This window comes from Carassius carassius, chromosome 3, assembly GCF_963082965.1.
Source record: "Carassius carassius chromosome 3, fCarCar2.1, whole genome shotgun sequence".
Taxonomy (NCBI): domain Eukaryota; kingdom Metazoa; phylum Chordata; class Actinopteri; order Cypriniformes; family Cyprinidae; genus Carassius; species Carassius carassius.
The window spans coordinates 42,949,718-43,021,806 of NC_081757.1; the positions used below are offsets into that span (position 1 = coordinate 42,949,718).

The 72,089-nt window shown below is 37.1% G+C and overlaps 1 protein-coding gene and 1 pseudogene across 1 annotated transcript in view; one reads left to right on the forward strand and one right to left on the reverse strand.

The window, feature by feature from the left end:
- Window positions 1-8,203: 8,203 nt before the first annotated feature.
- LOC132113219 (multiple PDZ domain protein-like) lies at window positions 8,204-30,133 on the reverse strand (annotated as a pseudogene).
- Window positions 30,134-67,557: 37,424 nt separating this feature from the next.
- The window catches only part of LOC132127567 (adhesion G protein-coupled receptor L3-like), a 267,112-nt gene continuing 262,580 nt past the window's right edge, over window positions 67,558-72,089 (forward strand). Inside the window, exon 1 of the mRNA XM_059539490.1 lies at window positions 67,558-68,040. The gene's annotated coding sequence lies outside the window, so the exon portion shown is untranslated. The remainder of the gene's footprint in view (window positions 68,041-72,089) is intronic.

Sequence of the window (72,089 nt, forward strand, 5' to 3'; positions counted from 1 at the left end):
ATGCTTTTGTGCAATAATGTAAAGTGGTCCTGCGTACTGATGCTGTACAGATATAAATTTACTGTACAGCAGAATCTCATTTCATCATAACACCCAGCCCAAGATCACAATAAAAGACTGAATGTGATTTGATTTGGTTATAAATCACTGTTAGTAGTGCAAGGTTGGTTAGCGAGCTCAGTCGTTTGTTTGTTGATTTTGACATCATTAAAATAGATTATCATGTTGAAGATTTGACATCTAAAGGTAAATAGGAAGAAATGCTTTCTCCGTTTTTCTTTCTCCGCTTCTTGGAAGGGAGTCATTTGAACCATATTAAGAGGTGATGTTACCCCATCGCACTTGAGAGACCAGAACAAAAGCATTCGGCACGCTCAGGCAGTCTAAGTGCCTCTCGTGAGATTAAATCTTCAGAAAAAAGGCCTGATAAGATGACCTGCACAGCACTTGACAACCCACCACACACGCTCCAAACCTCAAGCCTCGGAGGAGAAAAAGAAGCAAAGATGCCAAAATGTGCACGCAATCCCAGAATAATGCAGTCGAGATAACAGCCTTGAAAAGTTGAAGATGTTAAGATAAACTACAGCCCCTGAGAGCTCTTCACAAAGATACAGACATGCTCCTCCAAAGATTTTATTTCCTGAGGCCTTAAAGGACTACAGACCCGCATCATGAAATATTCAAAGAACCTGTGAAAGGAATCCCGTTACTGCAGCCACGGGTTTCAATAACACAAAATCATCTAGAAAAACAAAACAAAAACTAGAGCCTAGTATTCCTTACGGGCAGGGGTTTGGCCACTCCGATGCGGACGGTGCCCATGTCCGCTCCCTTCAGAGCCTGCACTGCTTCCTCCAAACTGGCGCTTTCCAGGTTGATGTTGTTGACATACATGAGACGGTCTCCTGGCAACAAGCATCCGTCTTGCTCTGCCGTTGGGAACTAACGACCGAATCACTATTACTGTCTTGAGCGGGTCCATTGGGTCCTGTACACATTATGAACACATACACACATGCAAAAGTGAGTATAACATTAACATTATTGGTTTTACTTTATTTCAGTAGGCCTCTTTAGAAATTTTACTAACTATGAGTAACTTTTCAACATTATATCAACTAACTCCCTTTTATTTGCAACTAAGTCAGCTACATGTCAAATAACTACCATTATTTTGCAACTACATGTTAACTAATTCCCGTTTATTTACAACCTCAAGTTAACTAAGTTAACAAGTCCTGTGCATTTGCAAGTATGTCAACTAACTCTCATTAATTTGCAACTACATGTCAGTTAAATCCAATTCCTTTGCAACTACTTATCAACTAACTCATTAATTTGCAACTACATGTCGACTAACTCTCATTAATTTTCAGCTATATGTCAACTAACTCTCTTTAATTTGCAACTACATGGCGACTAACTCGCATTAACTTGCAAATACATGTCAACTAAATCCAATTAATTTGCAACTAATATGTCAACTAACTCACATTAAAGCTGCAGTCCGTAAGTTTTGCCTTTTTGTCATCATTTCTGTTTGAAACCTGCATTTGTAGTTATTTGTGGAATTATCTTCCTTGTGTGGGTTGTGCACCAGTTTGGCTCCAGCTTTCAGATGAATCTAATGTTTTGAGGAGTATGTATTGCTGTTAGTTCACGCAACAGTGTGAATACCGTACTTAGGAAACACAGATTCTAGCCTACGTTTAGGAATACATGACTCAAATAAGAATTTTCACTAAATATTGTCATCTGAACACTAAGTAACAAGCCTGCCACTTTTGTTCTGACCAAAAACATTCGGAAAAAAAACGTTACAATTAATTGTTCTACAATGGTGATTAAATCTAAAGAATGGCTAAGTAGCTCATATCACATCAAACCCCAAATTATTGTTACTGTTACTTCTGTTTTATACTTTTTCTCAAATTGTACATGTTAAAAACCTCAGCATTGCATGACTATGTGTATGTACTGTAGCTTTTCATGTAGATTTAAATTTCTTCAATTTATTATTCCAGCTGCTATGAGAAAAGGCTATAAATGGCACCTGCAGCATCCTCACACGCAATAGCCTACTAGCCAGGACTCAATCTTTATGTTTACAGATGCGACGTAATGACGTGGCAGCATGCTCGCCACAAATTCCTATCAGTACCACTCAAATTAGAAAATATTATTATAAGCTTACCATTGTGAGTCAGGCTAAAGTATGGCTACAGTTCTGAACACTGTATGTTATGTACTTGGTCAAAAAATTATTTCATACCGTTTTTAACCAAAAAAAGTTATGGACTGCAGCTTTAATTTTCAATTACATGTTGACTAACTCCCATTAATTTGCAACTACATGTCAACTAACGTCTCGGTTACATATGTAACCCTCGATCAGGAGAGAATGGGACGTTATGTCAGTGACTGACGAATCGGGGATCTCGCAAGAGAGCCCAATCACCTTCGAATGTTAACAAAACATGCCAATAAGTGTTGGCATGCAAGCTTTGCATTGCGCTCCCCGCCTCGCAGTGCGGGCCTGTAAGCAGAGCGCGTACAGTCCCACATTCAGTTTTTCGCTGAGGAGCTGAGATGGTGTGCCTCAGCGGTACAGCGGTGGTACAGCAACTGCGGCAATGGGACATAATGTCTCTGTTCCCTCCTTCAGGGAACGAGGGTTATATGCATAACTGATCAGTCAGTCACGTTCAACGTTACATCAGTGACTGACGAATTGGGGATCCCTATGAAAGCGCCACTATTGCTGACCCCCTCTAGTGCCCTGCAAAAGCTGACAAGTCCCCCCACGGCAGTTGGGACAAAAGACAGGACAGGGCTTAGGAAGAGGTGTCCACCACTGCTGTTCCATACAGTGAGATCTTGGATAACACTGGGAAAGCGTACCCGAGTAGGGGAACACTACGGAAGCCACATCCTGCGTATAGGAGGTATTAAGTGGAGATTACACATATGGACTGACCTTAGGGCATTACTACATATGGAAGTCCCTGCAGTAGACTCATTCAGCCTGGGGTGAGACCATTACCGAGCAGAGATGGCAGGGACGGCAGCTCTCGGCCAGGGAAAGACATGGGCTCAACATGATGAAAGCCTTTACCGTTGAAAAATACACATGTGGCATCACTCGAAGGAGTATCACTACACACAGGCACTTAGCCCAGCTCAGGGGCTGACCTTGGGCAAACACATTAGTTTTGGACCTGGCATCTGGTCTCAGCCATGCCTGAATGCCGAGGGTGTGGGAGGAACTTCAACAGGGTTCACCATGAGAGGAACCGAAATGAGAAGCACTTAAGCTGCAGCTCTGCAGATGTCTGCTATCCAGGTGCCACGCGCTAGAGCTCAAGAGGATGCCATGCCTCCAGTAGAGTGTGCTCTCGCTTCGAGATGGCAAGGTTGTCCAGCAGAACTGGACAAGTGAACCTCTTAACCCTCTGAAGTCGATTAACGCGGATACGCGTTTTGAGTCATTTTCTCCTGATAACCCCGAAAAGAACTTAAATTACACTTTCAGTTTTAATCATACAGATAAGAGCAATACATCAATCGAATCTGTAAAGGGTCTACTTTTTTTGGATACAGACATAACAACAACAAAACTTTGTGCACTTATAAAATAAAGATAACAAACAAGGTGTGCTGTCTGCAGCCTTTGTCTGCGCTGATCTTTATTTACAAACACGTCATTAAAATGAACTGTAACTCCGTGAATACTCAACGAAAATACATGAGAGAGATATCTATAGAAAGCTTGAGATGTCTACTTTTAAACTAAACAAGTGCCGCCGAAAAGATATTCTGTGATAAAGTAATCCATATGAAAACCACGCGATGTCTGTTTTTCATGTCTCCCTTCATTATATCTAATGTGACCACGCCCCCGCGCTGAAAGCGCTATTCAGATTCAAACTGAAGCGCGCGACTTGAATATGCCCATAACAGAAGAAAAAGCAGCCAGACTATTCTTCAAGTTTTTATTTTACTGTTTGCTTCGCGATGAGAGGAATATGACATAATTCACCCCAAAAAGATGTGATGTGGTTGAGGATTTGAGAAATGGATTTCCTCAGAAAAAAAAGAATGAAGCACTTTATTCAGCAGAGATCATAAACATGAGTAAGTCTCTTTTTATTTATTTATATACTTGTACTAGTTTTCACATAACGTGTAAACATTTTACTAGTTAGACTTTTTCCAAAGACTTTTTCCAAACTATAATTCCTGACTAAATGTATAATCAAGTGAAACATTATGAAGTTTCAATAACAATATACAATACTATACCATTCAAAAGCTTGATGTTAATAATATAAATGTAACAAATAAATAACTGTAGGCTAACAAATGTAAAAACAATGCTGTTCTTTCATTTTATTCCCCCTAAAAACCTAAAAAAAATTAGACACTCTTGCTCAGTGATCACTCAAGCAGAAAAGCTCGACTCCGAGGCAAAAAGCTGAGTTTGGGACTGCACATGCACTCCTTATATACCCGCACACCAGGGTGAGGTGCGCCACACAAAGTTAGCACGCCAACACTTATTGGCTTTTTTTTTTTTTTTGTTAACACTCAAAGGTGATTGGGCTCTCTGGCAAGATACCCGATACTTCAGTCACTGACTTAACGTCGATCATGTCTGACTGATAGGGAACTCTCATTAATTTGTATTAATGTATTAATTCATTTAAACTAACTCACATTCATTTTCAAACAAGTCAACTAACTTGCATCAATTTGAAACTACATGTTGACTAACTCACATTAATTTGCAACTACATTTCATCTAACTCCTTAGTTTGCAACTACATGTTGGCCAACTCAAGTTAATTTGCAACTACATGTCAACAAACTCACATTAATTTGCAACTACATGTCAAATTATAATAAACAGGGACATTTAAAGAGGGTCCTTGCACCACTGGTGCTCAGGCCCTAAAAACTCCCATTTAATATTTTTTTTATATTTGAAGAACACTCAAAACAATTAAGCACACTTCTTTTTCAGAAGAGAATGTCCGCCACAATATAATATACAGGAAATAAACAGATAACATGTTAATATTGCGTCATCCTCTATTTTTGCACACAACAGCAAACATACAGCACAACTAGTGTAGTCTGATACACAAACAGATGATTTTCATAAACCAGTTCTTTTAATCATAAAAAAGACTCATAATCCAATTTCAAACCCATGAGTTACGTCTTTGTATTTGATGTGTGAAAAATAAATAAATGAATAAATAAAGTGCTCCTCCCATTCTTATGTGATGGTCTAAATTTAAGAAAGCTCCTCCCACTCTCCCACCTGATAATCCAGAATGCTGAAGCCCAGTCCGCTCTCTCCTTTCTCTACTTCAATGTCCTGTATCTCCGTTTCCCACATCGCTAACGGCGTTCCGTTGGGCTCTTCAGTCACATGATCTTTCAGGCTGTCCTCTGATTCGCCAGAGACCAAGAAATCCTCAAACTCACCCGGCACCTACACAAGCGAGATGAACAAAACTTTTCATTCTAATAAAATCTCTAATAATGGTTTAGAAGCATAAGACATCACCTTCCTTTAGCATATGTAACAGGGTGGATGCCAAATATACAGCTTTTATTGATAACTAACCCATGTCATGCATTTGAGCATGAAGGTCTGTCCCCTGAGAGAGATTATAATGGTGCACTGTAAACATATATAATCCCAACAAAGAAAAGTCTATCAGAACCACTCATGGTTCATGGAAAACGAGAACTTTATCACTGCAATAAAATGATTATAAAATAGATTTAGTTTGACAGCGGGTCAATTTGGTTCACTACTAAGTGAGTGTTGATTCAATAAATTTGATCTGATTTGATTGACAACAATTCAAATAGTGATTTTATACTATTTACAGGAAAAACTACTTGTTAAGTCTGTAAAGACATTACTTAGATGAAGAATATGGGCTAAATTTGAGCATTTGGGGAAATTAAGTGTTCTTTCACCATTAATTATTTAAATTAATGTTTTTTTTATTATTTAATTTATAATTAATTAATTAAATAATGTGTTACATTTCTTATAATTTAATGAATAAAGTATTTCATTAAAAATGTTTACTATTTAATTCTTTAGTATTATTTAAAACTTAATATTATAGAGATTTCTATAGGATGTATTTCAACCATTGATTATTAAATGTCTATAAATACTCCAATTGTTCAATTGATAACTATATATAACAGTAATTAATATTATAAATACTCGTATTAAAGAACCTACACTTAGAGCAATTATACAAAATTCTTTATGTTTTATTCTGCTTTAATTTTACTGGTATGAATAAATTCAGATAAATAAGAGACTGACTTTACACTTTACAATTAACTTTACATATTTAATCTCACATATTAAATCTAAACATGATTTGATATTTAGTCAACAATTGAATGTACCTGAACTATGGAATCAATGGCCACATCCTCTGGCTGTGGTTGGTCAGTTTGGCTGTCAATCATTAGATGGGCGGGTCTACAGCAGACCATGGTCACAGAAACAGGAAGTTCTTTTAGAATGTCAACAACCTCTTTATGAGTCTCTCCTCTGAGGGGAATGCCATTCACCTGAGCAAACACACCCAAACTTATAAATATGAAACTGTTTTCCTTGATAATAATCAGAAATGTTTCTTGAGCAGCAAATCAGCATATTAGAATGATTTCTGAAGACCATGTGAGACTGAAGACTAATGATGCTGAAAATTCAGCTTTGATCACAGCAATCAATTACACTTTACAATATATTTACATAGAAAACAGATATTTTAAATGTATGATAATATTTAATGATAATAATGTTTCCACTTTATTTTTTTTGCTTTGCAGAAGAGACTTCTTATTGGACCAAATTTCAGTATTAATTAGATTTTTTTGATGCATGTTAGTGGTGGGCTGTTTCCGATGGATGTGTTTTACCTCTAGCAGTTCGTCTCCAATACAGATTTTTCCCGATCGCCCGACAGGTCCCTCAGGAAGCACTGAGCGGAGGATGTGACGACTGGCACACATGTCCAGACTGATCCCTAAACCGCTGTTCTCACTGAACTGAACTGAACAAGACAACATCATAAATCTGTCCAGATCCCAGTGCTAGCCAGTCTGAAGCAAGCCTTTGTTTCTCAGTTTATTAACTTTTTTGTTGAGAGTTTTGTGTTCTGAGTTAAGTTTTGCTTCAACGCTGTGTCTGTGTCCGCATCTTCAGCCAACAGACAACCATTGGCTTCCCAAGACATCACTTCAACGACTACTGAACTTCCAGACAATCAACAAACTTGAGAAACCCCTTTCTGCATTGAGGACAACAAGGGAACCCCTAAACAAGAAACATAAGTACCTCCAGATTCAGAGATTTTCTGAATTAAATTTCAAAAGGGCTGGCTGGTTAAGCACACACAATAAAAATCTCCATATAAAAATCAGTCACCTTTTTGATCTTTGAACTGCCATGGCAGAATTGTGACCCAGTCACTTCCCATTTACATAATAACAAAAGAATACTTAAGTTTTTGGTTTGCCAAGAATATTGGGGACCACAAACGAATGACAAATTATACACATAATTATGTTATTTAAAAATAGAGAAAAATCTGCATAGTGGACAAACCCAAAAACATTATTTATAAAAAGGTGATTACAGAGACGCAATTAGAAAGTATGAAGTCATTGTTTTTCTTTCTTTCAAATCATTAAAAAACCGTACACTGTAAAAATGATTTTACATTAAATTTTTAAGTAGAAATGTACTCCAATATTCTGTTTTACTTACAATTTGGAAAAATAATTTTAGTAGTAAAAGAAAGAAAGATTATTATTTCAGTAATTCTACAAAAATCATGTTTAATTAAATGTGTCAATGGCTCTTTCTTTAAGCAATTTCTAAGTTAAAACTGATTCTAAGCCTATGTTAGTTTATTTGTTTAAGGATTTACTGGGATATCGTGAAATTTATTTTCACTCAAGCTGCTAGCAAATTTCACAAATAATTACAAAGAAATGCCAAAGTACACATTGAATAATAATAAAAAAAAATTAAGGAATTTTAAGTATTTTTTTATTTTAATTTTTTTTTTTTATGTTTACAATATTTTTTACAGAGTACTTGGTGACTAAAAGTTCTTCTAATTAGAAGATGAAGCGTAAAGGGGTTACTCACAATGACTTGGCTGCAGATGCCGAGTTCATTCTTCCACTTCTGCATTAGCTGCTGTTCCTCCTCAGAGCTCAGCTTCACAGGACCTGAGAGAGACATGACAGCATCACCCGCCGCTCTCTGCGAGTCGATTCGCTTATATCAGTGGTGAAATGGCAAACGTCTCTGACTGTTAGGTCTTTCTGGAGCTCTGATGAGTGAAGCGGTGCAGCGTTTTCCTCTGGAGTGAGAAACACTGTCTCATCTAGACAGAAAAACACAGGGGCTTCAGGGATGTGCGAGTCTCTCTTTACATAATAACAGGCTTCATGGGACTGTGATGAAAGGATGAGTGAGATTTTGACTCTAAATATGGTGCGGCGGCTGACACATGCACACAAAGGATCTACTGAACTAAAGTTAGGTCTCAGCTCCGGCTTAACGTTTCTGTTGTAATATCTTTAAGTATTCTCTCTGTCTTCAGGATAAGATTTAAAAAAGACCCTTGGATTTTCTCAAACACGCAGAACACAAGACAGTAAGGAATTTCGATTTTTCAGATCTTTCTTTTGCATCATCGTGTGAACAGATTGCCAAAGTTATTATTGCACATAATCACACAAAAATAAATGCAAATTTGATGAATGCATTTCCAGGTTGATAAATTAACACCACTCATATGTGGAGAAATGTGACCAATTTTATTGTGGAATGATGCCTAATATTTCACGCAGTGTTATTATTAAAATATATTACAAATAATTTCTGTTAATTAAAATAAATTAAATAAACTATAAATGTTAAATGAAAAAGAAATGTTGCATTTGCAACTAATTGGAATAAATTCAATTCACTTAAAGCATTAAAAATAAAAAATAAAGCAAAATAGAAATAAAAAAACTCATTAAATTTTCAGACTGAGATTAAATGACGAATGAAAAGTGAATATATATTTATGTTAGGATCTTCACCAGGATCTTTTTATTTTATTGCATAAGTGTTCATAAATATAAACATCAGTATGAAGAGCAGTGAAGTTTTAGTTCTGAGAACAAACAATGTTTTAATAAATGTGTACAAAATATTAAGTCATTATAGTGTGGGTGAGGTTTTTGCATAACTTTATTAGCATTGAGCTCAGTAGTTGCACATTTTTGTCTCAGTTTCTTTACTTTCACATCAAATATCTCTGAGCTTTTGGTTTGGTAGAAAACTGAAGAAAGACTTTTAAGTTTCTGTGTGTAGTTGGCAACCATTTTCAACACACGTCTCACCTAAACTGTGCTGTAAACCTCACAACAATTCATCAAACAGGTTCACAGGTTCAAGGCTGCTCTGATTCACACTGAAGCTGCAGTCATTTCATTAAACTTTGCAGTTCAATAATCACACTAGGCCACACTGTGCAATATTCTAACAATGCTAATCATGTTAACAACATGCTAATCAGGGTTGCAACATGCTAATATCATAAATATGCTAGCAACCTTCTAGCAATATTCTATCATGTTAGAAACCATGCTAATATTATGTTAAAATGCTAACAACATGCTAATCATGCTATCAAGAAGCTAACAACATGTTAGAAACGTGTTAATCATGTTTAAATATGTAACATTTATTTACATTAACATTTATTCATTTAGCAGACGCTTTTATCCTAAGTGACTTACAAATGAGGACAGTGGAAGCAATCAAAAACAACAAAAAGAGCAATGATATATAAGTGCTATAACAAGTCTCAGTTAGCTTAACACAGTACATGTAGCAAGGGCTTTTAAATAATACAATAAATAAAAAAGAAAACAGATAGAATAAAAAAAAAGAATAGAGCAAGCTGTTAGAGGTCTTATATATATATATATATATATATATATATATATATATATATATATATATATATACAGTACAGACCAAAAGTTTGGACACACCTTCTCATTCAAAGAGTTTTCTTTATTTTCATGACTATGAAAATTGTAGAGTCACACTGAAGGCATCAAGGGCTATTTGAGCAAGAAGGAGAGTGATGGGGTGCTGCGCCAGATGACCTGGCCTCCACAGTCACCGGACCTGAACCCAATCGAGATGGTTTAGGGGTGAGCTGGACCGCAGACAGAAGGCAAAAGGGCCAACAAGTGCTAAGCATCTCTCGGGGAACTCCTTCAAGACTGTTGGAAGACCATTTCAGGTGACTACCTCTTGAAGCTCATCAAGAGAATGCCAAGAGTGTGCAAAGCAGTAATCATAGCAAAAGGTGGCTACTTTGAAGAACCTACAATATGACATATTTTCAGTTGTTTCACACTTTTTTGTTATGTATATAATTCCATATATAATTCTACATGTGTTAATTTATAGTTTTGATGCCTTCAGTATGAACCTACAATTTTCATAGTCATGAAAATAAAGAAAACTCTTTGAATGAGAAGGTGTCCAAACTTTTGGTCTGCACTGTGTATATATATATATATATATTAGGTGTGTAACGGTACTTGTATTCGTACCGGACCGTTTCGGTACAGGGCTTTCGGTACGGTGCACGTGTGTACCGAATGACGGAATGCAATATTTTGTTTGCAGAACATATACATTTTCGTGTTTCCAAACGAACATATTAAGTGGCGGAAGTCTCCGCCTTTAGCGCAAATCCCACCCTGCAGCTGATTCTAAGGCCGGTGACACACTGGCTGCGTGGCTTCTTTGCTGCGTGCCAGAAGCGTGGTGGCTGCTTTCCGTTTTCTGTGTCTTTACACACCAGAATCGTTCCTGACGCGGCGCTGGCGCGCTGCTGCTGCTGTAGGTGACATAGAGGGAGGCCGCCGAAAAACCAAGGTCTTGTCTTCATGACAACAATATAAACATTTTTTTACACACCTACTGATAAAGGACACCGTCAACAGTATTGGCGGCAAAAAAGACCATGTTTGACAGGTGCAATATTTGAAAATCTATAATAATTTATTTTATTTTTTAAATTCGCTTATATCTGAATTTATGCCAACCTATAGACTTTCAAATATCAAAATGTCATGAATTAATATGTATTTGTGTACAAAATGACATATAAACATATTTTCCTAGTATATTTTGCCTTGAAACTAGGGCTGTGAATCTTTGGCAAGGCAGCGATTCGATTCGATTACGATTCATAGGTTTTCGATTCGATTCAAGAACGATTTTTGCAAATTTAGAACGATTCAATTCGATTCGATTCACAATTAAATTCGATTCGATTCGATTATAACGATTCAATTCTGCATTCTTTAAGTGCTTTCACGAGATTATTTAAATGCTTCTACTAAATTCTTTAAATGCTTAGTCAGGGGGCAAATTACAGTAGCATTTATGGTTAGAGAACCATAGGTTAAAAAAAAAAAAAACTTTTGTCCATTGTTAAATGATAGTTTAATGATGCGACATGGCATACGTAAAAATGTATGTAAGCCAAGTTTTTAAAAAAGAGCTTAAAGAGTATTATGTATAAGCTAACATTTTGTCACACCAGGCGCGTAGCCATAATTTCAGAAGTGACAGAAATGTCAAATACAATCATTTTATGTATGTAGCCTATAATAATAATAATAATAATAATAATAATTATTATTATTATTATTTTATTTTTTTACAAGGAATTATCTTCTTTTTTAATTACTTTTAATTAGCTGTAATAAATCAAATACACTGCTGGACAATAATCAATCATTTGTAATCGATATTTTTTTCCTAATGGCAATTTTATGATTGTTTTATATACTAGGCTACATTTAAATAGCAATTATTTAAATGTTCTGCACAGAATAAGGTAGAAAATATACTTTATAGTTTCTGTACTGTAATAAATGTCAATTAGCACTGCATCATTCATAAATTGTTTGTGGGTTTCATCAGTTCATTCTGCTTTTATTCAGTGTAGCTGCAGATATAGCCTGGCACGTCTTTGAGAGCGAGATCGCTTCTCTTTCAGTGTGAAAACGTCTTCATCTCTATTTAACTTTTCCTCTCCATCAGCGAATGATTCTGAGAGAAAACGTGCCAGATGTCTGTTTGCTAATGAAACAAACGCTACTTTCATGCATATTATCAGATAAATCTTGCGCTCTTATTTCAAGGTCGTTGTTAATGCTGTGGTTAATTTTAAAAGTTTCCTTCGTATATTCGGTTCATCCGCATTGTTTAAACACATTTATAATTCAATGGAACTGTGCGTATGATTTAGACACTTACATTTCTGCTCCGTCCATGCAATAAAAACAGCTGTCGACGGCTCCGGTAACTCCGTCGGTAAGATGCAGAGAGCCATTGACAAACTACAGAAAAGTAAAACTACTTCACGTTAGCATTACTGGCCTCGAGTCCTATAGATCACACGTCAGCTGCGTCAGAGACGAACGGAGCACGAGCGCAATCCTGTGACAGTCTCAGTCGGTAAACAGTGGAGCGCGTGAAGGACAGATAAGAGGCACGATTCACGAACACTCTTCAAGGTCTCCATTAATTTGTGCATGTAGTAATTTAATGTGTATACATTTTGAAAGCATTGAATCGCTATAGAAATCGGGATTCATTCGATTCTGAGCATTTTGAATCGATTAATGTCCAAGATCGGCGATTCACGATTCAAAAATCATGTTTCCAGATCGATGCATATGAATCGACAGGGTTTGTAATCGATGCATCGAGAAAACGAGTGAATCGTTACACCCCTACTTGAAATGCGCATCTCACGCAGCCAGTCTGCATGCTCTAACCTGTTAACAGGTATGTTAACATATGTTTATATGTCATTTTGTACACAAATACATATTAATTCATGACACTTTGATGTTTGAATGTCTATAGGTTGACATAAATTCAGATATAAATGTAATTTGAAAAAAAAAAAAGAATAATTATCGATTTTCAAATATTGCACCTGTCAAACATAGTCTATTTTGCCGTCAATACTGTTGATGGTGTCCTTTATCAGTAGGCTTTATATTTATGCTCAACATGAAGTATAGATATTGTTGTCATGAAGACAAGAGCCTGATCTGTCGGTGGTCTCCCTGTCACCTACAGCAGGAGCAGCGCGCCAGCGCCGCGTCAGAGGGTCAGGCATGGTTCTGGTGAAGCAGGCCTACAAGCTGGGATTGGTAATGCTGCACTGTAATCATAGTTATTAATTTATATTTTTCATTATATTTTATTATATGATATTGGTTTGAGACTGAGAGTATTTTATTTAGTGGAGAACTTTGCAGCAGTATTTTATTTCTTATTCTTTTTTTATTTTATATATATTTTATTAAAAGGTATTTTTTTTTTAAAAGTGTATAGTAATAAACAACCTGCAGTTTAATGTTTGCTTTTCTTTCCCTTACTGTACCGAAAATTAACCGAACCGTGACTTTAAAACCGAGGTACGTACCGAACCGTGATTTTTGCGTACCGTTACAACCCTAATTATATATATATATACACACACACACATACACAATTGCATAATAAATGAAAAGAAAATAGAATACAAAAAGATTAAAAAAGAAGTTAGATTTTTTTAAGAATAGAATTGGAATAGTGAGTGCAGGGGTGAAAATCTCATCTAAATGTTGGGGGGGGGGGGAAAAACATAACATTTCTCACGAGCAAGTTTTGAAGGGGAAACAAATAAACAGGCAAAATTGTACTTAAGAATATGTGTACAGAGAGGAAAGCCTTACTATTGCATGGAGACCGTTCCATTATCCTTCTTCTCAAAGTTTCTTTCTGGTTCAATGAAAAATCTGACTAAATTGACGAAAACATTCTTCAAAACAATTTTTTTTTGCAATGTTTTTGAAGCTGTTTAAACAATCAAGCCACCAAAATACAATGGAATTTGAACTTAACTTCAACTTTTATTTATTTATATAGCACATTTAATAGCAATGTTGTTGCTTCACAGTTATAATTAAAACATGCATATATAAAAACATTTGCCATGCCTAGCAAAATGAAGGCATACACACTCACATAACTGTATAGTAGGATCGGTATAGACGTGAAAGACAGGGAAAAAAAAAAAAAAAAAAAAATTTTATCACGTCAATGACTGATTTGTTCAAAAAGTGGATTCATTCAGTTAGGAAACACCTCCTCATTGTGTTTCCCAAAGACGCAATTATTGCTGTTACTGCCGTAGTTTAGTTTTCAACTTTATTCGTTGGTGAAAGAGCTAAAACAGGCAATATGGTGCCTAAAATGCACTTAATATTAACTTTTTGTTTATTCAATTTTTATAAAAATCTAAATCACATGTGTTATGCTAATATCTGGAGAACAACTGCACTCTTAGTATGATGTTATATTAGATTAACTATATTAAATGAAATAAACCGACCAGTGGCGGCTCGTGGATTTTAATATAGAGGAGTTAAACTAATTGTATTGGTCTGGGGATCCCTGCCGATTGTTATTATTATTATTATTATTATTTATGAACCACTTTAAAATGGCTTGTTGGCAGCTTTTAGTCAGAAACCATAAAGAAAATATATTCAATATCGCTACTCATTATAAATACTTGGTAAATTATCAGCCCAGCCGCTCCGGGAGAAACCATATACTGTATAAAAACAGGTTCAAACTAGTAGCATCTAATTTATGTCTCTATGATGGTTGGTTGATATTCCAGAAGGGAGGCTAGCCTCCTCTATGATGTTACTTAACTCAGCACTCCTCAGCGCTGAAAGAGAACACACGATGCTGATTGGTTCCCCTGGCCTCCCCCTCCCCTTCTCTTTCACTTAGCGGTTGTAATAACATCAGCAGATTCGGCACACTTGCGATAGAAAAGCGGAGCTTTCATGTAATGGTATTACAACTGTGAAATTACAAACAAAAATATATACATTCTGAGACATGAACTGAAATGAATAGTGAATTTTATTAACATTAAATCTTCCTCATTTTCACCTTAAAATTTGGGGGAAACTGTGCCTCCCCTTCCTCACCCGATGAGCCGCCACTGAAACCGACTAAATCATAGTGAACGCGGGAAAATCTAAATGCGCACCCGCACTAATCTAATCTAACGTACAAGACTTGTATATGCGTACACTATGGGTGTGTGTAAGAGGTTATTAAACAAGCTAGGTAAACGCCTGTATAAAACGCCTGTTATAATCGCTAACAGCGCAGACTACATCGATGACAAGTAAATTGGTACACAATAATATTTTTTTGGACACGATTTATTAATGACTCAGCATCATCTATATTAAAGAGAAAATAATCACGTCATCCGATGTTTAATGTGAATAAAGTAAGCTAGACTTATGGTGTTCCACAACAATTAAAACCCGTTGGTTTTCTCGCACCGGACTGTGTGTGTGTGTGTGTGTGTGTGTGTGTGTCGGTGGTGGTGAGGTAAAAGGGGAGCAGGCAGTGGACCAAAGCAATGTGAGGCAAAGCAGGGGGAACTCGAGATGATTAAAACTTTTTTTGTTGTTGCTCAGTTTGCATTTGTATTGTTTTACTACTTACACAATTAGTTTAAATATATATCATTATATTATTTATAATACACATATTTCAATTATATTTTAGGGGGAGACAACCCTCAGACAGGGGGGTCCGGACCCCCCCGACCCCCCCGCGATTTCTGCCTATGAGTGAGTGTTAAAGTTAGAGGGTCAAATAAAGATGGAAGAGATGTGTTTTAAGCCGATTCTTGAAGATGGCTAAGGACTCAGCTGTCCGGATTGAGTTGGGGAGGTCATTCCTCCAGGAGGGAACATTTAATTTAAAAGTCCGTAAAAGTGACTTTGAGCTTCTTTGGGATGGCACAATCAAGTGACGTTCACTTGCAGAACGCAAGCTTCTAGAGGGCACATAAGTCTGAAGTAATACATTTAGGTAAATGGGTGCAGAGCCAGTGGTAGTTTTGTAGGCAAACATCAATGCCTTGAATTTTATGTTAGCAATGCTAATCATGTTAGAAACATCACTAAAATGCTAACAATATGCTAATCATACTAACAATGTGTTAGCAACAAGCTAATAATGTTAATACATGTCAGCTAGCTATCTACCTATTTATCAATTTACATTTTCAAACTTAACTGTTTTAAACTTCAAGCTTTTACAACTATTTCAAACTTTCTAGCTAGGCTTTCTCAAGCAAACTAATTGTCTTGATGATGTTTTTTTTGTCTAGTTTAAAGTGTTATCTTCGTAATAAGTACTCTTTTCACTGTACACTAAAACAAAGCAAACTTTATTTATACAACAAACCTTTCAGACTGATTTTGTGAACACAGATTTTGTGTCACATCGATATGCAGCAAATCATAAAACTACAGGTGCATCTTTCATTTTACTAAAAAAGCAAACTTTCTTATATTCTAGATTCATTAAACACAAACTTAAATATTTCAAGAGTTTTTTTTATTTTAATTTTGATGGTTACATTTAGGAAAAGTACGAATTCAGTATCTCAAAAAATGTCAATATTCCATTTTGAGCTTGATTAGTTTGATTATTTTTAGTATAAATACCAAATACCTCTTGGGTTAGTTTAGAACATGCAACCACAATTATGTGAAAGAATACTGACTTGACAGTTGTCCAGAAGACAATCATCAACACCCTCCACAAGGGCAAGCCACAGAGGATCATTGCTGAAAGGGCTGCTGTTCACAGAGTGCTGTATCAAAATATATTAATAGAAAGTTGACTGGAAGGAAAAGGTGTGGTAGCAAAAGGTGCCAAAGCAACAGGGATGAACAGGGCCTTAGGAAGATTGTCAGGAAAAGCTTATGCAAGAACTTGGGAGAGATTCACAAGTAGTGGACTGAAGCCTGAGTCAGCGCATCAGGAGTCACCACACTCAGATGTCTTCAGGAAAAGAGCTACAGCTGTCACATTCCTAGAGCCAAGCCACTCCTGAACCAGAAAAAAAACAAAACATCAGAAGCATCTCACCTGGGGTAAGGAGTAAAAAGAACTGGACTGTTGCTCAGAAAATTTAGCATTTTATTTGGAAATCAAGGTCTGGAGTCTGGAGGAAGACTGGAGAGGCACAGAATCCATGCTGCTCGAAGTCCAGTGCGAAGTTTCTGAAGTCAGAGATGATTTGGGTGCCATGACGTCAGCTGGTGTTGGTCCAAAGTCAATGCAGCCATCTACCAGGAGATTTTGGAGTACTTTATTCTACCATCTGCTGACAAGCTTTATGGAGATGCTGATTCTATTTTGCAGAAGGACTTTTGCACCTGCCCACAGTGCCAAAACCACTTCCACGTGGTTTGCTGATGATGATATTACTGTGCTTGATTGGCCAGCCAACTCACCTGACCTGAACTTCACAGAGAATCTATGGGGTATTGTGAAGAGCAAGATAAGTAACATCTGACAAACAATACAGAGGAGCTGAAGGCCACTATCAAAGCAATCTGGGCTTCAATAACGCCTCAGCAGTGCCACAGGCTGATCGCCTTCATGCCACACGCACTGAAGCAGCAATTCATACAAAAGAGCCCCAACCAAGTATTGAGTTCATCATTAAGACTGCTTAGGAGATCTTGAACATTTCTGTTTTGTAAATCTTTTTTTGATTGATCTTTTCAGAAAATGTTCACCTTTTTTGAGATACTGAAACTTTTAATTTTCCTAAGCTGCAAGTCGTAACCATCAGAATTAAAACAAAAAAACTCTTGAAACATTTCAGTTCGAATGCAATGAATCTAGAATATAAGAAAGTTTGCTTTTTTTTCACTTAAATTTCTTGAAAAAATCAAAGTTTTTACATAATATATGTATGTGTACGGTGTATATTTATTATCTATATATAAACACACACATGAATGTATATATTTAAGAAAAATGTTATATTTGTATATTAAATACATATTATAAATATAAATATATATTTTATATAAATTATATAAATATAAATAAATACATGTAAATATTTTCAAAATATATACTGCATGTGTGTGTATTTATATATACATAATAAATGTATAGGCCACGACTTCATAAGCATAAATGGCTGCCAACTGCTCTGGGTGTGTGTTCACAGTGTGTGTGTGTGTGTGTGTGTGTGTGTGTGTGTGTGTGTTCACTGATGTGTGTGTGCACTTTGGATGGGTTAAATGCATAGCATGAATTCTGAGTATGAGTCTGAGTAATTGACTGTATGTCACTTTACTTTCACTTTCACTTTTAATATACACAGTACACACACATATATTATGTAAACAAAAACTTTTATTTTGGATGCGATTATTCGCGATTAATTGTTTGACAGCACTTACAATAACCTTAAGTCTGTTCAGTCTGCATATCAGATCTGCTTATTCATATAATTGACTGTCTGATATACAGCTCACCTGATGTTTTGTCCCCCACATACCCCGCGATGGTGATGCCTAAACCCTGAGCATTCTTCATCAAGCTCACATCGAAAGCATCCTGTTCCTCTTCCTCAAAACCCTGACAGCAGACACAAACACAGATTATTACACAATAACAAGAACATTGACATAACCATCTTTTTAAATATGGTTTGAAACAAACTAATACCACAAAACATAATTCATCATATCTATTGCTAATTCTCAAGTGCTGTTGTTTTACTACCATGTCATTAAAGATCAGCAGCCAGTAGCAACAAACTCATTAGGGTAAGAAAACATTCCCTTGTAATTATTATTCCTAGCTTAATGGGTTTGTCGCACTGGCCTCAGGCTTTCGTTAGACTGATATTGAGGACTTAATGCAATGATTAGTAATTAAAATAATATTCTCAAGAAGACATTTAATGTTATTAGAGAAAGGCAATATTAAGAAACATCTGCAATATTTCCTAATAAATTGCAACTTTTCATTTTAGAATTTGGGCATAGGAAGACATGTCAAAAATTGCAACATCCATTCAAACCAAAGTATAGTAGATAAATGAATGGAAATCCACTCTTATATTCACTTAATTGTGCTATTCTGATAAAAAAATAAATTAATATGATATCTATATTGATACAACAGTTCTTTCTGGTCCTCAAATCTGATAACATTCAAGTGATATCATAACTCCAACCATTTCACTGCTTCTTCCCTGCTTGCTGTATTTCTCACAGCAGGTGTCATGGCGGATGATTTTTGCATAAAAGAAAAGTCTATAATTTTGACCCATACAATGTGAATTGTTGGCTATTACTACAAATATACCTGTGTTACTTATGACTGGTTTTGTGGTCCAGGGTCACATACATAGAGAGAGAGAGTAAATACTTGGTAGCTTTGGAACTGACTACCACTTTTGTTACAGGAATAGTTCACTCAAAATGAAATTTGCTGAAAATGCTGTAAAAGTGGTCTTGTCTGAATCAGGAGATTCAGTCCAACAGCCCAAAACAGCTCTAAACAAATATTTGTGCAGATTCTGATTTGAGAGACCAAAGGATATAGACTTTTACACTGTAGAAAGCATTATTATGGATAATGGACTCTCATTCTGATGGTACCCATTCACTACAGAGGATCTATTGGTGAGCAAGCAATGGAATTCTACATTTCTCCAAATCTGATGAAGAAACAAACTCAACTACAGTACAATCTTGGATGACCTGTGGGTGCTTACATTTTCAGCACATTTTCATTTTTGGGTGAACTGTTCATTTAAGACAGCATGGTTATCAGTCAATGCAGTCGATCTCAAAAGAGAAAAATGTGTACAGCAATGTGGCACATGTGCAGCTGAACCTGTTGCTCAGTGACGGTCGGCAGGGTGGCAGGAGCGGGCGTAGCATCATCCGCCGTCCCGCGACTGATGAGGAGTCAATGTTTACACATTGTTTCAAAACTTGAGCAACCTGCTCACTGCTCAGACCAAACAGATCTGTATCACCGATCCGCAGGACGTGATCCCCACTTCGCAAGCGACCATCCCAGAACCAGTGAGAGAGACTGTGAACTTCTGTTATTTTCATAAACAGATTTTATGACATTTGTCTGGGGTGGTGCTGGCGCAGTGGATAAGACACATGCCTTTGGTGTGAGAGACCTGGGTTCGAATCCACTGTGAGACACCAATGTGTCCCTGAGCAAGACACTTAACCCCTAGTTGCTCCAGAGGCGTGCGACCTCTGACATATATAGCAATTGTAAGTTGCTTTGGATAAAAGCGTCAGCTAAATGTCTTCAATGTTTTTATTCCTGGGTTGAATTGACTTCAGTTTTGTTTTTTTAGGGCTGTCAGGTGATTTTTCTTTTCTTTTTTTTAATTCTAATTAATTAGATGATATGCAGATTAACTAAACTAATTAATCACAAATTAAATGCACATCGATTTTAACTGAGCAATTACCCCACAAAGGATCATTTGAAGTCATTGTGTTAAATGAGAAAAGCATTGAATAGACATTACAAAAAGTAGCTTTAGAAAGAAACATTTTGATTCAACATTGCATAAATTATCATAGTAATTTGGTATTAATGTTTTGTTAATTGAATATTGAAATATGAAATTAATTAAAAAAATTAAATTATACTCTAAATATGAAACGTTTAACTGCCAGTCTTAATGAGTGAGTGAGTCATTCAACCAATTCATTCAAATCGCTGATTCATTCAGAAACGAGTCTTTATGAACGAGTCACTGAATCATTCGCTCACTCTGTTTAAAATATGTGGATTCATTCAGTTACAAAACTGTGCTGTGTTTTGCTCATAGACGCACAACATTTCTGGGGCTGGCTTTGTACATAACAAAGAAATTGAGAAAAAAAAAGATTAACAATATTGTATAAATGTAACACAATACTAACTTCTTGTTTATTGAACTATTCCATAAAATCAGTATCACATTTGCAATTGTGCAGATATTAAGGAAAAATAGAACTCTTGCTTTTGTGATATTGCTAAATTATATCATATGACATAAATACAGTAGGAGACAAAAACCCATACAGGGGCATTTTTTTACTCATATCTCAAATTTTATGGGGATATAATTGCATTTATAGCCTACATCACACAGTCAGTCATCCTGCATCATGTTTGTCAGTAACTGTGACACAGAGATGATGCTTTATTTAAAATTAATTGCACCAAATGAAATTGACTGCCCTATTATTTTTCTTGTCTTTAAAAAGTGAAGTGACATTCAGCCAAGTACAGTGACCCATACTCAGAATTTGTGCTCTGCATTTAACCCATCCGAAATGCACACACACAGAGCAGTGAACACACACACACACACAGTGAACACACACCCGGAGCAGTGGGCAGCCATTTATGCTGCGGCGCCCGGGGAGCAGTTGGGGGTTCGATGCCTTGCTCAAGGGCACCTTGCTCAAGGGCACCTAAGTCGTGGTATTGAAGGTGGAGAGAGAACTGTACATGCACTCCCCCAACCCACAATTCCTGCCGGCCCGGGACTCGAACTCACAACCTTTCGATTGGGAGTCCGACTCTCTAACCGTTAGGCCACGACTTCCCACTTAAGGTTGAGCAGTGAAGAACAGGTCAGAGGGCGGGCATACAGACAGACAGAAAGACCACCAATGGTAACAGAACAGTGCATAAAAATGTCAAAAGTGCACTTACCTGGTCAGCGATGCCTCCAGGCAGAATGGTTCTGACGATAATGCCGGTGGTTTTACCACCAACAATCCCGAAGCCCAAACCGGTTCCATCGTTCACCAGCTCGATCGTCTCCAGTGGGTCTATAATGGCACAAGCACACACTAAAGGGGTAATAATTTTTTTTTTAAAAGCATATTAAAATGCAAGTTCATGGTTTTTGCATTCATGGCGGATTGATCGGTTTCTGAAAAATACAAGTTAGAAATGTAACAGTGATTATTGCCAGCTAACATCAGATTGCCATAAATCCAGTGGATGTCGCAATTGTTTTTAAAACGCTTAAAACACTAGGGGAACATTCTGTTTTACATTTTTGCAACATTATGAGAATGTTGCTTTTGAATGTTGTCTGAACATTCCGAAACAAGTGGTAACATTTAAAAATGAATGTTCCACTGACATAGCTGGAGGAACATTTGTTGCTAATGCTCTGAGAATGTTCCATGTTAGCTGGGATCAAAAAACAGCATGTGACGCAGCCAGCCCTATGGGAGCATGACCCCTGTTCTACCTCTTTCGAAAACATCTCATAAATAATACATGTTGTTCAAGCGACCATAAAATGGCAGTCAGTTGACTGTTGTATTCATCACTCAAGTCCTAATCCGTGCATCCAGTGGATGACCAATATCAATCGTGTCCTGAAGGCAACTCAACCACATGAAGGCAGACGACCACACTGCTTCAGCAAAGACATCCGTGAGAGAGACTCCTTTAGGACACAGTTACTCTGATGGAATGACACACCAGCAGACACGAATGAAGACTATCATGTATCACACATGCATTACAGATCACCTCCCGTGTTCCCATGCTAGCTGATGGTGCTATTCAATGTAGTCTGGATTCCAAAATGTACACCACAGAGCCAGTCTCATTTGTCATTTAGTGTGGCCGTTAAAAACCTCCAAAAACTTTTTAGTAGGGATGAAATCATTTATCAGTGACTTCAATTAGTGTTTTCAGACTTTCAGTGTCTATTTCGTACACAAAACATGGATAAACTACAACAGGTAAACACAGTGCTGGATCTCAGTCTTTTAGTTTGTGCTTCTTCTGTTGATCCATGAACATTACTTCACATTATTTGTACAGTAGCACCTGTCATTCAATAATCACACTAGGCTTTGAGCTTTGTTACTTTTAATAGGAAACCAAGTCTCAGCTTTCAAATTCTGTCAATTCTGTCAACAATACTCTTTACAGTGGCTAATAGATCACTGTAGCACCTCTTTTTTCAGTTTCGTTCATCGGTCAAGCGCATCCTGATTTTTTTCGGTTTCAGCCCACAATTTTCATTTTGGTGCATCATTAGTAAATGTAGTATAAAGATGTCCGAAAAATGATGGCATGGCAACAAAATCAGGTCAAAACTACATTCTTTTGGAGTTCGAAACAGTTTGCCAGTTTGAAGTCCCATTACTCTGTGGTGGTTAGATAGCTTTGAGAGAGCAGGGTGGGGCACCACAAATCTCAACACATTAGAGACAACTTTTTAAAATAAAGACTATTATTGTTTTTTACTCCTATCAACTTTGAGTGCTTTATCCTGTTCACAGATGTTAGAAAAAATAACTTTGAAGTTGAAACAAACTGCAAGATCTCTGATCCCAAATGGAGAACAGCAGGGGGTCGTATCCTTTTATAAAGGGGCTGTGTCACATCTCTATTATGTCTCGCTCCCCACTAAGCACAGCAGGAATATTCACATGAAACAAAACTTTTATACCACTTTCAACACAACTTTTGTCATTCAAGTCATGTAACCTTCCAAAAATGATTCGCTTATTTGCCATGAATAGAAGCAGACACTGCTGGGTTGGACCAATTATTTTTATTGTGAAGGTTTTTGAAAGAAGTCTCTTCTGCTCACCAAACCAGCAATTATTTAATAAAAAAATGTGAATTATTATTACAGTTAAAAAATAACTGTTTTCTTTATGGAGATAAGTTAAAATGTAATTTCTGTGATCAAAGCTTAAATTTCAACATCATTCCTCCAGTCTTCAGTGTCACATGATCTTCAAAAATCAATCTAATATACTGATTTGCTGCTAAAGAAACATTTCTGATTATTATTAGTCGAAAACAGCTGCCCAATATTTTTGTGGAAACTTGTGATACACTACCATTCAACAACACTGAGTGAGAAAGAAAGAAAGAAAGAAAGAAAGAAAAAAAGTTTTATTTAGCACTAATGCATTAAACTGGCCAAAAGCGACAGTAAAGACATTTTTGATCTGACTCGTTAATAATCTGATAGAAATAAATGTTGTTATTTTTTTAACTTTATATTCATCAAAGAATTCGGAAGTACAAACAAATTGTTTCCACAAAAATGTTAATCAGAACGAATATTTTTAAACATGGATAATAATCAGAAATGTTTCTTGAGCAGCAAATCAGCATAGCTTATTAGAATATTAGAATGAAACTAAATGAAATCATGGGATCGGAAATCGAGCCCGATCACGTGGTTTCAGACTCGATGGAATCGGACGTTACCTCCCGATCAGGACTCGGATATATATAATAAAAGGTGTGAATAAATATAAATTTAAACTCAAAGAGACAAAATTCAGACCCAGAATAAGGTGAGATGAACATCACGGAGCGCTAAACACTCCTGCAGTGTGTGTGTTGTGTGTGTATGTGTGTCAAGTCAAGTCAAGTCACCTTTATTTATATAGTGCTTTAAACAAAATACATTGCGTCAAAGCAACTGAACAACATTCATTAGGAAAACAGTGTCAATAATGCAAAATGACAGTTAAAGGCAGTTCATCATTGAATTCAGTGATGTCATCTCTGTTCAGTTAAATAGTGTCTGTGCATTCATTTGCAATCAAGTCAACGATATCGCTGTAGATGAAGTGACCCCAACTAAGCAAGCCAGAGGCGACAGCGGCAAGGAACCGAAACTCCATCGGTGACAGAATGGAGAAAAAAACCTTGGGAGAAACCAGGCTCAGTTGGGGGTCCAGTTCTCCTCTGACCAGACGAAACCAGTAGTTCAATTCCAACAGTGTGTGAGTGTGTGTGTGTGTGTGTGTTTCATTCATACTCGACGCCAGAGGGCGCTCTCACACAGAAAGTCATATCAGGAAATTTCTAATATGGACAAAAGCGTCCAGCTATTGCTGTATGAAAACAGTTGTTTTCACAGAAAAACAGAAACTTTTGGACACACAAAGACATTGAAGATTACGACAATATATGGTTTTTCAAGTCATCTCCTGCAGGTGATAAATAAAGTATATGAACAATGCTATGCTGATTGACATAGCATTACAGTATAGAAACTATTCTGCCTTATTATTTGATAAAAAGTTTTTGTAGTATATAAACAAATCATTATTGTTTGTTTTTGTCCAGCAGTTATAGATTTCTAAGCCAATTAAAAGCTAAGTCGCCTATACTACCAGTCAGAATTTTTAGAACAGTAAGCTTGTTAATGTGTTTTAAAGAAGTCTCGTCTGTTCACCAAGCCTGCATTTATTTGATCCAAAGTACAGCAAAACAGTTCAATTTTGATAATATGTTTACAAGCCTATTTAAAATAGCTGTTTTCTATTTGAATATATTTCAAAATGTAATTTATTAAACATCCTGGATCTGTTTTTTCGCTCTTCTTTATTCTTTTTTTATGTATTATATAAGTATCGGATCGGGACTCGGCATCGGTAGATACTCAAAATCAAATGACTCGGAACTCAAGGGCAAAAAAACCTAATCGGGACATCCCTAGTTGATATGCGCAATAGTTTATATGTGTGTGTGTGTCTGTGCTGTGTCTCACTGCACTGGAATGAGTTGAAAGTGTGCTGGCAGCACTGGGAGTCCTGGACACCACGGGGCTGGAGAGCTGCGGGACGGGCCCATGGGCGACAGTGAGGCTCACGCAGTCCGACGCTCGCTGCAGGAGAACGATGGTCTGCTGGTGACTGACACTCTGATCCAACGGCTGACCGTTAATCGCCAGTATCTGATCTCCCTCCTTTAGCTTTCCATCGCTGGAATAGAGAAACATACATTTAACAATCAAATCAAGATCAGCTCACAATCACTACATAGCAAAGAGTGTCAAGCTTGCAGATAATACGCTACCAGTCAAAAGTTTTTGAATAGTACGATTTTTAGTGTTCTTTAAAGATGTCCTGTAAAGTACTATTTTCATTTGTTTGCAATTAACATGCAAATAAGTGTCTGAAAACATTACTTTCGGTTCACACTTAAGTGTATTTATATAAGTACATTTCCCTAATAATTGCTCTTTTTAAAAGTCTGCTAAAATGTAATTCTCTTTCACAAGGAAAGGACAAAATTACCAACAAATACATAAATAACAATGTGAATGATGACCTAATGGCTGAGCTAAGAATGATTATGCAACACCGTTTTGTAGTACAGTGTAAGATATAGCTATATTTGTATGGCACATAACGAGCAGGCAGAAATGTGCTCTCACAAAGACACACCAAACTGATAAAAAGCACTAACATGTCAGCAAACTAGCTTCAGCAGGGACTTTGAGCAGGAAAGAGCTGACGTGACATGAACTGGTGACACATTTGTGATTAAAAGGGAAGAAATGAGAATTGCAGCAGATCTTTAAAATATGAGTCATCTTTATTATTAAAATGGGAATGAACTAGAGGAGTTGTGTGTACAAATCCCTGATCATCTGACTGGATGAGTGTGTGTTTACTTCATTTACGATACTTGTGAGGGCCAAATGTCCTCACTTATATGGAGAGACACTTTGACAACCCTCTACTGTGACATGTGACTGGTCCCCAAATAGTTAAAAAGACTTATCTGATGTAAATCTAGTGTTCTGCAGATGTTTCTGGGGTAGGTTTAGGGGGTATAAAATATCATTAACCTGACAGAAAATCAGTGGAAGGCTAGCAATGTCCTCACTAAAACAGTGAAACAATTGTGTGTGTGTGTGTGTGTGTGTGTGTGTGTGTGTGTGTGTGTGTGTGTGTGTTCTGACCTGCATGCCACACTTCCAGCATGTATCTCCTGAATGAAGATGCAAGTTCTCCACGGTTCTCACTACGCAAGCCAACAACACTGAAGCCCAAACCACCTGATAGCGGCTTCAGCAGGTCGATTTGAGTCACGTACCGACCCTACACACACACACACACACACACACACACACACACACACACACACACACACACACAGAGCAACAACATCATATACAGTCACAATCACACAGCTTTCTGGGTTTGTGCTAGGAAAGTGAACTTCTAAATGTGTGTTTTCTCATTGACGATTTAAAAGCCATATGAGAGTTAAACATTGATTAGCAAAGATTTAAATGATCTAGAATCAGAGATGCCCAAACAAGAGCTGGTGGGACAAAGTTAGCCCCTGATGCCCTTTGATTTAGCCCAGCATGTCATATCAGGAGTGGGGGGGAAACAGGAGAAAATGCCACTGAAGAATACTGTAATCTCTATTTTATATTTTTAACATTAAAATTTTTTTATAATATAGAGAATATAACTGAATCGGATTGGATGAATAATAGGACGATAGATCAAACAATGGATGGATGGAACAACTGAATGATAGATTGAACGATGGAATGATGGACGAATGGATAAATAGATATATGGATGGATGGATGGATGTTGTGTGTCACCTGAGCCATGGAGCGGATGATGTGTTTGTACTCTTCAGATGAAGGTTGTCCACTGAGCTGAGCTGAGAATCCTTCAGATCAGGCTTAATATACGGAGTCTGAGAGAAAGAGTGACAGAAAACAGCCCAAATTACTCCTCGCTCTGTGTGTTCCAAGCATTCGGCTTCTTTCACTGAGCCTGTAAATATATAAACAGCCCTGAAAGAGCGTGGAAAACTCATTTGTTTTGATCATTTCGGGTGATAATTTGTCCTCCCAGCCATCTGCGCACACATGTTTTTCATTACATCCAGGAGCTGCTTAATTAACTTTTTATTTCCCTCCCCAACTCGAGCACACACTCCTGATGAAGTACAGACCATTTCACATCAATTCCCACGGCAAAACGTGCCCCAAAAAAGCATCTCTCTGTGCGAAAAATAACAAGCACTTCACATTGCAGTGTGTAAAGACATTTCCTTAAAACATTTGCTGTTTGTTTGAATTTAATTGCTTATTAAACCATATTCTTTCAGGCTCAGTTTCACCGATCTGCACTCCAGTGATTTACAGCTCTGTCCTTGCTGTCATCAGTGTTTGTGAGTCTATTCCACATGAATATCTCATGTGTTGGTGACTCATTAAAGGAATAGTTCAGCCAAAATTGAGAACTCTGTCATTTATTATTTATCCACCCATCAAGTTGGAAAAACAAAATGAAATATCGGCCAAAATGAGTTGAAAAATACTGGCATATTAGATATTGGCAAAAATCCAATATTGTGCATCCCTATGCCTTACTATGGTAGTCAATGGCTTCCGTCAACTGTTTGGTTTCCAGCATTCTTCAAAATGTGTTTTCTTTTGTGGTTAACAGTAGAAAGAAACTCATACAGGTTTGGAACAACATCAGGGAGAGTAAATGATGACAGAATTGTAATTTTTTGGGTGAACTGTCTCTTTAACAAACTATGTCAGGTTCTGGAGGTTTTTTGTGGCTCTTCTGCACATGAACGGCCGCTCTTCACACTTTGCAGTAAACACTAATGTTCATAAACGTCTCCCAGAGGCTCTTCAGATTAACAGCCGCAGACTCCAGGCTCGGTTTCTGATCGTGCACAAGCTTTGAATGCACTCTAAACTATGTCAGCTCTGCGAGAGTGTGTATTTGTTAGTCTTCTCATGTAAGAAGATTAGGCCTCCAGTTTGGCTCGTCCGCGTTTCAAAAATGACTTCTGCTCCACTTCACACATGATCTCATGTCTCTCTCTCTCTCTCTCTCTGCATTCTGGTAACTATAGCAACACAGACAAAGCCAGACGCAAGCAGTTGTCATAAACAACCCTGCAGGATAGTGTGGACCGAAAGAAACTTCTCAGGTTATTAAAGGTGTTTGCTAAAGCAATTGCGATGTTTACCTTTGCCTAAGTAACAAACTTCTTATTAGAATCTGCATAGAAAAAATCTGCTCTGCTTCATGTTTGTCTCCCCTTGTGAAAAAGCCACAAAAGGCCTATTTCTCTCATTTATTGTTCACAAATCTGTCTAAATCTGTGTTAGTGAGCACTTCTCCTTTGCTGAGATAATCCATCCACCTCACAGGTGTGGCATATCAAGATGCTGTTTAGACAGCATGATTATTGCACAGGTGTGTCTTAGGCTGGCCACAATAACAGGCCACTCTAAAATGTGCTGTTTTATCACACCACACAATGCCACAGATGTCGCAAGTTTTGAGGGAGCGTGTTATTGGCATGCTGACTGCAGGTATGTCCACCAGAGCTGTTGCCTGTGAATTGAATGTTCATTTCTCTACCATAAGCCGTCTCTAAATGTGTTTCTGAGAATTTGGCAGTACATCCAACAGGCCTCACAACCACAGGTGTGTAACCACACCAGCCCAGGACTTCCACATCCAGCATCTTCACCTCCAAGATCATCTGAGACCAGCCACCCGGACAGCTGCTGCAACAATCGGTTTGCATAACCAAAGAATTTCTGCACAAACTGTCAGAATCCATCTCAGGGAGCTCATCTGCTGCTCGTCGTCTTCATCGGGGTCTCGACCTGACTGCAGTTCGTCATCATAACCGACGGTGTTTTCTTCACAGATGAATCCCGGTTTTCACTGTACAGGGCAGATGGCAGACAGCGTGTATGGCGCTGTGTGGGTGAGCGATTTGCTGATGTCAACATTGTATATCGAGTGGCCCATGGTGGCAGTGGGATTATGGCATGGGCAAGTCTATGTTATGAACAACGAACACAGGTGCATTTTATTGATGTCATTTTGAAAGCACCGAGATACCGTGACGAGATCCTGAGGCCCATTGTTGTACCATTCATCCACACGATCACCTAATGTTGCAGCATGATAATGCACGGGCCCATGTTGTAAGGATCTGTACACAATTCCTGGAAGCTAAAAACATCCCAGTTCTTGCATGGCTAGCGTACTCACGGGATATGTCACCCATTGAGCATGTTTGGGATGCTCTGGATCTGCGTATATTACAGCGTGTTCCAGTTCCTGCCAATATCCAGCAACTTCACATAGCCATTGAAGAGTAGTGGACCAACATCCCATGGGCCACAATCAACAACCTGATCAACTCTATACAGTAAATCTGCACATTTTAGAGTGGCCTTTTATTGTGGCCAGCCTAAGGCACACCTGTGCAATAATCGTGCTGTCTAATCAACATCTTGATATGTCACACCTGTGAGGTGGATGGATTATCTCAGCAAAGGAGAAGTGCTCACTAACACAGATTTAGACAGATTTTAGACAGATTTGTGTACACAGAAAAAGTCTTAGATCATTGAGTTCAGCCCATGGAAAATGGGGGCAAAAACAACATTTTGCGTGTATAATTTTGTTCAGTGTGTAACTGTAATTAAACATTTGATGAAGCTGCAATTTAGTACATTTTAAATATATTAACTGTAAATAATATATCAATACAATACTAAATCAATCAGAGTCATCAGCTCTGTTCTATACGAGTCCATAACTTTTAGACTGACATTAGATGGTTTCCTTCTTCCACACGGGCTGTTAACAGCGTTCCGCTCTGCAGTGCATAAGTATGTGAGTGAAGAGAGCGCGAGGCAAGGCCGCTGGGGATCTGGTAATCTCCATTCCTCTGTTCCAGCATAACTCGCATACTTCAGACCGCACGGCTGCTGGTGCCAAACTCTCCATGAACACACAGAGCTCAAAAACCCCCAAATCTGCCCAACCAGCGAAGCTTCTCCCTAAATAATTAAGCTGTGCCTTACTTATGAATATTTTCCAGTATTTGCATTGTTTGTTATTCAAATAATCACGTAATCTCAATCAGCTCAGATCAGGGCAGCAATGATTCAAAGAAGACTGTTAAAACAAATGACTGAATAATCAACTGAGACTCAAATCTTAAGATGTCAGCATGTCTGAAATGACCAAAGACACGAGGCAGCATTCTTTTCTATATATACATATATATTTCTGGGATTACATACATATATATATATTTCTATCTTTTGCTTATGTACGCCAGTAAAGAATATCAGTTTTAAATTTGTAAGCATTTACAGTCTCTTCTGCTCACTGTACATATTTGATCCAAAGTACAATAACTGCAGTAAAAAAAAAAAAAAAAATTTGCCATTTCAAATAACTGCTTTCTACGTGAATATATTGTAAAATGTAATTTATTTCTTTGATGGAAAGCTGTATTTTCAGCATCATTACTCCAGTCTTCAGTGTCACATGATTCTTCAGAAATCATTCTAAGATGCTGATTTGCTGCTCAATTATTAACAATGATACTTTCAACATTCAAAATGCTCAAAAGAACAGCATTTATTTGAAATAAAATCTTTTGAAACATTATACAAGTGTTTACCGTCACTTTTTTATGGATTTCATTTAGTAATGACCCCAAACTTTTGAACAGTAGTGGATGTAATACACATTTCAAACAGTAATATGCTACATTTTTGTCACATAACTTCATGCATGTTGTATGTTGTCACCATGTTAAGAGATAGTTCACCCAAAGCAGTTGCTGGTACCCACTGATTTTTATTTTCATTCTATGGAAGTCAATGGGTACCGCCAAATGTCTGGTTACCAACATTCTTCAAAATATGTCCTTTCATGCTCACCAGAAGAAAGTAAGTCATACAGGTTTGGAACGACATGAGGATGAGTAAATGAAAGAACTGTACTTTTTGGGTGAACTCTCTCTTTAAATTCAAGTTTCATGAACAAATCTGGAATGAGGGTGCGTTTCCTAAAAGCAACTATGGTTGCACGTTCCGTCTTTACCAATAGAGTTGCAACCATAGTTGCTTTTTGGAAATGGCACCCCTGTCTGATTTGTGAATAAATCATTTAGCTTGATTTGTAAACCAATTACTCAGTCCATTCCACCAATGAGCACTTCTCAAACTATTTGCCCTTTTAAAGGGTTTTTTTGCGCCTGTCCTTATATGAATATTCTTTGAAATTTCTACATGGAGGGTAAATAAATCAATTTATTCTTTTTCTCTTTGTTTGAACTGGTTTGTTGTTTTCCCAACAAAACCGAAGTATTTTTTTCTTCAGTGTTGTGTTTTATTCTTACATGCTCCTTCAGATGATGCACTGATTTCTGCAGCGCGAGGATCTGGTGAAACAGAGGACTCTGCAGAACAGCCGTCAGAAGATTCAGCTTCTCCTCGGCAGGAACGTCTGCTCCCTTTTCTTTCAAGTGAGACTGTAACCTCTCCACGGCATGCAGACAACACTGGGTATCTGCCACACACACACACACACACACACACACACACACACACCTGTAAGGAAACTCTGGAGACCACCATTAAAATTGATTTCCAATCACAGAAACCATTCTAGCTCAAGACAGCCTTTCATTTCTGTTTATGCACTAAAGTTTGACTATCGTGTCAGAAACAGTAATAGATCCGTCAGTCTGTGATGAGCTGCGCTAGAAAGGTTTTCTATAATTCATTTTCTTTCTCACACAGGTACGTTATCCGCTTAAATATTCAGGGAATATTTCAATAATTGAGGGCAGAGTGGATCTTCAGAGCGGCGTGGAGTGTTTTCTGTGGAGGATTTCATTGCTCTGTCTTCTAATCGCACAGCCTGATGCCTCGTGGGTATGAATGCTAGAGTACACACTCCTCTCACTGAACAAGAGCAAGAGAGTCAATAATTCACAGCCAAAGCTGGAAAAAAACTTGCACATAGCTGTTTTTAAAAGCGTTTAGGACAATTTATAGGGTAGAGGTTATTAATTAGACTATAACCACATAATATAAATATGATCTTTGACTGTTGTGCACTAATTTAATAGATATGGGCTGCATTTTATAATATTGTATGCCCACGTACACTCAAATACATATTTTGGCCTAAATTTAACATTTATGCATCTGAATTACATGTTAAATTACATGTTTAAATTTGCATTGGATGAAACAGTCTTAACAAACATAAGGTGATACATATTTATTAGTCATACATTAACAGGTCAGATTTCTGTATTAGTACTAATTAACCTGTTTTCCTGAGTGGTTTAATTTATGTATGACTCCCATTAAGTTTGTTAATGTTAAATCTGCAATGGACAGAAATTTTATGTGGACTTCAAATACATACGTCTTAAATTTAGGCCTAAATATTTTAGATCATGCCAATCGTTTATGATCTCCTTAGGCTTATGCTGTGAGAAACACAACGCAGGTCTTTATTACAGCATTTGCTAATTTCCGATTCAGAGCTAAAAGTACAACTCGAAATGTCCAAAAACTATTTCTGACTGCATATTTTATGATCATAGCCACTGTTTGAGTTGACTGTGAACTTTTTTTCTTATGTATCGTGTCTTATTCTGTGTATACTGTATACAAGACAAGTGCCGCTGCCAATTTTTGGCCAGCATACTCTTGTAAAAGAGATTTTAAGTCTCAAGAGTTTTTATTTTTCTGCTCAAATTGAGAGAATTAACTAAATAGCGCTCTCCTGTCAGCCATCAGCACTTTTTTATTCCTTCACAATGAGGCACAAAGTGGCTTTCCAGAACCTTCACTCTCTCCGCTCCTCTCTGGTGGAATGAGCAGCTTTGGATGAAAGTATCTGCTAAATGCAAATAAGGAACATGTATAAATGTTACAAGCAAATTTTATATATAAAAACAAATAAACAACTGCAGACTGCAAGGGATTATCTTACAAAACATGTCAAGAACTTGTTCAGCTCATATTTCACTCCAAAATCTAATTATTATTATATATTATTTTGTATAAAGGATATGCAGCCTCACAAATACAATTTCATCTTTTGATTTTAAGGTTGAATATAATATATGCTCCCGACAGGTTTTGTGAGATTCAGCTCATTCACTCTGATCTTATGGCACTTGGCCCAAGAAGAATGGCCACAGAATTTAAAGATAACACGTTTTAACATTTAACACGTTTTGACTTAAGTGCTGCAAGCCATGCATACAGAGCCAGACATGACAGTTTTCTGGTGCACAAACCAAGTACTTAAAAGGAATTCCTTCTGCTTATTTCCTTTACTGTGGCAGCCAACACCTGCACAGCTTAACCCAGCACACATTTTTATATCTAGTTATATTGAAAACGTTTCAGTAGCTGTTGGGCAAGATAATATCCACGCCTGTCAGTCAAGCTCCTTGCTAACGGTCAATTACCCACAATCCCGTGCAGACCAATCAGACATCAGAGACCATATTTCCACAGAAATGCAAAAATAAATGAATTTACACATTGTTTCAATCATCTTGTGTGTCCTTCCTCTCTCTGTTGTCTTTCCTCATTACCTGCCTGAAATTAATAAAGTTACATTTACTGTTACAAGTGCATTTGACTAAAGGGACAAGGACATGACATTCATTTTATTCTCTGTAAATACAGAACAGTACAATTTCGTACATGCAATGCATGCCAATGTTGTTGTTGTAAACTAAAACTATTAAAAATGGACTTTGGTAATTGAAATAAAACAGAAATAAAATGAATGAATGTACTTTGTATTTGCAGAAAGCAGAATAAGGTTTGAGAGCCTATATACTTTTTTTTTTTTTTGCACCCTCAGATTCCAGATTTAATAATAATTCATTACATTTATATAGCGCTTTTCTAGGCACACAAAGCGCTTACATAGACAGGGGGTATCTCCTCATCCACCACCAGTGTGCAGCATCCACCTGGATGATTTACAGAAGAAGTCGTGCTGACGTGAAACTGTCCAGTGTGCGTTATCTCCTCTCAGAGGGCTGCCAGAGACTGAACTTTTGACTGTTTCTGATATCACACAGTCAAGACATTTATAAAGTTACAAAAGATTTCTATTCCAAAGAAATGCTTCAGAATTTTCTTTTCATCTAAGAATCCTGAAAAGCAAAAAATATTCACAGTTTCCAAAAAAATATTGGCCAGCACTGCATTGTTCAACATTGATAATAATCAGAAATGTTTCTTGAGCAGCAAATCAATGTATTCGAATGATTTCTGAAGATCATGTGACACTGAAGACTGGAGGAATGATGCTGAAAATACAGATTTGATCACAGGAATGAATTACATTTCAACAAATATTCACATAGAAAACAGCTGTTTAAAACTGTAAAATATGTTACTGTTTTTACTGTATTATGGATCAAATAAAAGAAGCCTTTTTAGTGAGCAGATTTTTAAAAACACATTAAAATACAAGTTTTGAACAGGAATGTTTATAAATGAAGAAGAAGAAAAATCCTAGACTTTGTTAAACACAGGTTGAAATGCAATAAGGATGAGAGTATTTTACTATTTTTAGTTATTGGGTACCAAGAGCATCAAACCATTGAAATTCTAACTAAATTCAGAAACCAAAATTGAGGATTTCCCCTATGCATTTTATGGTAACACAAATACATTTCTACATTTGTTTGTAGGAAACAATTTGAAAACTTTTGAATCATAAACATTTAGTTACAGAATAGCTGAATCTCCAAATCTCCATACTGAAGTAAAACCACTGCATTAGAATAGCAGTAACCATCAGTGCTGACCAGCACACTGTCAGCTCGGCTGAATGCTGTCTATACGTTAACCTCACTGCTGCTGTGGGCCTATGGACTAATGCTCCTACGGGAGGATTAACTTCTTCCTCCCTCCCATCATGCAGCTTTAATTAGTGTGACGTGACATCTACTGTGAGACGCTACAGGAGAAGATTAAGTCTTTTCCCTCCTAACACACTTCAAGAGTAAAACTACATGCAGCCACGGCCAAACAAAAGTCCTTTCAAACACAGGAGTATGCCATTTCTGCAACAAAACACAACATATATCAAGGATAAGTTAGTAGTGTCTATTACTCTGCAATTACAGTGTGATGAAGTAATGAATGGACTATCACTATTTGATGTCACACAGATGAAGCTGGCATGTTATCTGCATATTAAAGAGATTCTGATCCACAGCAGCTGTTCAAACATTGACAATGGCTGCCAGATTGTTTCAAGTATGCATTATTTGGGTTATTATTATTCATAAGTCCCTCAAAACACACTTTTTGTCACTAGTTCAACAATGTCCAAACACATGCAGCACACCAGAATTGTGTTTATAATTTTTAATAGAGAAAAAAGGATGTAGAATGTACTTATTTTCACTCAGAAATTGCAAGTAAATTCCACTTAATTACAAAGAAACGGCAAGCACCATTGAATTAAACATGAAGTTTTGATGTAGAGAGACTGAAATAGCAGGCAACTTCCTTGTAAATTCGAATATTCTGTTTATTTACTTTATTTCTTACACTGTACAGTTAAAGTTATTTATTTCACGTTAAAAATATTTATTGGAAACAAATTGGAATGTAATGGCTGGCTGCTTTGTCTTACTGAGATTAATTTAACAACTCGCATTTATGTCTAAGCACGCGTAATTAAATAATATTTTAATAATTTGGTAGTTTGATTGGTAATAACATCTAATAAAAATGCTCACAAGTGACCTTCATTTGGAGACAAAAATCAAAACGTATATAGTTAAACGGCAGATAAACGTGTCTGTTTGGGGGCAGTGTCCCGTTACTCGCTGATCTCTTTCTATCAGGCATTTCAGGAATAAAATCCGCTTTTCGTACCGAGCACGGATGAAACAACAGGCTGCTGGCACGACGAAGGAAAGGAGAAGTTGACCAAACGGAGCAAATACAGCCCGGGAAACGGCTTTAAAACAACGACGCACGGCGGCGGGCATCAAAGGATCGATGATGCGCGCGCGACACTGTTTCATTCCATCAAAAGCGCGTTTGTCACAATGTATCTCAAGCCGACCAGATCAAAGCCCGCCGTGCCGCGCCGCGCCAGTCACACACATTCACGGAGAATAACGAGTTCTGTTGAGAACAACTTACATGAACGGCGGTATCTCGCTACGGGACGGAGCTTGTCCGACAGTGTATTGTGTTAAAGATGGGCACACACACACACACACACACTCCTGCGCTGCTCCGTGGCTGCCGCGACCACTGAACCACTGCAAACCTCACAAACATCTGAAAAAAACTGTACTGGAATAGATAAAAGAGCCGGCTCGGTGCAGGAATATTTTATTACCGGACACATAAAATCATATAAGCAGTACAGTAGGTATATATATATATATATATATATATGTGTGTGTGTGTGTGTGTGTGTGTGTGACATATCTGGGCCCGGTTCCCCAAAACGTTCTTATCGCTAAGTAGTTCTTAACCTATTCCTTAACCTCTCTCCAGGGGCGGACTGGCCATTTGGAGCACCGGGACTTTTCCCGGTGGGCCGCTAGCCAATGTGGGCTGGCCCACCCGGTACACAAATATATATATATATATATATATATATATATATATATATATATATATATATATATATATATATATATATATATATATATATATATAATTCTTTTTTTTTTTTTTTAACTGACGGAAATCATAATATTACATCTCTTTTCTACGCAAATGGATGAGTGAGTCGATCGCGCAGCCAACAAGCGCGTTTTCGTCTAATTTAGAGAGAGACAGATTCATCTGGTACAGCGAATTTCTCTGAGCAGCAGGCCACTGTATACGTTCACTTAAAACATAACCGACTGTGTTTACGAGAATACTTGCAGAGACAATTATTTTGAAATAATTGTGTGTGTAGGCCTATTTGTTCATTCAGAAGTTACGATACCCAAAAGATGAATTAATTCTTTGTACGCGCATTGTCTGAAATGCTGCTCACAGCGCGTGCTTTGAACGAGTGCGCCCAAGCTTCGAACGCGCGCAAATTGTTTAAAAAAGTTGAATCAGCAAGATTTAGAAACAAGTGTAAACGATCAACTACGATACATTTCACCCCTCCAAGCGAGTGAACAACGCGAATTTTAAATCGCTATTCACGATAGCCCGTCGGGAAGAGCAGTGATACATTTTGGAGCCCGACTGCAAAACACAATAGCCCCTGGACGTCGGGCTAGCGATTTTGCGAGCCCTGCACCTCAGATCTATCCAGTTTATGAACCACTGGTTTCCACAATGTTTTCGTTAAACAAAATAAATGATTATTTTAAAAGATTTACTCAAGAGAATAATCTGTTCACGAATCGGATCATGAACTTATATTACCGCATATTCATGCATCTGTTAACTGAATGCAAAGTGTGAGTTCTAGGAGAATGTTTGTCTCGTGATGAACATGTATCGCTCACTAGGAGTCGCTAAATGAACAGCTGCAGCACGCAGGTTATCTTTTTTTTTTTTTTTTTTTTTTTTTTTTTTCAATGGAGGATCAGTTGCCCTATTGGTTAAAATCCCCAAACAGTATACTTAAATATCAAATACATAAATTACATCAAAACAGGGGCGTTTGCGTTTTGATGTGGTGGGCTGCTGTGGGCCAGAAAGTCCAGGGCCACTTTTTGGTCCCAGTCCGCCCCTGCCTCTCTCTTAACCTTATGGCACGGTTCCCTACACGTTCGTACGCTAAGTATATCTTCTGTAAGTCACACTTTCGTAAGGTTGGTCTGGACCATTCGTAGCTCTCTCTCTCTAGTGTTATTTGAGCTCATGACGCTACTGTACAGCAGTCTTTAGAAACCAGCGCAGCGAAGTACAAGTCAAACTATGGTATGTTGACAATTTTGTGGCTCAACAATGATTTTCTGTTATTTTTTAAGACTCATAATAAATTATGTTCGCAATGGATACAGGCATATTTATGAAGTTGACTTTATGTGGTTACAGAACTAATAAGGTGGTAATTAGCCTAGGCTTTTTCGTAATGTAATTAAAGCGAATTGGCAATCATTTTTTTGATAATTAAAATCTGGCAAACAATTTGGCTCTAAATGGCTAAGATCTTTTAATGGGTAAGCATGGTGGTGTCCAGTAAGCGACCAACTATGGCAGCGATCCAACGTGTCCTTGTATTGAATCAAAGACGGAGCCGGACTCGGAGCCGTTTAGACCATGTCAGTTTTTTTATTCGGCAAAACTTAAGCCCTTTTGACATTTTGCCTGGCGTGGCTATATTTAAAAAAAATCCCCTCCCAAGACAACTCATTGTGGAGCAGCTGGACCTTCCCAGACCTGCACTGGCCAGGCTAACGCGGCGGAATCCTGCTTTAAGCCCTGAAGCCCAGCGCTACTTTTTTTGCTACAGAGAGATTCATCGAGGTCGTGGGAGAGGGCTACAGCCTAATCAAGACCTCTGTGTGGAAGTGCGTCCACACTGTCACCAACGCCCTTCTGCGCCATGCCGGGGATTGCATCCTGGTGGATGGCACTCATCCCTATCGCCAATCCATCAGTGATTGATCAGGCGTAGGCTACTTATCGCGAAAGGAAGACGCGGCCATAAATGTGCAGGTTATAGTGGACCATAGGGGTGTGATATCTGACCTGGTGGCAAGGTCCAGCAACACTTCAAGTTCCTCTGACGAGAGGCTTGGTGCCCTTTTTTACGTTGCTTCCCCAGCATATTTTGTATCTAACTCTCTCTCTCTCTCTCTCTCTCTCTCTCTGTTCATTGTAGATAGGTTGCTTTTTATTAAAAACATAAACCAATTGCAATCAATACCGCATTAAACAGAAGTAACTGCAGCTGCTTGCCAATCAATTCTAATTGTTAAGTACCTTGCCATTAATATAAAAGTGTATTATATAATTTGGTAACACTTTAGAATACTGTATCTTACTTAATGCATAGTTGATAAGGAATTATTGCAGAACTAATAGGTATTTATCTATGAACACTTCAGTCACTACTATTAACTACTAAGGAAGATGTGTTAACTAATCAGTATGTAATATCGTTTTTTTTATTGTGTTAAGTAACAATTAACTAATCAATAACTACTGAATTTAGTCATGCCTCCTAAATAACTACTAATAAGTATCTACTAATTAAGGTTCAAGAAAAATAACTATTAAGTAACTACTACCCTACTACCCTAACCCCCATGTATGGCCAACTGCTTCGTGAGTGAGGTCTTTATGAAGAAATAAACTTCGGAATGGAACCCCAAGTGCCTTGCCACAATTAGCTAACTTACCTCAGGTAGGTTTATACATGTATATACAATACAGTAGGCCTGTGTGTGTCTTTATTAGGTCAATTATTTCAAAATAGGCAATGACTGAGGGGAAGTGAAAATACGGGGTACCCTAGAATATTTAACAAAGAATTACTACATAGTTATGAAAGGAACTACTTAGGAATTACTGAGGGAAAGTGAAAATATAGGGAACCCATTAGTAATTAATAAAGAATTACTACATAACTCTGAGGGAATTACCTAGAACCTGGAACAGTATTCTAAAGTGAAAATATAGGGAACCCATTAGTAATTAATAAAGAATTACTACATAACTCTGAGGGAATTACAGAACCTGGAACAGTATTCTAAAGTGAAAAGGGAACAGATCCATTAGTAATGAGTGATTGTTTTTGTATTTCAGTAAAGTTATGACTCAAGTGGCTGTTCAAAATTTTTTTATTAGCTTCATATCCTCAAATGACTTTACTGAACAATGTTTGAATAACATTATCTGATGTAATGTCTTAAATGCAGTAATACTTTCTAATATCCTTCATCAAACGCCCCAGAGGACCATATCTGTGCTCCATCCCCATCCAATAAGTCCATTCAATACAGGCCAGGTGTTCCTTCAAGAGCTTCTCGGTCTTGTTGCCTCTCAATCTCCAGATCTGACTTTTGTATGTAGACCATGCCCTTTCAAGATGTTGTGTGTGTCCTCCATGATTTGGGTTAACAAAGAACCTGCTGTGATTCACAGAGTAGTGAGAGTAGCCCAGCATTGTCAAAGCCCTGTAGGGTCTCCACTCATCACTTAAAATTGTGGATCCTGGGCGAACATGTCTTCTGATAATGGGAATGAGATGATTTCTTGAACGGCGTTCTACGAGTCGCAAAATTGGTCGTCGTCTTTGAGCTTTAATGGCCAGCATGCCAAACACCCACTTTTTCCTTTTCCATGTTGCACCTACTCTCCCACGTCCATACTAGAAATACAAAAATACTGTTAATAACTGCTTTTTTTTGCTGATTGGCTGCATAAGCGTTGTCCTTTAAAATAAAATAAAAAAAATAAAAAAATTCTACACTTTCAACTTTCATCCAAACCACAGTAAAATAATAACATGTTATGTTTTACAAAGAAATAAAGAAGTGTGAAGTCCGCACACTGAAAATTACTGCTCCAAAAGAATTTATTAAAAGCAACGTTTCGACCCTCAGAAACGTTGCTTTTAATAAATTCTTTTGGAGAAAAAAATTAAATATTAAAATAAAAATACTGTAAGTAAAAAAAAGAACAAACAAATAAATAAATCAAATGCATGGGTGCTATTTTACTGAATAACATTTCAAGTTCCAGCCAGGTTTGTTCTTCAATTCGCTTACTATTGCTCATAATATATTGATACTGAAGGCAGAGTACATTAAAGGAATCATTCATTGTATTACTAGTGTACATCATGTATTACTTTTTTTGCTCAACACAAATTAAGCTTTTTAGAAGAATTAGGTCTTCACGTCCATTTAATGCAAGTGAATGCCTGCAAAAACTACAGCTTCAAAAACATACAAATAGTCTTTAATAAATATATTCTGAAGTAATTCAAAAGTATTTGGGTGAGAACATTATAAAATACTGTATAACTCCTTTCTCATTGTAAATTAATGTAAATGTTTTTAAGCCTCAATCTTGATCATGATGATTTTTTAGCATTGGAGTGCTGGCACCCATTCACTTGCAGTGGCATACAGAGCTGCGATATTATTTTGAAAATTCAACAGCTCTACAGAAGAAAGAAAGTAATTCAGATCTGGATATTTTTATTATTGGGTGTACTTTTTATTTAAGTTTTAATTAGTCAATTACTAAATGTGAGAGTTACTGTATTGAATTTAATAAGATTAATTAAAAATAGAATGTCATTGTAAAAGCTTATACTGTATTCTATACAGCACAGTAGTGTAATGCTTTTTACAGTAATAAACTGTGATTACAGTACACTGTAGAATTAGTGTTATGCTGGTAAATGAAGCTGCCAGTATTTTACTGTAATTTAACATGGACATATTTTACAGTACATATGTATTTTAATATTTTTTAATTATTACACACATTTAAATGGAAGTTTGTTTAAAAGCTATATTTTACTTTTTTATGTTGCCATCATCTGTGAAATTTTTAACTGTTAAACATAAAATGAATAATAATAATACAATATGTCCCACCTTCCTTTTATGGCGGAAGTTGCTTTCATCTATAACAATGAACTCTGTTCTTCCACCCATATTCTGTCCAGTCTTCTTTTTATATCTCTTTAAAGCATCTTTACAGACCAATCTGAGCTTTTGACTCATTTTACTCAGGGTTGCTGAACTTCCAGCTATGCCATCCTGCATCATGTCGACCTGCCTTAATCTTAGTCCTTGACAGTATCTGAAAAAAAGAAAAAAAAAAGAATTAACCATGTCTACATCAGAGTGCTGCGACAAAGGCAAATATAACCCATATAATCAGTGATGCTGATGTGACACAAAAATACAAAATAGACTTTCTCTCGCTCAAATGCACACACACACACACACAAAGAGAGAGAGAGAGAGAGAGAGAGAGAGAGAGAGAGAGAGAGAGAGAGAGAGAGAGAGAGAGAGAGAGAGAAATTAACTGGTAAGACTGAAACAGCAGCTTTTAAGAATAAGAACATGCAACTTTTTTTTACAGTCTATTATTACCTACCGGTATATGAACTTCATCCAGTTTTGTAAGGTCACCTTGCTTTTCTCAAAAATTGATCCCGCCCTGCATGTCTTTTTCACTTTATTACTATGTGTTCGTCTTTTACATTCCCTGAAATCACCATAAACATAATTTAGATATAATTCAATAACGTAAAATATTACATTTAGCATGTTAATAATATTGTTATATATATATTGTTCTACATTTACCATTGGTATCCATCACCTTTTTGTGTCTTCTGGAATTTCATTTTTTATTTTTTTACACAGTCTGCATTTCATCCTTGACTTGATGAGTCTATGTTTTTGTAGCCATTCAACTAACCTTCTTGTCCCTCTTCTGCTGGTTTGCTCACAAAGTGAAACAACTTTCGTACCAAGTGCCATTTTTGTTGTTCAAAAACCTGCAACCAAGCAAATATATATATAAAAAAAACCTACGTCCGGTTCAGTAGGCGCCTTTTTGTCCTTATTTGGAAAAGTTACGTACTACCCTTAAGCAGTACCCTCATTGGACAATCGGGTTATGTGATTGTATTATAATAACTTAACATTTCGAAGCTTTACTGTTTAAGGGCTACTTTTGAAATTCCAGGGAAAGTGCATGTGATCCCAGGACGATTACAAAATTATTTAAATCTTAAAAAACATTCCTAAAAGGGATTTGTATCTTTTTGCCCATTCCGAATCAGTCCTATTTGCGAACCGGTTGAAAAGATCCGTTTCATTTAAGAGCCAATTAGCGGACAAAACATGGCATGTATACAGTTTAAGCAAGACAGGGTAAAAAATAAAAACGTTATAAAAATGTTGGAAGATCTTAAAATAACTGGGATAAAGCCAGCCATTAATATAATTTCACTTTGGAGTAATGAACTAGACGAAGGGGAGTCACACCAAATGATTGAATTCATTAGCCGAGATGGGAGTTATACGCAAATACGGTTGGACAACCATATGACATACAGTTCCAGCTCGGAAGAAAGCATGGCGATGGAGAAGAGAATTCCGCGGAAAAGGGCACGACCTCAACGTCTGATCGACGAGAATGACGAAGAAGCCGGTAATTGTGTATTTCATCATATGTTTTCTTAAAATTGCACAGTATTAGCATGAACATGCGGTTTTGTTAACGTGATTTAATTGTGCCCACTTCAAAATACCGCAAATAAGTATGGTAACATTAACGTTACATCATTAACAGAATTGTTTAGTGTTTTAGAACGCACTTTGTAACTTATTTTACATGCTATTTGGTGTGGCCTATGGGCTGAATCAGAGCTCTGGGCTGGATTAAATTCTAATTCACTGACCGAAGATGGAGCTATGGATCGGTTATCCTGGTAACCACCAGCGCTGGGCAAATTTCTGGTTGATTAAGTTACCAGTTTAATGAGTACAATGAAAACTGTGGTTACTGTTATTTAGATTACACGCATTAAAACTTGTTTTTCGCAGGCTGAAAACAACAAATGCTCTTTTTTATGAAATTTTATATGACATAGCCTATTTAATCTAATAATTAATACAATCAGCTTTGGCTGTTCTCTTAACATAACTAAAATGTGTTTTGTTTCAACAGAAACATCAACACCACCTGCACCAACCCAGCAGGTGTCCTTAATGAAAATTAAGGAAGAAAACATATTTTTGCAATCCAAAATCAAAGTACTTGAGGACAAATGCAGAGATCTAGAGAGTGAGAGGGATTTCCTGCGCAGCAGTCTGACTAATGGTAAAATGCTCTCTGTCTAATAAAAAGCAGTACTGTAATTTTTTTAATATGCAATCATTTAAATTGTTCAATCGTTATAAAGATTTACCTATACAATTTTTTTTGTATGTTTAATGCATACAAATTTGTATAAAATTCTTTATAAGATGGACTTGACATCTCAATCACATAAATCACATTATGGAGAGGGTACCCTCGTGGTTTTGGACCTTTTCATTAACGAGTTAAAGGAATCATCATGGCTAACTCTAACTGAGACTGGACCCTTTTTCAAAGTTCACAGTTATCAACATCGCAAGTCTAGTTAAGTTTTTCATATATTCATTTTTATAACATTTAATACACATTTATAACTATAGATTTTGTAATATTACATAGTTAGTAAATGACAAAAAACAACAACAAATCAACGCTGCTGTGAGGGTGTTTCAAATACTGCAAAAGTTACATCTATCTTATTTCTTATAAAAGCAGTGGAAACTCTATCATAGATTTCTTTCTTTTGCTAGAGAAGTTCACTGCTATAGAAGTTTACTAACTGTGATGACTTCCGCTTCTGAGAACCCTGGGCTGGAAATGTGAAAAGGGTCCATAGCGAATATCTGCAAAGGCTGCAAATGCATTCTATATACAATGAAAGATTTAAGCCCTATTCGGACGAGACTAGTTTAACATGGAGAGGTCAGGTAAAGTAATTACCAGAGGTTCTAATTGATTTAATCCTGTCCGAATGTACAGTCTCAGTAATAATTACGGACAGTGTCAGTAAAGATTACGGTGACTTTTACCTTTTGTAAAAAGGTCCGGAAAAATAACCTCAGGTAATACTAATCCGGTGTGAATAAAACACTGTAAATATGTATGTAAATATTTCATAATTTCCTGTTTAAAAGCAGTTTTTCAAGTATGGAAGCGCTTGAAAATGTATTTAGTTGCGTTCTAGGCAGTGGGACAAGTCTGTGGCAAAACTCAAGTGTTTTCTGCAAACCATTCACATCTAAAAGAAGGTTGAATGAATGCACTTGTTAGAGGCACAAAACAACTTTTAGCTTTAGGTAAGTGCCTATTACCAACAGAATTAATGAATTAAATTCTTGAATAGTACCAACATAGGCTTCTATTGTAATTGAAACTTGCCGGCCCAGAAAGTTAGTAAAGACATTGTTAGAATAGTCCAAGTGACTAAAGTAGCTCAACCTTAAGTTTATCAAGCGTCGAGAATACTTTTTGTGCGCAAAAACAACACAAAAATAACGATTTTATTCAACTATTAAACTGCTTCTTTAGACCTTGAAAAAGTCTCAGGCTCTATGCTTGCACTTTTTTATTCTCATCATTTTGGTTTCTTTAATTTTAAGTTTATTTGGATAAAAGCATCTGTTAATTGAATAAAAAGTTTTTTTATTTTTATTTTACTGTGTTGTATTTTAAACATTTATATTTATAATAAGTTATATTTTTAAATGGTAAAACAGTTTACAAGCTGACGTCTTGTCCAAACGCATTACTTTGTGTTAATCAAAGTAGTAGCTCACATGTGTATGATGGCAAATAATTCAAATTAAACATAGTTCCCTTTCAAGGGAACTCCTGCTGCATCATCGCTGTGGGAACACTTCTGTGTGATTGCTTAGGAAGCATGTATGGAACCAATAGCGATGATGACAAAGCGGTTCTTCAGGGAACTAAGGTTACATGCATAACCAAGACTTTTTTTTTTTCTTTTCTGTTTTTCTTGTCAGCATTGTCAACAAAGGATGAGATGCAAGGAGCTTCCTCAAAAATGCAAAGTATGATTTCCAACCCTGACTCTTCTGATGAAGGAGACAGCCTGCATGAAAAGAAAATGGCAAGAAAGGAAAAGAAAAAAAAGTCAAAAAAAGTGGAGTCTTCATCCTCTTCCGATGAATCAGTATCCTATTCCAACTCTGATTCATCTGTTTCATCTTCACCCCACAAACCAAGGAAACATAAGAAGAAATCAAAGAAAGCAGAACAAAAAATGCAAAAAAGCAGAAGAGGTATGTTGTCATTGTCATATGTCATAATAACTATGCCATCATCAATGTTATACTTATAATGGTATCCTAAAGTACTCGGGAAAAGTTTGAAATACTAGTGTAAAATGTTGTCAAGTAAGGCCTTGTCTACACGGACACGGGTATTTTTATAACCGTGACTTTTTTTTACGCGGTTCAGCCGTTCGTCCACACTGAAACGCAATATCAGGTCACTGAAACCGAACATTTTTGAAAACTCCTGCCAGGGTGAGGATTTTCAGAAACGCTGGTTGCAGTGTTGTCGTGTAGACAGTCAAACCGGGGGTTTTGCCTTGCGACGTCAGAGTTGTAGGCTTCTGATTGGCCAACGTGGCTTTACAATATTGCCACCTGCTGGTGTGGCATGCTCTTGACAGCGCTTGATAGCGTGTTTTTGCGTTTTCATGTAGATGGCGACCGAGCATGTGTGGACGGGATTTTTTTTTTTAAACGCAGGAGGAAACACTCCGGTTCTAAAAATACCCGTGTCCGTGTGGACTAGGCCTAAGTGCATTATCAAAAACACATGCCTGATAGCGCTCCGGCGCCATGCCGGATTTCCGGCGTACAGACTTGTCTGCGGGAAAAAAAAAAAAAAACAGGTTTGCGTTCGCGTGATCTGACAATTCCCAAGATCTGAGAGGCGCTTTCACTAAACCACACCAGTAAGCCTACTTCAGCCAATCGGTAAAAGGGTAGGGTCTGGTCTTGGTTTTTGGCCAATCAGATTGTTTCAGCAGTCACTCCACGTGCGAATTTGTTGTTTTGTGTTTCCCATACACTACGAATGTGTTTCCCACACTGGCAGCGCGAAACATAGTCAAAGTCATGGAGTGCAACTTTATGAAGCCAGGGGAAGATACCAAACTTGTCGATAAAGGCATAAAGAATAAATTAGACTTTCTAACCGAAATTAGCGGAGGATAAACTCGACCGTTATGCATCTGTCTGTCTCGAGGGAGCATGCGGGCTATCTTATTACACACCCGGCATCTCGCCAGAATTTAAAAGAAATCTGTCTGACAAGCTTAAGAATAACATGTTTTCACTTAACATTGATGAGGCCACGGACAACGGTGGGGTTCGGTGCATGAATATACACGGAGAATACACGGTATAAAAATGAATAAAACTCGCGTGCAATTTAATTAATGTAATGCGGAACTACTGTTAGATATGCGGGTTCTTTAGGGACACCTAATCTGTAGCCCCGCCTTAGCTCCGAAGCCATACTGTCTATGCTCCGAAGCAGGCTGCGATGTAAAGATTGCAATGCTGGAATATGTTGTGTGCATGTCTGAGTGAGGCGCGGGCGCGATCGAACAGTGGAAATATAAAAAACATACTCAGTCATTTTTTTGTTCATACGGGACATCATTCAAACTGCAAAGTGTTAACTTATATTTGTGTACACTCGCAATATAAAACAACAGTGTGCTTTTGTCAAACTGTAAACTCTTGATAAACTGTAACCTACAACTGCCACCCAACCAAAATCTCACACACACAAGCACACACACAGTTTAAACGCAGAAATATTTATCCAACCCCATATAAAAACAGTCTGTCAGTGCCGTCTTTTGGACATTCATCATGGTTTTCATTTCTTGTCCTCAAACACAGCACTAATCTGTTTATTTTTAAGTTACACATTCTACATTGGTTATAGAAAATTAAATGTGTTTTTAATGGTAGTATTATTTTATACAGAATTAAATTATTTATAATTGAGATAGGAATAAAGTTAGTGTTAATTAATATTTTAAGTAAAACAAATATATTGATCTGTAATATAGCAAATTAATTTTAAATTCAGGTACAATTACCAAACATATCTCAAGGTCTTTTTGTCTTTTTATTAATTTAATTAATAAACTAATTATATAAAACTATTGTCAGTGCACTACAAATAAACTGGTTCTATGCCTTTACTTTATTAATAAAACTTATTTAAAAAATACAAGGCTTAAGACATTTATTTTCCTTTGGTGGTACAGCCTGAGACATGCAAAATAAAATAAAAATTGCCTTCTGCAATTTTGTTTTGCTTTTCCCTCCGAACCGTGATGTCTGAACCGAGGTATGAACCGAACCGTGACTTCTGTGTACCGTTCCACCCCAAAATGTACCCATTGATTCTAAATGTACTGGTCCGAATTTATGACAAGGATGCAGGCAGTGTGAAAACACAGCACCTTGCCAAGGGACTATTTATCAAAAAACACCCCTGGATCCCGCTTGACAATTATGTTGATCAGCCATATATCTTGGCTTAGGGGACCGCTTACCTCCCATGGAAAAAAGTTGAGGCTCAGGATTTTTTTCTACTATCACCCCTGAAAACAATGTCATAAATAGTTTTCACTTCTCAATTAACATCATAGAAAGCTAAATGAATATTTGGTGTAACCAATTTTGTTTATGTAATCCCAGACTCAATAATGATTATCAGGACCCAATGGGGGTTGTTCCATCTGTGTCAGTGCCTATGTGCTCTATGTGAATGATATTGATATTTAAATTGATATTGAAATAATTAACAAAAGTTTGTGTGACATCTAATGTGCCTTGGATTTCTCACATTATTAAGGGTTTTTCTTTCTGCTCTCAAATAGCATTCAGTATATTGTCATTTAATATTTAAAATACATTTCTTGAATGTCAAATTTGATTTGTGAGAAAGTTTAAGCACACTATTTGGGACATTGTTTATATATATATACAGTGTGTGTGTGTGTGTGTGAGAAATATTTTATTTGAGTCTTATTTGAGTCACTTACCAATCATGCACCTTTGTTCTCTCCCAGTGTTTCTACCAGAGCATGCCATTCAGAGGTACAAAAAGGTCTTGCAGTACATCAATAAGGGAGTCACCAAAACCCTGGCATACCACAAGTGTGGGGTTGACCGAAAAACAATTGTTGACACTGCAGCGATAACGGAGCTGGAGGCGTGTGACATTGAAGCCTACAAGACCTTGCGTGAAAATTTTCATAGAGGGCAAAAACTGTCACGATTTGCCGACCAATGCAGGGAAATTTGCATGAAAGAGCCACTTCAAACTGTGATTGAAGAAAAAAAAAATGGCCAGCTAATTGACCTCTGTCACAGACAAAAATAACTGGTGTTGGCAAGGTTGAAGTTCAAACCTTGACAGTTGACGTTTTATAATTCGGTCAGTTTTTTTGTAATTTGGTCTGACAGGTTTGGAATTAAAACAATGTTTTCTTTATGTTTACCTGCTGTTTTATAGGTTTTTTTTTTTTTTGTACATGTACACTTTCATTACACTTTTTGCAATAAATTTCAATGTTCTAATAATTTGTCATCTTGTATTGTGTAATTACAGTTCAGTAGCACATAATCATCTGGTGATATCAGATGATTATTATATTATTCATTAATGGGTCCCCTATATTTTCACTTTAGAATACTGTTCCAGGTTCTGTAATTCCCTCAGAGTTATGTAGTAATTCTTTATTAATTACTAATGGGTTCCCTATATTTTCACTTTAGAATACTGTTCCAGGTTCTAGGTAATTCCCTCAGAGTTATGTAGTAATTCTTTATTAATTACTAATGGGTTCCCTATATTTTCACTTTCCCTCAGTAATTCCTAAGTAGTTCCTTTCATAACTATGTAGTAATTCTTTGTTAAATATTCTAGGGTACCCCGTATTTTCACTTCCCCTCAGTCATTGCCTATTTTGAAATAATTGACCTAATAAAGACACACACAGGCCTACTGTATTGTATATACATGTATAAACCTACCTGAGGTAAGTTAGCTAATTGTGGCAAGGCACTTGGGGTTCCATTCCGAAGTTTATTTCTTCATAAAGACCTCACTCACGAAGCAGTTGGCCATACATGGGGGTTAGGGTAGTAGGGTAGTAGTTACTTAATAGTTATTTTTCTTGAACCTTAATTAGTAGATACTTATTAGTAGTTATTTAGGAGGCATGACTAAATTCAGTAGTTATTGATTAGTTAATTGTTACTTAACACAATAAAAAAAACGATATTACATACTGATTAGTTAACACATCTTCCTTAGTAGTTAATAGTAGTGACTGAAGTGTTCATAGATAAATACCTATTAGTTCTGCAATAATTCCTTATCAACTATGCATTAAGTAAGATACAGTATTCTAAAGTGTTACCTATAATTTTTATAAGTCGTTAAACCCATGTCAAGAAGCGGCACAAGTGGCACAACGGGATGGATGATTAGCGAGGGATACCCGGTTTGTCTTACCGTCACAACATATCGTGTGAACATTACTGACCCTTTGATAATTTAATTTATAGTCTATATTTTACTGATAACTTAAACTATGTTAAAATAAATGTTACTGTAATAATTTGAGGAATGTTTCATTTGCATAGAACGTGTTGTCTTTCTTAACGCTGTATTGCACCTTCGCGTGAAGTGTAAAATCGATTCATGAGCAATCGATGCCAACTAATTCAGCACCCTGACTTTGGACAGCGCTCTTAACGTCGGACGTAAGAGGCAGCGTGCTAAGAAGCTTCCTAAGGGACACTTCGGGGAACACACTTAGAAACATCAACAACTTTGGTAAGATATATCTTTCGATGTGAACGTTATCGGGGAACCGGGCCCTGTCCCTCTTCTCCTCCATCAGACTAGGGTCACCAAAAGTTCACTTAAAATGTGTTTATGTGTCATATATAATAAATTCTTTGTTTCCCATGTTCACGTTTGGTAAAATTATTTACCCAGTGTGATCAAAGGAGAAAAAAAAAACAATAATAAAATACTAGAATAAATAACTAAATAAATAATAAAAAAATACTGCAAGGTGAAGTAGCATACATTTTCCCAAAGTACAAATGGGTAGTTCATAAGACAAAAAGACCAAAGAGCAAGACTTGAAGCTATATCAAACTAATACAAAGACTATCAGTTTTACATTTTCAAATTATTCCAGTCTACATTTTTATGTAAGTGACTTATTTTTATTATTAATGAAAGAAATTGCACAGTCAATTTCTGCCGTTGGCCACAAGTTTAAATTAGATTTTGAATCCCAGATTTTGATAGTGTTATGGGAGAGAAAGAGGACCAAAAGGCGAGACTCTCAATCACGGTCTTTTAATGTAAATGAGACAGTCAAAGAATCAAATGGGAAACATAAATTCACTCCGGAGACAGAGGTCTCAGTCAAACGGAAATCTTCGCTCGTAAACCCTGAGCTTTAACAAAAGTAAACAGGTTACTGGGATTCGTGATGAGCGGCAGCTGAGCCAGGTGCAGTGGGAGATCCCGACAGAGGGTACGGCGAGAGGCGAAGCCTGCAGAGAGCCGTGGGTAACGTAGGCTGGATACCGTGTCCGTTCAGGACCACAGCCTCTGAGTTGGTAGAGCACAGTAAGGAGCGTTAAAGGGGAATGACTTCCAGACAAACTGCTTAGGATAGGACAGGACAGGACAGGACAGGACGAGACAGGACAGGACAGGACGAGACAGGACAGGACGAGACAGGACGAGACAGGACAGGACAGGACAGGACAGGACGAGACAGGACGAGACAGGACAGGACAGGACAGGACAGGACAGGACGAGACAGGACGAGACAGGACAGGACAGGACAGGACAGGACAGGACAGGACAGGACGAGACAGGACAGGACTTGATACAGCAGGTAAGAGATGCGTCTTCAGCATTGGTCGCTAGGAATAAACTGACAAAGGGGTTAATGAAAGCGGAGGTAGAAATAGCAGGAGGAATCAGGGAAAAGGGAAAACAGGTGGAAGGATTGGGTAAGTGGGAACAGCTGGGACTAATGAAGTTAAAGTGATGGTGTAGAGAAAGAGTGTGCAGGACAACCACAAGAGGGGGACAGAGAAAGGAAAAACCCGAATCATGACAGATAGGATGTTTTTATGGTACCAGACATTCCTGCAGTGAGCACGTTAGCAGATGTGACCTGCACCTAAAATCCAAGAAAACCAGCAGGACCATTCATCAAAGACTTTTTATTGGACACAACTCTCCTGTTTTTAATTCTAGTGTCAGGAAGACTAATTAGGATGTAGAGGGAATATCATAAATAATTAGGTGCACTGCCTCTCCCAGAAAATACTTTAGAAAAACCAAATCAGAGTATAGCTTTGACTGCATGAATAGCCACGCTGCATGCTCAAACTCTAACACAGGAATTCATCCTGTTCAGCAAATATTCCTCTATGTTTGCAATGCATAAGATAACACATTGTGTTTCATTATAAGTGTTTTGTAATAGTTTTTGTTTTCTAAAAATAACAAATCCAAACTGTCATCCCTCCTGCCCGTATTGTTGTCTGCCCTGCCCATCTGTTTGAACCGTTTCACTGCAAATTCCCCCAGCTGTTCCAGTCTACGTTTTGTTAATAAAATACCCATGTCTGCTCATTCTGCATTTGGGTCCCATTTCTTGCAGATCCCTGACACAAACATCTTAATTGCTCAATATTTTCCTCTTTTAGAAATTCATAGAAACAAAAAAATTGGTGAAGTTTAAATTAATAAGTGAAATGAAAAGAAAATTTGTTTAAAATATATTCACCCTCAGAAAATCCAAGATTAGGATGAGTTTGTTTCTTCATCAGATTTGGAGAAATAGCATTGCATCAGTGTCTCAACAAACGGATGCTCTGCAGTGAATGGGTGCCGTCAGAATGAGAGTCCAAACATCTGATAAAAACATCCCAATAATCCACAAGTAATCCACATCACTACAGTCCATCAGTTAAAATCTTGAGAAACTGTGTGTTTGTAAAAAACAAATCCATCATTAAGATCTTTTTTACTATAAAACACACGTCCTCTGTTCATAATACTGCTTCCTTCAGTGAAAAAGCTGTCTGGTCTGATTTAGGAGAGAAATCTGCACAGATCAAGCACAGGTTAAGCCACAACGGTCCAAGATGTTAACACAATTTGTGTTTGCCCTCAAACACTCTGTGGCTCTGAAACACCTAGAAAAGAGCAAGTGCCTTGCGCTCACTGTTTTACAGGATTAATGTCTCCTCTCTGTACCAGTTGTGACATTCTGATCAAATCAAATGAAGTGACAATGCCGCAGATGGAAATCAAAGTTAAATGTACCACACAGTCCCTTTAGGGCCTATAAAAACACCTCTTCAGTTAAACTCACCTCTGCTGTGCCTCTGAAAGCCACACAAACAGACTGTAAATGAAACAAGGCCCATGTCTCTGAAACACAGGCTTATTGGAAATACTATATTAGTGCAGAACCTGAAATACATTGCTCTAGGTCTGTTTCACTGCATTTTACAGATGACACACCCACAGAGGTGCTATAAGCAACATCATGTTCCTTCATTCCAGATGCAGGTTTAATTAACAGCACAGCGTCATGAAAAAGCATGAATGTGTCTACATAATAGTTGCAAAATGATATTGCAATCCTTGTTGCACATTTCACAGAAGTTTTAAAGCAAACTGTCTTTCACTAAATAGTTTGTTCATTGTTCTTAAAACAGTTTAATACAATGGTCATTGTTTATATCACGGCAGTTCGGAAATGTCCTAAGAGGTTTGCTATATGGTTCACAAACCTAAAGCAAACATGAGGTAATACACAATGCTGAATCAATCTTCCCATTTTATCTGGTTTCTACAGTCTTTGAGGTCTTTTATCGTGATTTGTGTTTCACAAAACTTACGCGAGTGCTTTGTATCTCAAGTTTAATGCTGTACCGGGTGCACTATCGAGCAAGTTTACTACACCAGATAAGCCAAACATAAAGAGCTGGTTATGTGATGCAAATGTTAAACTGTTTTAGTTCATGCACTACGGTAAGAGTTTTTAGGTAATATAACATGGTAATTTGCAAGGAACCACATGGAAATAAGTCTTTATTAATCAATAATCTGCTAAAGTAATCATAATTTGTGTGAAAAGGAATAAAAGTTTTTCGTATTTTACTGCCACTAGCGTTTCTTTCAGTGGGTAATTACATTGTATGGATTTGTAAGTGTTTTGCAGGTTTTCAGAAACATATCTAGAGTGAGATGTTATTTTTTTCATGATCCACTGGAAACCCTTCAACAAGGAAGCAACAGGTCGGCTCTGTATCCAGGAGCTGTTGGTGGTGGTACCGAACTCTGAAGCAGAAACTGTAATGAGACTGGATCATTTGCCTCCCACAGGAGGTCATTTGAGGATTAAAAGGACGGTCGATCGTTTCAGGGGCCACTTCCACTGGCTTGGCTTGGAGAGTGAAGTGAATCAGTTCTGTCAAATCTGTGATATGCAGCAAACATCCCTCATTAAGCCCCTGCTGATGACTTATATTCATCCCTGATGCTAACTGTAAATTCTTGGCCTTGCAAGCAATGTAATTAGGATTATATTTGACCCAAGCTGTGCTGGTTGTCATAATCAGGATCCTTCAGATTAAACTGGAAATTTTTCTCCTAAACTGCAGGCGTGTTGGGAAAGCGGGAGTTGGACCATACAATGGAAAATTCTTAGGTGTTGTTATTGCAATATGGCCAGTCATTTCCATCAGAAATATACAAGTTCCCACACATAATTTCAGCCTAGCAGCAGGATGATCAGTGGCCTCTGGAGAAGCAGAAGAAGGTGAAGGTCTTTCCATTCCTTCCAAGTGAAAAAGAATACTTAAGTGCAAACTACATGTTGCTAAATGCACTTATATAAAATGTATTATAGTTTAAATTTATATTAAATGCAAGTTGAACTTAGAATGAACTCAAGTAGAACTTAAATACATCTTTAAATGTAATCTTATAATTACTTTTATTTGCTTTGAAATTTGGTTAATGTCCTGCTGTATGACAAGCATTTATGGTAAAGTGTATACTTTACTGTCATTTATATTAAAACTTCTTTGTCATGTTCTTAAATTTATTTGTAATTAAACCTTTGTAATGATTAAGCTGGAAGTTAGTACATTTAAATCTTAATTTTTAACATAATATTGAATAACACGCTACAATAAAAATCATAAATCGTATAAAAATCTTACTTTTTGTAGCTTTGGTATGTTAGTCAACATATCAAAATATGTGTACTTTAACATTACATGATTTAAATTATAATTTAAAATTTACTTTAAAGTAAACATTTATTTTGTATTATTACAAATTGCACTTAAAGTCTACTTAAATGTATTAAGAAGAAATCATGAAATTGCCTCTCTTCAAGTCGCTTAAATGGCCTTTTAAATAGTTATAAATATTATATCATCTTGTACAGTTTTTTTAAATATACTTTTAAGAATAAAGGCTAAAAAGATACTTAAAATAGTTGCGCTCTGATTGCTGTGTCTGTCACGGTGAAATTGGCTGTGTATTAGTGAGAAATCCTTCTCCTCAAACCCCACATGATGCCACAGACTCTCACACCATCATATTGGCTCTCAGCGTGGGTCACTATCACCATTTGTTCTGGGTGAATGGAGTCAGACCGCTGAATCTCTCCTGCAGCTTGTCCCAAAACTCAAGTCCTGTTTGGAATCGCTCATTCTGAAACTCATTGATTCTCCAGTTTACCCATAGCAGACTACAGACATAAGAAAGATGGAATAGGAATGCTAAATTATATAAACCTTAATCACACGAGTCTACAACAGAGTCGCCCTTGATGAAACAGAGTAGATACAAAGTTACACATTTTCTTAAAACAAATATTTTATTTTTTCTTAAAACATATTTCACACAGTGAAGTGACATTTTTCTTAACATGATATTAGTATGTAACAGTAGATTAAAACATAAAACAAAATCCAATAATAAATCAAGAATATATTAAAGATAAAATATTGATTTATTACTGTTGCTTGTCTATTTTTATGTCATGTAGTATTCGGTATTTTGGTAACAGCTTGGGGAATAGTTTTAGAGATGTATTTGAAGAACCATTCTGGATGAAATATTAACTGTTGTGCAGGCCGAAATGATGGCAGAGATTGTGTATGAATATGAATGTATGTGGAAAAAACTGGTAAAACACCTTTGCTGTGGCAGTAACCTTGAGGGGATATCATTGCAGCTCATTGAACCCTAAAAGGTGCATACTGAGGGTTACCTCAGAGCAGTAACACCTGTAAGGTACATCATTGTATATAAGGGGTAAACAAGGTGCAAAGTTTTCCCTCCAAAAGTGACTGTTGTACCCCAGAAGGTTTTGAACATTTAGGAATCCTTTCTCGAACCTTTGTGGACTAAACTGTGATCTTTTTACATTCCTATAGCATAAAATGCATTCAATGTTCTCATCTCCTTGAATCCATAAAGGAAATCTATGACCCAAATACAAACCACTTAACCCCCCCCCCCCACCACACACACACACACATGTTTGTTTTTGTGAAACGTGTGTTCATCCCATAGGCGTAATGGTTTTTATACTGTACAGACTGTATATTCTATGGCCCTACACCAACCCTACACCTAACCCTAACCCTCACAGGAAACTTTGTGCATTTTTACTTTCTCAAAAAAACTCATTCTGTATGATTTATAAGCGTTTTGAAAAATGGGGACATGGGTTATGTCCTCATAAGTCACCCTCTCCTTGTAATACCTGTGTCATGGTATTCTGATATGACACAAAAACAAGAGCACACACACACACACACACACACACACACACACACACACACACACACACACACACACACACACACACACACACACACACACACACAATTATAAGAGAAAAGAAGCTGTCATGGGGTGGTACTCTCAAAAAGTACTCATATGCACACTTTAGGTACAAATATGTACCATTAAGGGATTAAACTGTATTTTTTAGGCATGAGTAAGATACAAACGTGTAGCATTTGAAAGGGTACTGCCCCAGTGACAGCTTTTGAACCTTTTCTCCTGAGAAAAAAGGGTGGTACCATTTCAAAACAAAAGATACTATTATGTATACTTGATGGACTAACATGTAACATTTATGATGCAATAATTATGTACTTCTAAGGTATTATTTTGTACAATTTTAAGGTAAGAATTTACAAATATGCACCTTTTAGCTTTTGTACCTTAGGGTTCCCCACCAAAGACCGCTTTTGTACCTTTTTCCCCCAGAACCTGCAAAACACCATATATCATGTGTTAAGACACTGTTTTAAAAACTGATAAAAACACATTCAAAACAATGACAAACTTAATGCATTTCTGCAGTAATTATACTAAAATACATAGAAATTAAAAACTAAAATGAAACAATGATAATTCCAAAAACAGTTAATTGCAATGTCAGCTAAAATGTAGCCAGGTGTCCTGTTTTAGTCTCATTTCATCTTTTAATAAATGGAGACAAACTTAGCAATAGTTTTTGTTTGGAAATATGCAAGACTGATTAGAGTGGAAAAGTTCAGCAGCTGCATCAATAGTACACATTTTCCAGCAAAACCACAGGTGAGGCATGCATCCTTCACTCATACAGTACGTTTACATTTTTGTACTGACATTTTGAGACCTATTACAGTGATTGCTTTGTGTTTTAGCATCCAAAGTTTGCCTCCCACAGGAGAGAGAGATTCAGTCTTTGCAGATGTGCAGGAAATTGCCAACAATGCAATAAACGGGTGAGAAATTTGGGCCAAAGTGCTTGTAGACAATATCACTTTTGGGAATGTGTAAATGGTCAGCACAGCAACAATTACAAGAGTCCTAGAGAAACTTAAAAATAATTGATAAAAATGATTTACTTCAGTTTGTAAAATGAATTACCAGCTAAATAGACAGCAGTCATTATAACCAAACTCCAACTCTAAGATGAGACTTTTTGTGTTTAGTGTCTTCACAAGTTTTGTTGCTCACAACTAGTGTTAACAATTCCAAAATATGAAAAAACTCAATATACTGTAGAAAAATGCTGTAAGGTTGCCATATACCTAAACATCTACACATTGAATTTGAAATAGTAGAGAAATGTCATTGTTCTTTTATAAAGTAATTTTACAATAAAAAACATTGTGTGATGCTTACTGTTTTTAGCATTTTTAAGTCACTTTGCATGACAAAGTGTGTTTGTTGGGTTTGTAGACAATCTTTGGTAGTGTTATGGAACAATGTGTTGATTTGAGAAATGAGTGAAGTGCTTTGGTAGTGTTAGTGCATTTTGAATGTCAAATCAACAGATGTGCAAAGCATGAAAGTTAGTTAGGAGGACTGTGAAAAAAAATTTGACCTAAGTGTTGAGAAATGGGTCTTACTGTATTTAATGATTGTCCAAAAATGTTAATATTGGACAACCATGAAAGTTAGCGAAAAGAAACAGTGGGAAAAGTATTAAGTAAGTCATATAAACATTAAGGTTAGCGCTCAAAAAATAATTATTAAACTCCTCATTATTTATATAAATGCTTTGTGTAAATTAATTTAATAATAAAATACACAACTTTCTATTATGCAAGATTCAAAACTGTTGACACCAGCTAATGTTGAAGCCAAAACACACGCAGCACAATTTACTACATTTTTCACAACACTGTCATGACTTCGCTCTGCATAGAAACGGTCATCTCTGAAAACCCAGGGCAAAGAAAATGAGGAATAGCAGGACTGAGATGAAAGAAAGTGTAGAAAGAGATGATGGGTGAGAAATAAGAATAGATGTATGAGGAGGAGAGGCATGGAATGAGGAAACCATTACCTGGCGAAAGAGCATCAACATTCCCATTCATCACAATACCATCTTTCCTCAAGCCAATAACCTGAGCTGTAAAAGCCATGTGATTAATCACTCTGCGGGAAAATTACACCATGTCAAGAACACACACACACACACACACACACACACACACACACACACACACACACACACACACACACACACACACACACACACACACACACACACAGTCCCGAAGCCTTTACAAGCAGTTATCCTCAGCAGTCATTGGAACATGTACTCTTACATTCACATTCATGCATTTTGCAAATGCTTCAGTACACAGCCATTTACTCTTCATTCTGAAATGGAATCAAAAGTTTATTTCACAATTCTTTTTTAAGAGCCTCCAAAAAGAATCAGGCACTGTAATTAAATATTAGTGATAAGCAATGGCCTTGACAAGTACATTTAAAAATGACTTTAAAATGTAATCGCATTAAATCAAACCAAGTGGTATCTGAAAAAATGACACTGGAGCTTCTCTCAGACATAATTTCACTTTTTTAAGCCACACAAAATTATTTTCAAGCAATTAGTCTCAAAGTCACGTTTTATGTTATGAAGTCCACCAATATACAGTAGATCCTCACATTAACTACAAACTACCAAACTCAACAAATACAGTTCTTGGAGTTTCAAGACTTCAATTTGTAGAATATACATTATCAGTATTCTCCAAACCAAAAATCTCTCAAACTGTCAATCGATGGAGAAAATGGTTTTGGTGCGGTTGGTGTACTGTTGCTGCTATCCAGCCAAGCTGTGACACTTTATAGTTGAAGGCATTGAAGAGTTGAGGGAAACACAAGAGACCCCCCCCCCCCCCCCATATTAGGCCAGTTTACTTGTTTTGTGTTTCAAGTTTTCTTTTTTAACAGGTTACATTAAAGAAAAAACATTATCTGAAGAACACAATGTTTCAGAAAGTCGGTCAGCAAATTCAGCAGCACAGGTGACCTGGCTCTAGCAAACATATATTAATGAAAACACAAAGGTTTTCATCAGACAGACTGTACCAGAAGAGTTGTTAACATACACACATACAAAGAAAAAACAGTTGGATCCACAGGAAGGTTTTCTCCATGAAGTAGTGTTGCTTGCTAAGACATTGGTCGGTTTTGTACTTAGGGATTGGAATAAACCCATAACCTGAATTATTAAACTTTGACTGCATCCCACCAGCAGTGCAGCCGACATTTAGTGAGCCAAGAGATGGTACTTTCATCTTACAATGGGAGTGGAAACACCATAATAACAACAAATGTTTTTGAGGTTGACCTGCAGCTCCCATCAGTCTGTCTTAAAATAGCATTTCAGTCCCATCATCTGCCTGTCCAATATGCCATTTCTAGAGCTAGAGCAATTTTCCATACAGGTGTCCAAGCTGGCTGGCAACATTATTTAACAGAAGCAAGACTTTTTTGTTTTGATGTCATGTTTAATCATAAGCTATTTTTTTGGTTTGATCAAAGTCCTTCTTTGATTCATCCCTGTATACACTAAAACTCTCCTTGAGCTCCTTGATCAAATGAACTGCCTCTGACAAAGAGGTTGACGGATTACAGACCCTTAGCGGAAAAGTCTCTCAAAACATGTTTAAAAATGATGAAAAGAAACATAAATGTCTTTGTTTGCATTAGTTAAAAGAGATATTCAGACTGAATTTGAGTTTAGCCTGACTAGAAATATCAGCAAACTCAGCAAACATTTCTTATAGCCTTATAGTTTACTCTGTGAGTCATGCTGAAAGCTCCATAGTGAATTGCAGACCATTTTCATGTGGTTGCTTTTGGATTTCCAGACAGCTGTAATGCATGTTAGACCCCATTACGAAGCTTTGAAAATGATCAAAACACATTTTCTTTTATCAAAAACCTATGTAACAGTAGGTCATGCTCAGTCTTGTGCTTTGCACAGCATCTAGAGTCGATGCGACGCTTCCTAAGGGTTTCTATCAGGTTTGCTCAAAACCCTTTCTCTGAGTCAACATATAACTGATGCACCATCAAACCTGAATCCACAGCACATCTCAGGGTCAAGATTGAGTGCTTGCAAGACATCAGAAATGTTTGTGAGATCCCTGCTGCGGTCATGTCCTCTGCCTGCATGAACCACTGCAACTTCCAGCAGCTCGTTCGGAATATCAGGGCTAAAGCACTTCCATTTTTTTCCCAGTTTGGAAACAACTCTGTTTTCCAAAAAACAGTAACTCAAATAAGCACATCCATCTTTTGAATCATGTTGGTTTATCAGTGTTGTTAATTATTTATTGATCGAGCAGATGGGGGTGTGATTGCTTCGTGTTTCTGCCTATATGAACAAGATGCATGAACAGCACTAGGAAGAACTGCCAGAGGGGGGCATGTGGAATTTAAAAGGGAGAATTTGGAATTTTGAAGAAAGCCTTTAGAATTTTAAAGGGAGCATTTGGAATTCCAAAGGTGGACCTTGGAATTTTGTAGTAGGTATTTGGAATTTTGAAGTTAATCATTTAGAATTTTCAAAAGAAGAATTTAGAATTTTAAAGTGGACATTTGGGAACTTGGTATTTCAAAGGAAGCATTTGGAATTCTGAAGTAGACATTTGGAATTTCAGTGGGGGGATTGTGAAATTTGATATGGATATTTGGAATTTTCAAGGAAACATTTGGTATTTCAAAAGGCACTGGGAATTTTAAGGGATAATTTTGAAGGGGTAATTTTAAAGGAAGCATTTGAATTTTGAAGAAGGATTTCAAATTTCAAAGATGTAATTTGGATTTTAAAGGGACGCATTTGGAATCTCTAAGGGGCGCACCCCACATATGCATGTAGCTCTCTTTTTAAAACTACTGTACTTCTAATAAAAAAACTACTATTTCTATGCCTACTATGTGCATATTATTTTTATGTATATAGTGTGCAGACAATGAGGATATTTGATGAGGATATTGGTATACAAGTTATGAACTAGAGCTGCTGTCCTCTAAAGTTTATTTCCAGCCTGCTTCAACACACCTGCTTGTGTTTTTTCAAGCGATCCTGGAGACCTTGATCAGCTGGTTCAGGTGTGTTTGATTAGGGTTGAATCTAAACTATGCAGGACATTGGGTCTCCAGGGTTTAAGTCCTTTGTATTCAAGAAACATGTTTAAAAATACTACAGAAACCACAATTTTCCTTCATTTGTTTTGAAGGAGGAAAAGAAAATCATTAACAACAGCTGGCCATGGATATGAAGAACTGAGGAAGTGGATGGACTGTGCTAGTGTCACAAAACAGAAGGCTATAGACTGTAAAAGAGAGGCAAATGAGACAGGTGGCGGTGCCAGTGCTGTTCGTCCTCTGACTGCAGATGAAGAGAACGTTTTGGCCATTGTCTTGTCCCAAGACAAAGCATTAAACAATGAAAACATCCAGCATGACAAAAGGCTGTTTTGAGATTAAAAACCTGTTAAGAATCCAATTACAATATGAGAAACTATCCAGTTAAACTGTGCCTTATTACTGCCAAAAGCAATTGATGAATCCCTCATGTATAACAAGATCATTTAGATTCCTGAATATTAGACAGCAAAGTGTTTCCATTCATCACTCATATGCATCAGTAGCAGGTTTAGTAATGACTTCGCTTAAAGCCCTATCTGTGTGTTTCAAAGTACTCAGCAATGGCTGCTTTACAATGAGTTCAACAGCTTGAGCACAGGAGGAGAGCCAGAAGTCAAATAAAGCAGTACTAAAATAATATTGAAAATTGCAATATGGCTTAATGAGTGTTACATGTTTCAGAGTGAATCACAGCACTGTGTTCATTTATATGTAAGCAAAAATCTGTGTGTAGCTTGTAACGTGCATTTGGGCGCACAAGGTGTGCTTTATTTTCACACTCACATAGTTTTTAACATTTTTGTGGACGCAAGTTTTCAGCATTACATCCGATTTGTTATTAGACACATTTATAAACTCGAAGACTATGTTAGGTTGTTGTTTTAAACAGCTATTTTAATTATTTGATCACTTTTAAAAGTCTTCATTGGTTGTTGTAAAGTCCGAACCCAAATCAATGCTACCTATTTCCACTGTCTCTGTTCTATTTGCCTGGATATTTTAGAAAGTTTTCAAAGGAAATGTTTAGCATATCACATTGATTGCTCTGTCGGAACGAACACATCAGATTTCAGAAATGACTGCGCAAATTAAAGATTTAAAAAACAGATTAGATCTGAGTGCAGTGTAAACAAAGACTTCTGACCCCTCAGTAGCACATAAATTGGAGCCGAAGTCTCCAGCAAGTTTGCTCTAATGGGCCGGATGCCTAAAGGCCATGATTACTCTTCAGCACACTTTTTCCTGGCCAAGTTAATTCAGTGAATCAAAGAGAAAAGACGTTGAGCCATGCAAGTCTTCAAAGGTAATGAACTGAGTCCAGGCAAGAATTCCTTTCAACATTTCTCCTAAAATATTTAAGAACGGAAGTTTAACAAGCCCAAATCAGAAATGCTTACACTGTAATACAATTGCTTTGCTGTCACCAAATGTATATAGTTTTGTAAGATCACTGTTAAAATGGCACAGTTTCATGACTAAACATAAAAGGTTGCAAAGATACAGTTTTAGATCCTTTTTGCCGCCTTGCAATTGAACTCATTGGTGTGTTACACAAGAACTGTTTTATACATCAAAAAGCTTTTGGCCGGCATGGTCTAAAACTGATCTAATCCAGGGCATCATGACTATGACGTATATAGAGTTTCATCAAAGTGTTGACCAAATAAAGCCTCGAGTCCTGTCCACTCTGTTCATTCAAGCACTATATGAGAATAATTTGGTCTAGCAAAACTTTTTGAAGATCCAATGAAAGGTTTAGGTGGAGTTTGTAAAAGTATGTTTTTCACAAAATTCACAATGGAGGATGGTATGGAGCCCCATTTCTACCACATAAGAAAAACAAATGCTTTGGTAAGTCATACTTATTACTTTAAAAGTCCTAATTATTGGATAAAAATTCTACATTGACATACCAAGTCAGAATTATGTAAAAAGTCTTAATTATGAGTTAAAAAGTTAAAATTATGACTTTAAAAGTCAAAATTATTACATAAAAAGTAATGAGATGCATGAGAAAAGTAGAAATTCGGACATATGTAGCTAGTCATAAATATGACGTTAAAAGGTTGAGTCTAAATTAATAATAATAACATATTTAGTCATAATTATTAGAAGAAAAAAACACTAAATTATTACATACATAGTCATACTTAGATTCTAAAACACTATTTTATAAAAAGTCAGATTTTGCCCATTTATGTCATAATTTCAGCATTGTATGTTATAATTTTGACTTTTAAAGTTTTGAATTTCAAAAATAGGCTTCCATAGACTTGAACGTGTGGGGTTACAAGACGTGGAAACATGAGGAGTCTTGACATGAGAAATCAATCATGCTTTGAAAATAAATGCACATAAATATTAGTGCTTTTTTTTTTTTTTTTTTAATCAAGCTTCTGGGTCATTAATGCCTTTTTTTTTTTTTTTACCTTTCTAGATTTTTCTAAAATCCCCGGTACAGTATTTAGCATTTGACACACTCCCAGAGTGATTCTTTTTCTCACTCCCATCACTTTAGTCGATCCGTTCACTTCATTTACATATTCTGCATCATTATTTTCACTCACCTCACATGCTGCCTCACCATCTGCATTCATATCAGGTTCTGCATCTCAGCTCAGTGCCTGGTGCTTTGGCCTTTCTTTATTTTCCATATTTTCCACTGCATGATACACTGTTGTGTATTCACCTTGTGGTTTGTAATCTGAATAGAGCTGATCCTTGTTTATGTGGATAGAAGAGAGTCGTTTATGCCCTTAACCTCTGCATTCAAAACACAGAGAGCTCTCAAATCAGGCATGCATCATGAATGTGCTCTCACACGGTTAGCAAAACAATGGGGCTGTCACTCTTTTCTGGCCTGAGACAATAAATAACAGCAATTATGCATTTCTTACTCATAGAGACAATCACCTGAACTGTAAATGCCAAGTGATTCATCTTTCTGGAGCTTGCACTTAGTACTGTATCATTATTAAATATCATGGATATTATTTTTATTACTGATTAGTGATATAGTAGGTTGCTTAATTAAATACACATCTAAATTTAAATGTATATGTGAAAAAAAGATAACAATGCAACCTACATAAACATGAAATAAACCAACATGAAAATGTGAATGCAAATATATATGCTTAAAATTCACAACCAAACCATTGTACTAATAAGAGCACATCTTTGACTCACATTTGTGTTTGTGAATGGCCTGCTAAGCTCTTACAAACAGTGAGAGACAAACCCTGTCTGTCTGCATAAACACAACACTCAGCATACAACATACAGTTCTTGCACACAGACATTCCCAGCATGCACCAGAGAGAGAGATGGCTCTCATCTGTCATGACAGTTTAGCACTGAGAGCTGGGACACATCACTGATGGCTTTCAGAAACTGAAGTCTGAGGTGTGAAACCTTATCTGGGGCTATTATTTTGGACGTCATGTCAAACTGCAGCCTGCTACTGTCCAGATGACAGCCTAACCATTAAAAAAACAAACCTGGCCATCTGCAAACACGATTAAAACTACCGAAAACACAGCTTACAGAGCCAACATTAGGCCTGTGCTATCAGAGGAATTGCATGAAAATTTTTAATCAATAATATAACCCCTTTAATCATAATTTATGTGAAAAGGAATCAAAGCAAAATACCTATGTTTACATACATAGGTACATTTTTGGACCCCCGAAAGAACCAAAACTAGAAAAACTGAGCATACTGTAGAAGCTGCAAGTCTTTACACTAGCTACTTATCACCTTTAAAAATGCTTTAAACACAGCATTTTATACCTCTAAATACAATTACTTGTATATAAATTGCATAATGGCCTAAGAATATTGCAGATGCTTATTGAATATGAACTAAAGAGATCTTTCAAATGATTAGAATCAAGTAATTTAGTAGCATAATTTATATAGAGTGTATTTTATCCATTACTTCTCACGTCTATGTCAAGCATTTTGAATTGCCATTGTGTATGAAATGTGCTATATCTTATGTAACAATGGCTAAAAAAAAGGAAGTATTGACTGGAAGAACCTGTAATTGGGTCATAAATACAAGAACATATCATTTAATTCTATGATGAAAGGCTTTTGAAAGAAAGAAAGAAAGAAAGAAAGAAAGAAAGAAAGAAAGAAAAAAAGAAAGAAAGAAAGAAAGAAAGAAAGAAAGAAAAAGAAAGGCCCAAGCTTGCAGTTTCTTGCTTTAAAAACACAAACTTTTTAGTTGTTTATTAGTCTGTCATATTAAGTGGATTATTTTTCTGTGCTCTCATACTGTGACACATTTCCTCTCTACATCTGAGCAAAACACTGAGTGCATCCCTGCAGGTAATCTCAGATCTCAGCTGGCTCTTTTATGAATGAGAGCAGTAATAATGAGGATTAAAGACTGAGGCATGTTTGCTGGTGTAAAAGCTCATTGGAGAGTCAGCGGGCCAGTAAGACGATGCACGCTTTCAAACACTGTCAGCTAGTGTTCTGGTGTGTGAAATGTTTTTCAGTGCGAGTACAGAGGGAGCGAAACAGAGAACATATTGCATTTGCACTAGGGGGAGCTCTGGCCTTTTCACTGGAGTCTATCCGCCTTGCGCCTCGACGCAGGGTTGCCAGATTGGCCTAGTGAATGTAATCGTCCTTTGACGCTCTTCTTGAGCTTGAGGAAGAAACAAGATGTTTATAAAAGTGTTGCTGTTTGATTAGGGTTTAAAATAAAGAATGACATGATGCTGGTTATTTCCTTTCACTAACCATGAGCATGGTTTAATTTGTACATCCAGCTCAAAACAGCTTATAATTCGTCTATTAGCCTACTGAGTTAAAAGGTCTTTATGTATCATTATATGTCTAATAAAACCAATCCTCTACTGACTAAAATCAATTTGTAGATCTGTTCACATAGACACAACAGTATCTGCTGTAACAAATGAATGCTAATAGTGTCTATCATTATTTATTTAGGTAAAATTATGAAGGAATCACACCGAAATCCTGTATGAAACATACAGACTACGATGAGGCTAAACACGCATTCGAGTTTTTCTAGAAGTCTATGTTTTATTCTTAGATTGCTGTTTGAGACCATTTGTAGCCTGGCGATTCCGAACTCAGAATTTAGACACATTCTTAAATCACTAAACTACATTTACTTCTGTTTTGGTACATGGTATTAAAAAGAGAGAAGCTTGTGCGCGGTTTCTGACGCGTCTCTCGTGTAGTTTTCCGATCACATCTGGCAACCCTCTGTCAACGCTCATTTCTCTCGGTGTGTGCGGCGAGCTCGGACTGTAACCGCGCGCAGATCGGCGCATTACACCCGGGCTGCACCTGGACTCCACCAGCACGCTGCTTTCACCTACAGCTGGAGAACTTTGGATGTACAGTCTTATCAACCGCTGCTCGACATCTGATTTGTTTGGGAGAAGGGCGATATGGGGACACGGCGTGCCGAGGTGGCACTCAGACTGGTGATGGGGATCCAAACAAGGAGCCCTTTTATTCCTTTTCAGAAGCTCCTGTAAAAAGCAATCGGATATCAGGACACTGATGACCCAGGCAGTGTCGGTTTGGAGTTAACCTTACAGGATAGAAGGGAATTGAAGGTCTCTTGAAGGTCTCGACAAACAGAGCATTGTCGTTTATTCTGCGCGCAAGGACGATTTTCATCGCATAAAAGAGACTGATTGTGTCCGGACTGTGCGCGCGGTGCGCATAAAGACCCCCAGTCAACAAGAAGCTCCGCTGGTAAGTTGAGCCTGATTTCAGTGCGCTTTCTTTATTATTTCCTTAAAAACCAGATTCAGCAAGACGCCGCTTTCCTTTTGTTTTCTAAACGCGTGCTGTTTTCGGGTGTGCGCCCGCTGGACAGGATTCACCTCTGCGCGCGTTTCCAAGTCCTTGTCCAATCTATAATTGTTAGAAAAATAGGATGTGATGCTCATGACAATTCTTGAGTGGCTCATGGTTTGTACTCCAAAGGTTGGTTACCCATCATATCTGTGTGCGTTTTTTATTTCCCGTTGAAGATCATGTGGAGTGTTTTAAGTACTTGTACCGCAATGCTTCATTATATATATGTGCATGTGGCTCCGTTAAGCTCACCCTTTATGAATTGCACTCCTTTTACACTCTACGTTACATTGGTACTGGATTATTGCTTTTCTATATTCATTATGTAATAAAGATTCCAATTAGCTTGCTTTAGTACTTATTGTATTAAAACCCGATCGGTTTTCTCTGAAGCGCGCGCAGCTGCGCAAAGGCGAACGGCGCAAACTGACGCAGTCTGTGGAGAAAATGTCATTTCAAACTGATTGTGCTCCTCTGTGATCCGCGGGTTCATCGCGCTATCAGTTTCAGGAGATTTTCTGTTGTCGGAAGGAAACTGCAGAACTGTCCATACTTCAGGCGGAATGGAGCTGGCCTTTTCCAGGAGCCTCTGAAGGGACATTAGGAGCGCTCTGATAGTCTCACCTGAATGCGTGCTTTCCTTGGAGAGCTACTGCTTGACATTCTCGAGGAAGAAGAGCGGGACTGAATGGGCCGATGTGTTCTGCATTGATGCCTGAAGCGTCTAGTTACTTTGCTCTCAGCGGATCATTCTGGCTCCTCGGAGAGACAGACTGAACAAACCTTCAGACTGTGTCTGATTTGGAAGCTGGCCCTCAGATGACTTAATAAAGCAGTTTGGGATTTCAGAGACCGGCTCATCGTTTTGCCTCATGAAACAGAGTTGTCAGGCAGGGAAGATGACATGCTCTCGACTTGAAGCTAAAGCAATAAAATAGAGAATATTTTGCTTCATAAAAAAATTACAAAAATTGCAATAACTGTAACGTTCACTTTTTAATGAACATTTTAATTCTACTTCAATAAGGTCCACACCACAGGCCTTTAACGATAACACAACACAGAGGAACTGTACAGTATCTGCCCTTATGTAAATTAACCATGTTTAAAATGTAGTAAAAGTGTAGTAACCATGTTTTTTTTGGTCTATTGATTACCATTTGTATTGTACCATTTTGTGGTTACCATGGTTTAACTATAGTAACCATGTTTTTTATTATTTGTAGTAAAACCATGGTTAATTTTCATAAGGGGGTGTGATGCACGGCTATAATAAAAATAATGTTATCGTAACGATGGTGAGGATGCAGATATAGTTAACGTTATAGTTATTTTTAAAGGATGATAACTATAATTGTGAAGTTTTATTAATCGTTCTGTTTCTACAAGAATCAAGTCCACAAAACAGATAACGATAACGACACAGAGGAACGATATCGTAGTCAGAATCGATTTCAGCGCATTTGTTTTTTTCAGTTGAAGAAAACATTGACAGCCAATCAGAATCCATTTCCTCTGTCCTTGGATACTGAGTATGAAAGTTTTGTATGTGTTTTTTTTTCTGTCTTCATATCCGGCATCTTTTCCTATCAAAATGCTTGCTACGCATGCAAAAACGCAGAAAAGTCATTTTGTAAATGTGATTGACACAACGTGTAATTGTATTTATTTTTAAATGTGCAAATGTTTCTAGACTGTGTGTGAAAGACCTTAACTATCAATTTTTTATAATAATTCTAATTGTGTGAAAACAGTTGAAGTCCACACCACAACTATAACGACACAGAGTATTAATATCATTGGAATCTCTTCCAGTGTGATTATTTATTTTTTCAGCTGATGAACGATAAAAACATTGACAGTTCAGAATCCATCCAACTTTAAGGAGCTACTAAAGTAGCAGATGGAATTAGGGCTGCGATGATAAACCGATGCAGAATCGATGTGTGGATAGATTCTGAGATCTTCCAAATGCATCGCAATTCTCTCTGGAATCGACTCTGAGCTTAGATTGTAACAGCAGATGGCGCTAGAACAAGAGCGCTGAGAACGCTTGTGTGCTTGGATGAGTCTGTAATTTCACCTCGGCTCAGAATGCTTTTATATGAACAACCTTGTAACTCGCTTAAACCGTTTCAAACTTTATGACTGATTATTTTAGCTTCAAGTGTGTGTAAGGATTTGGAAACGAGCAGAATATGGCTGTTTCTAAAATATGCAGTGCCCTCTGCTGTTCAAAACTAAGTTCAGAATCAACTCGAGAAAAAATCGCCATGCATTCGGAAAATCTTAGAATCGCGATGCATCGCTTTATTTTCCCACCCCTAGATGGAATAATGGCAGTGTGTGCTTATAATAAATAATGTTACTGTGCTTTGACATTTCTCGTTATAGTTGTTTTATGACGTTGTCATCTAGCTATGTAAACATGAATTTGCCGTCTCTCTGTCTGGCGTCCTGATCATTGATGTCATCCCTGAAGAGCGGGACACACCAGGAGACGTGTAATGCTTTGGGTCTCAGCGCTTGTCAACCTGAGCTTTGCTTACAGCGTAACCTGTCTTCACGGATGTTTCGCTTTGTCTACTCTAATGCTTGTGTGTGAGCATGTGTTTGTTTTAGCGTTGACCTCATCTCTGCGGCGAGCACATGTCTGCTCTAGTATCTTCTGTTTACGTCTCTCATGCTGACCACAAAAGAGCTTTAGTCATTTAAATACCAACAAAAGTTCATTACTAAGCTGAAAACACAGTTTTCTCATTAAGTCTGAGAAACAAAGCACGGCCGGCCAACATAATGACTGGATTCACCCGATACGGGCCGAGGGCTTTGGGAAATGTGCTTCCTGTGCTCTGTCTAAATGTGATTAGTTCAGTCACCCTGTTCATGTCTGCCTCACCTCGCTGATGAACCCCCGCTCCAAACCTTCCACTTCATTTTTCCTGCATTCCTGGCAGCTCCTCAGAGGCTTGATTGATTACAGAGGATCCTTTGACCCCAACTGGTCTCAAATTAAATCAACCAAACACATTAATCAATATCTATTGGGTCACGGGGTTGAATTGCAACGTGTGATCTGCCATTATGTGTGACCTACAGCTGGGCGATATATATCAAATATTCATGATACATTCACCATGATTTTGCTGGGGATGTAAAATAAAATTACTTTATGAATAGCATGATGCTTATATATGTGATAATTGCATTTTTAGAAATGATAAACATCAGTAAAAAATTGTATTAGAGTTAGTAATAGGCTATATCAATGGATCAGTGAGTTGTATGATTGCCACTATATAATTTCACGATAACATCACGAGTAGCATTTAAAATGCAAAGAAAAAAAAGACTAAGACCATTTACTAAGACCAGTAAATGCTTTTGAAGTATTTTCTTTGTAAGTTCATGTTAAATAATGCAGTTAACTAATGGAACCTTATTATTAAGTATTGTATTGGAACCTTATGGTAAAAACAATGCATCATAAATGTGAGAGAGATTGCGTAAATAATGTGTGTTTGTCAGGGTTTGCATTAAATAATTGAAATGAATGCAAGTAGAAATAAATGTCATTTTACAGAAATAATGCAATAAAATGTTGCTGTTTAATAGTGACACCAGATTCCCAAAGCAGATATACAGTAAGTGGTACTGTAAATAAATCATGAGAAAACAATGGGTCGCCTTCATTCTCATCAGTAAGGACATCTGCATTTGCTCCAAATGTTAATAACCTATCATACTGATTTTACCATATTGCAAAATATGTAAACTAATACATTTTGGCATTTGCACCATAAATCCAGGTCCATATGTGTGGCTTTCTGAAGTAAACTAGCTCGAAAGCGCACCCGTTAAACATGCGTTTGCAATTCAAAATGTTCAGCCACGAGTGAAACTTTAAAAGAGTTTAAAGACTTGTTGAATATTAATGTTAATGT